This window comes from Scyliorhinus torazame, chromosome 11 (assembly GCF_047496885.1).
Source record: "Scyliorhinus torazame isolate Kashiwa2021f chromosome 11, sScyTor2.1, whole genome shotgun sequence".
In the NCBI taxonomy this organism is placed as follows: Eukaryota; Metazoa; Chordata; class Chondrichthyes; order Carcharhiniformes; family Scyliorhinidae; genus Scyliorhinus; species Scyliorhinus torazame.
In genome coordinates, this window is record NC_092717.1 from 87,824,315 (window position 1) to 87,892,714 (window position 68,400).

General features: G+C 50.8%; 1 protein-coding gene across 2 annotated transcripts; it reads right to left on the minus strand.

Moving 5' to 3' along the window:
* Positions 1–312: 312 nt before the first annotated feature.
* LOC140386004 (uncharacterized) lies at positions 313–31,511 on the minus strand. 2 transcript variants are annotated; one of them, XR_011933526.1, is made up of 5 exons: positions 31,432–31,511; positions 23,744–23,888; positions 8,453–8,570; positions 6,774–7,120; positions 313–520 (listed from the first exon to the last, which is right to left on the minus strand). XR_011933526.1 is itself a non-coding variant. In XM_072468627.1 (4 exons), exons 1-4 carry the CDS (start codon positions 31,475–31,477, stop codon positions 380–382), a joined length of 450 nt encoding a protein of 149 aa, XP_072324728.1. In that variant the 5' UTR covers positions 31,478–31,511; the 3' UTR covers positions 313–379. The 2 variants fall into 2 exon arrangements, 1 of the variants encoding a protein (XP_072324728.1); XM_072468627.1 differs by lacking the exon at positions 6,774–7,120.
* Positions 31,512–68,400: the final 36,889 nt, after the last annotated feature.

Below are 68,400 nucleotides of genomic sequence, written 5' to 3' on the forward strand. Positions count from 1 at the left end.
TTTGATATTTGTTCCAGGGATTTATTAGTTCTTTATTGCAAAATTAATAGAATCCTGCTTTGCATATTCTGCATCACAGAACAAACTGATTTTGCAAAAATACTGGATCTTTACACATCATTATGTCATATTGTCATAAATATTCATTTTGTAGCTGCTACAATTTGAAATATTATTGGTGTATAACATCTCACATAAATTTTTAAAACATGACTACAACAATAATCAAGAAATAGATAGGACAAGAAAATTAGATTTGTAAAGTATAATATTTATGAAAAAATATATAGTTTTTAAAAATATGACCAACAATCCACACATTAGTTGGTGTGATCTGACCACCAAGTAATTCCAAAATTAGATTTTAAATAATCACAGCTTAAAAATAAGAAGCGCCAGTCAGTTCCATCATTCGCTCTGTGCAATCATGACAGTTGTCTGTTAAAACATCATAATCTTCACCACATGCATGGATAAATTCAAGCATTTTTCTTCTATATGCTGGTCTTTCTTCCTCCACCTGTAACAGAAAATATAAACAAAAGGTTACCAGGAAAAATTTTCATGATGCCTGAGTTCATCGGCCTAGAATTTCAAGCACGCTCATTTTTAGCTGCACAGTGAGGAAGGTGCAGCATACAATCCTTGTACCCGAATGGTGGGCGTGAGGCATCCTTGCCTTCAGATGTCATTCCTCAATTCCCTGGAGTTGGCATGCTGTGCAGAGCTTCTGGCAAAGCATAATTGAAGACTGGAGCACTGCTGGCGTAGTCACAGCTGTAACAATATGGATATTGTATGGGAGATAAAGGGTTAACAATTTCATGTAAATACTTGTTACCACCAGATGGTGATCAAGAGCAGTCACATATATATATTACCTGAGTGATGCACTATCAATTACGACGAGACGAGAGTAGAGAGTAATCGAGGCTTTATTACGCAAAGATGTGTAGCCTCCCGCAGCTGCTGCCGAAATGGCTGCAGTTCGGAGAGCCCACACATTTATACTCCGCCTACTGGGTGGAGCCAGCAGGCAGGGATCTACCCCTGTACCTGTAGTACAGGGGCCTTACCGTAATACCCCTCGTATGCGGTATATACAATACAACAGTGGTGACTACCACATTCACCATCTGTTAAAAAGAAGTCCAGCTGGGGTGGTGGAAAACTATTTACATTCAGATGTTTAACATTTTAAGGAAAAGTTAACAAATTCAGACGATCGGGCGCCTTGATCGGTCGTTGCGAGCGCCGCAGTTCTGGTGGCGATTTCGGCATCGGTTCAGTCGTCAGTGACTCCGGGAGCATGTCGACCTCATCTTCATCCCCGGTGGGGTCAAGGGGAGTACGGATCGCCCTGGAGCGGGGGCTGTGGTGGGGTGCGCTGTGGGGGGGGGGGGGGGGGTGGCGCCAGGGCAGGGGGGGGGACCCAGCTGGTGAGAGGTCCCTGAGGGAGACTGTGTCTTGGCGGCCGTCGGGGTACGCTACATAGGCGTACTGCGGGTTCGCGTGAAGTAGCTGTACCCTCTCAACCAATGGGTCCACCTTATGTAGCCGCATGTGCTTGCAGAGGAGGACGGGTCCTGGAGCTGCCAGCCATGTTGGGAGCGAAACCCCGGAGGTGGACTTCCTGGGGAAGGCAAAGAGACGTTCATGGGGAGTTTCGTTAGTCGCAGTGCAAAGGAGCGACCGAATGGAGTGAAGGGCATCGGGGAGGACCTCCTGCCAGTGGGAGGCCGGGAGATTTCTGGACCATAGGGCCAGCTGGACGGCCTTCCAGGCCGTCCCATTCTCCCGCTCCACCTGCCCGTTTCCCCGGGGGTTGTAGCTGGTCGTCCTGCTCAAGGCAATGCCTCTGCTGAGCAGGTACTGGCGCAGCTCATCGCTCATGAATGAGGATCCCCAGTCGCTGTGGACGGAGGCGGGGAAACCAAACAGAGCGAAGATGGTGTTGAGGGCTTTGATGATGGTGGCAGACGTCATATCAGGGCATGGGAAGGCGAAGGGGAATCTGGAATATTCGTCGACCACATTAAGAAAGTACGTGTTTCGGTCAGTGGAGGAGAGGGGCCCTTTGAAGTCCACGCTGAGGCGTTCAAAGGGGCGGGAGGCCTTCACCAGGTGCGCTCGGTCTGGCTGGTAGAAGTGCGGTTTACACTCCGCGCAGACCTGACAGTCTCTGGTGATAGCCCTGACTTCCTCGATGGAGTAGGCAGATCGCGGGCCTTTATGAAGTGATAAAAGCGGGTGACCCCTGGATGACAGAGATCGTCGTGCAGGGTCCGGAGTCGGTCCACTTGTGCGCTGGCGCAAGTACCTCGGGATAGGGCATCGGGGGGCTCGTTGAGCTTACCGGGGCGAAACAAAATATCGTAATTGTAGGTGGAGTGCTCGATCCTCCACCTCAAGATCTTATCATTTTTGATCTTACCCCGCTGTGTGTTGTTAAACATGAAGGCAACCGACCGTTGGTCAGTGAGGAGAGTGAATCCCCTGCCGGCCAGGTAATGCCTCCTGTGGTAAACCACTGTGTTCTGATATTAGAGATTGTACGGTAGGACCTGCACTACAGGTTCACCTGTGGCCCCTGCATGCTCGCTCCGCCCAGGAGGTGGGTTATAAATATGCGTGGCCTCCAGCTTGCAGCCATTTCGCCAGCTGCTGTGGGAGGCCCCACACATCTGACACTAATAAAGCCTCAGTTTGGATTCAACTTCGTCTCCAGTCAAATTGATTGTGCCTCAATTTATTAGTATCAGATGTGTGGCCTCCCACAGCAGCTGGTGAAAAGAGACCCAGGCTATCGTTGAGGCTGTGCGACATTGCAGGCATTACCTGGCCGACAGGAGATTCACCCTCCTCACTGACCAATGGTCGATAGCCTTCATGTTCAACAACACACAGCGGAGCAAGATCAAAAATGATAAAATCTTGCAGTGGAGAATCGAGCTCTCCACCTATAATTACGAGATTAAGGATCGCCCTGGCAAACTCAACGAGCCCCCAGATGCCCTATCCCGAGGTACATGTGCCAGCGCACAGGTAGACCGACCTCGGATCCTGCACGACAGCTTGTGTCACCCAGGGGTCACCCGGTTGTACCATTTCATTAAGGCACGAAATTTGCCCTACTCCGTCGAGGAAGTAAGGACAATCACCAAGGACTGCCAGGTCTGTGACGAGTGCAAGCCGCACTTCTACCGGCCGGACCGCGCGTGCCTGGTGAAAGCCTCCCGCCCTTTTGAACACCTCAGCGTGGATTTCAAAGGCCCCCTCCCCTCCTCCGATCGACACACATATTTCCTCAGTGTGATCGATGAATACTCCCGGTTTGCCTTCGCCATCCCATGCCCCGACATGACGTCTGCCACTGTCATTAAAGCCCTTAATTCTATCATCACTCTGTTCGGCTTCCCCGCCTACATCCACAGTGACAGGGTATCCTCATTCATGAGTGATGAGCTACGTCAGTTCCTGCTCAGCAGGGGTATCGCCTCCAGCATAACAACGAGCTACAACCCCCGGGAAACGGACAGGTAGAAAGGGAGAATGGGACGGTATAGAGGGCCATCCAGCTGGCCCTGCGGTCCAGGAATCTCCCGGCCTCCCGCTGGTAAGAGGTCCTCCCTGATGCACTACATTCCATTCGCTCATTACTCTGCATTGCCACTAACAGTACACCACATGAACGTCTTTTTGCCTTCCCCGGGAAGTCCACATCCGGGATATCGCTCCCAACTTGGCTTACAGCTCCAGGAACCGTGCTTCTCCGTAAACATGTGCGGCTCCACAAGGCGGATCCGTTGGTGGAAAGGGTGCACCTGCTCCACGCAAACCCCCAGTACGCCTACGTGGCATTCCCCGATGGCCGCCAGGATACCGTCTCCCTCAGGGACCTGGCACCAGCAGGTTCCACCCCCGCACCAACCCCGTCACCCCCGGCGCCACCCTCCCCTCCCCCGCCGCCCCCTAGGACCGTTCATCCTCCCCCTTCCCACCCCCGTTGATGAAGAGGATTTTGGCACGCTCCCGGAGTCAACTTCGACCACGACAGCGCCAACATCGCCGTCACCACTTCATCGATCTCAAAGAACCATCAAGGCACCGGATCGGCTGAACCTCTGAACGGCCCGCCGGATGACCAAAGACATTTTTTTTTGCTGCTCTGTAAATATTAAAATTTCTAATTGTATATAGTTATCCACCACCTCCGCCGGACTCAATTTTAACAAGGGGTGAATGTGGTAAACCACTGTGTTCTGATATTAGAGGTTGTACGGTAGAACCTGCGCTACAGGTTCACCTGTGGCCCCTGCATGCTCGCTCCGCCCAGGAGGCGGGTTATAAATATGCGTGGCCTCCAGCTCTCAGCCATTGCGTCAGCTGCTGTGGGAGGCCACACCTCTGAGACTAATAAAGCCTCAGTTTGGATTCAACTTCGTCTCCAGTCAAATTCATCGTGCCTCACCTCCAATGCCGCACAGCTTCAACGATAGCATGGGCCTCCTTTTCGACGAAGGAGTGCCGAATTTCGGAGGCATGGAAGGTGCAAGAAAAGAATGCCACGGGCCTGCCTGCCTGGTTGAGGGTGGCAGCTAGAACGACGTCCGATGCATTGCCCTCGACTTGGAAGGGGAGCGTCTCGTCGACCGCGTGCATCGCGGCCTTGGCGATGTCGGCCTTGATACGGTTGAAGGCCTGGTGAGCCGCGGCCATCAGGGGGAAAACGGTGGAATGAATGAATGGGCGGGCCTTGTCCGCATAGTTAGGGACCCACTGGGCGTGGTACGAGAAGAAGCCCAAGCATCGTTTGAGGGCCTTGGGGCAGTGGGAAAGGGGGAGTTTCATGAGGGGGCATTTGCGATCGGGGTCGGGCCCTAGCACTCCGTTCTGGACCACGTAGCCGAGGATGGCTAATCGGTTCGTGCTGAACACGCACTTCTCCTTGTTGTAGGTTAGGTTGAGGAGTTTAGCGGTGTGGAGGAATTTGGAAAGGTTAGCGTCGTGGTCCTGCTGGTCGTGGCCGCAGATGGTGATGTTATCTAGGTACGGGAAGGTGGCCCGCAGCCCGTACCGGTCAACCATTCGGTCCATCTCCCGTTGGAAGACCAAGACCCCGTTAGTGACGCCAAAGGGAACCCTAAGGAAGTGGTAAAGGCGGCCATCCACTTCAACCGCGGTGTACGGGCAAATGGGGAGCTGGTGGTAGGCAGATTTCAGGTCCACTGTCGAGAAGACCCGGTACTGTGCAATCTGATTGACCATATCAGATATGCGTGGGAGGGGGTACGCGTCGAGCTGCATGTACCAATTGATGGTCTGACTGTAGTCAACAACCATCATGTTTTTCTCCCCAGTTTTCACAACTACCACTTGAGCTCTCCACGGGCTGTTGCTAGCCTCGATAATACCATCCCGTAGCAGCCGTTGGACCTCAGACCTGATGAAGGACCTGTCCTGGGCGCTGTACCGTCTGCTCCTGGTGGCGACGGGTTTGCAATCCGGGGTGAGGTTTGCAAACAAAGAAGGCGGGTCGACCTTCAGGGTTGTGAGACCGCAAACAGTAAGGGGTGGTAGGGGCCCGCCAAATTTCAGGGTTATGATCTGGAGGTTGCACTGGACGTCCAGGCCGAGTAGCAAGGCAGCGCAGAGGTCGGGGAGGACGTAGAGCCAGAAACCGCTGAGCTCTATGCCCTGGGTGGTGAGGGTGGCGGTGCAGTTCCCCCGGATCGCCACGGACTGGGATACGGAGGCCAGGGAGATTTTCTGGTTGCTGGGGTGTACCGTGAGGGAGCAGCACCTTACCGTGTCAGGGTGGGTGAAGCTCTCAGTGCTCCCGGAGTCCAGAAGACAGGATATCTTGTGCCCGTCGACCTTCACTGTCGTCGACGCGGTCGCGAGGTTGTGCGGTCGGGACTGGTCGATCGTGATGGAGGTGAGACGCGGCTTTTCGGCGGCGGTTGCAGGCGATGAGCGACCCGGTGAGGTGGCAGACGATCTGGGGTCCTGAGGCGGGGAAGATGGCGGCGCCCATGGGCCGCACATGTCCTGAGGCAGGCAAGATGGCGGTGCCAATGGGCCTCACGTGTTGTGAGGCAAGCAAGATGGCAGCGCCCACGGGCCACACGTTTCCTGAGGCAGGCAAGATGGCTGTGCCCACAGGCCACACGTGTTGTGAGACGAGCAAGATGGTGAGCAAGATGGCGGTGCCCACGGGCCGCACGTGTTGTGAGGCGAGCAAGATGGCAGCGCCCATGGGCCACACGTGGTCTGAGGCGAGGAGGATGGCGCCCACGGGTCGCACGTGGGGGCTGCAGGGACAATAGCGGCGATCGTGCGGGCCTGGCAGGCAGCAGCGAAATGTCCTTTCTTCCCGCAGGCCTTGCAGAGCGCGCTCCACGACGGGCAGCGCTGCCGGTGGTGTTTTGTCTGTCCGCAGAAGTAGCACTTGGGTCCCCGGGGGTTGGTTGGCTGCCGCCTGGCGCAGGCCTGGGGGCGGTCGCTGATCGGGTCTATGATGGGGTGTTCGCTGGCAGGGTCCACGATGCCCAGGAGAGGTGAGCCGTGTGGTCAGGGGCATACACCTGTAAATTGCGTGAGGCGACTGTGAGTGAGATTGCTAATTTCTTGGTCGCCGCCGGGTCGAGGGTAGCCCCTTCTAAGAGGCACTGGCAGATGTAGGCTGACTCTATGCCCGTAACGAACGCGTCTCTAACTAGCAGGTCAGAATTTTCAGCGGCCGAAACGGCCTGGCAATCGCAGTCTCTCACCAGGGCGTGCAGGCCAGAAATCTTCCACAGACTCACCGGGGAGTTGATGCCGCATGGACATGAGGTGCAGGGCATGGATTTTGTTGGTCTGCTGAGTGTCGTTCTCCTTCAGTACCGCCAAGGCCTGAGCGTATGTCAGCGCGTCCCGGATGAGGGGAAAGATATCGGAGCTCAGCTGCGTGTAAAGGATCTGGAGCTTCTGTGCCTCAGAGGGTGGTTCTGTCGCAGATCCGATGTATGCTTCAAAGCAAGCTGGCCAATGTGCGAAGGCCGACTTGGCATTGTCTGCTTGAGGGTGCAGCTGCAGGCGATCAGGCTTGATGCGGAGATCCATCGTTGTAAAATCTCTGCGTAATAAATTGATGCACTATCAATTAGAATCATAGAATTTACAGTGCAGAAGGAGACCATTCGGCCCATCGAGTCTGCACCGGCTCTTGGAAAGAGCACCCTACCCAAGGTCAACACCGCCACCCTATCCCCATAACCCAGTAACCCCACCCAACACTAAGGGCAATTTTTGGATACTAACGGCAATTTATCATGGCCAATCCACCTAACCTGCACATCTTTGGACTGTGGGAGGAAACCGGAGCACCCGGAGGAAACCCACGCACACACGGGGAGGATGTGCAGACTCCGCACAGACAGTTACCCAAGCTGGAATCGAACCTGGGACCCTGGAGCTGTGAAGCAATTGTGCTATCCACAAGGCTACCGTGCTGCCCCCAAATTACGACGAGACGAGAGTAGAAGTAATCGAGGCTTTATTACACAGAGATGTGTGGCCTCCTACAGCAGCTGATGAAATGGCTGCTGATCGGAGAGCCCACACATTTATACTCTGCCTACTGGACGGAGCCAGCAGGCAGGGATCTACCCCCGTACCTGTAGTACAGGGGCCTTACCATAATACCCCTCATATGCGGCATATACAATACAACAGTGGTGACTACCACAGTGACGACCCTTGATTCTGCGAGTGTTTAGGTATGAGATAGAGTAGTTGTGTATTTGAGAGTTCTGTAGTTATAGCACAGTTTATTTTAGCAACCTTTTAGGAATATGTTTGAATCTAATTGAAGTAGTGTTAATAAATTTGCTTTGTTAATTTCCTTAGCTTGAGGTTCTTTGTTCTACACTACGCATCCAAGACAAAGAAAACAGAGAACATCACAGCAGCCTTCATGTAAGCAAGGAAGGGTTTGTGATCGAGACAGTGGGTGATGTGGGCTGGGGCGGTGGGGGAATTGCAGAATGTAGCAATAATAGGGTGGTCCATGTTTGCTCAGTATGGGGTAAGCAGGAACTGCTCCTTCCAACTCCAAGTCCATATAAGGGACTTTTTCCCAGTTAAAACAACATTGCGAGCCAAACCAATGACAAGGGAATCCATGGAAAATTTGAAAATCGAAAACGGGTTCTGCAAGATACACAAGATTCCAATTTGACTAAGTTATTTTAATGTCTCTGACATGCAGTTCTGCCACCAATACATCTACATATCCAATATAGCTAGAAGTGCTCTTCTGGCTAGAAGTCAATGGTTTCCGCTTTTTGCATGCTCTGTTAGGAATTCAGTAATCAGTCAGTGCTCAAAACAACAGGCACTGTGTGCCTCAATTCTTAGGCCGTGACGTTTAGTTTTATAAGAGATAAAGAAAAGGGTTCCTCTATACCTTCCAGGAAAATGGCAAGTGTTTGGCGTCCTCAACCACAGTCTTAGATTTCCCAATCCTAGCAAGTATTTCCACTCCTTTGTGAATAAGACATTTTTGCCCACCTGCCACTGTAACCCTAAAAACAGAAACAACTTTTAGTTTGCATATAAAAAACATGGCATTTTTATATAAAAGATAAATTGTGAATGCTGAGATTATTCTGAAATCAATGTCAGTGGCATTTAACAGCCCACTTCAGTTTCTTGTTCATTTGTTAGAATCGGATTTTCAGAATGGGATTTGTCTTGTAAATCCCAGCTGAGCAGCAATGGGATTACTACAATTGAATCATGAGTCCTATCTTAGGGAGGGAATAATCAGTTAGCATTCTCACTCTGGTTACTGTCTACTGACATCAGGACGGTTCAGATTCAAGAGGGGCGTAGGAAGATGGGGGGAAGGGGATGGGGTTAAATGGCATGGGGGTAGGAGAAGTGGAGTGGGGGAGGGAACATCAACCAGGACGCAACGCAAACAAGGAAGGGGAACCAGAGGGAACATACGGCAGCGAAGAACACAGGTACAAACTCACCAGAAGTACACCCAGGTAGCAACAAAGGCACCCCTGGTATGTTATAATACCAGGAGGTAACACCTCCAGCAGAGGAACGGCACAGAGAGAGTGGGCGAGGTACGGGGACCCCAAAACCAGGGCCCCAAAAATAATACCTTTACATCTCTGTTTTGTTCCCCTCCTGGACTTGTCCTTCGGTACCATATTCTCTTCCTGCACATATATAAGCATATACAGAGTTTGTAAAGACTTCTATGTTATTGCTTAATGTCCTCATGTCCTCTGCAATGTTACAATAAAATGCAAACAATAAAAATAATTTAGAAAACGAAAGTCCTGATTCACATGTACCTATGATTTCAAATGCTTTGGTTAAATACTCTGCTGATAATTCATGTCAAGGTTAATACGAACAAGCATTTTGAGTGAGATTCTGGATGGCAACTGATGACTGTACTCCGTACCCCAACAAGGAATCTGGGAGCAAAAGTGTTTTTTTGCCATTTTTTAAAATCAAGGACTAAATTGGGTTGACAGGACAGATGAAGGGCACGAGTGGAATTATGACTTGAACTTTTGTAGAGCTGCTGACTAAGGATTATTCGGGGTAAAATTGCAACTTCAGTAGAAATGCAGAAATGCAAACCAAGCAATAACAACAGCAGCATCTTGCATTTATATAGTGCCTTTGACATAGTAAAATATTAAAAGATGTTGCAGAGGAGCATTACCAGGTGGTGTCAGATTGGCTGTTATTATAGACGTTAAGGGGCCGAAATTCTCCGGCCATTTGCTGGCGGCTGGATTCCCTGGTCCCATTGCCAGTGCACCCCCGCCCGTGGCTTTCGCGGCGGCGTGGGTTGCTTCAATCGGAATTCCCATTGACAGAGACCAGAGAATCCCGCCGGCAGCGAGCCACCACCCGCTCCCGGGAAACGCGTGGCTGGGAAACCAGAGAATCGTCGGATTTCTCATTCCATAGAACTCCCTGTGCCTTATGACCCACTGTTCAATGTGATCACGTGGTCAGCCAAGGAAGCTAGATTTTTATGTTCCATCCACACTTTACACTTGAATGAAATGTTTCTTCAGTTGTTTTTGGCTTCCTTCCAAATGCATCATCTATCTCTGAATCTTGCAACCAGCAACTTTTATTTTTATTTCCTCCTGTTCACTTGTTTGTTCATCACATTGAAATTGACATTATTGAAGAACATGGAAAGTCCTTAGTTTTAAGAGACTCAGCTAAAATCATTTAACCGTGATCTTGTAACAACTCTGTGGTATACATGGGTTGGAGGTGGCCAAGCTAATCAACTCCATCCTCCACCCGGCCGGGACCTAGGCTGTGGACTGCCCGACCATCGGAGAGACAGCATGATGGAAGTGATGGTGCCTCACAGAAACATTGAAAATAGATGCAGGAGTAGGCCATTCGGCCCGTCGAGCCTGCGCCACCATTCAATATGATCATGGCTGGTCATGCAAATTCAGTATCCCACTCCCGCTTTCTCTCCATACCCATTGATCCTTTTAGCCGCAAGGGCCATGCTCAGCTCCTTCTTGAATATATCCAACAAACTAGCCCCAACAGCTTTCTGTGGTACAGAATTCCGTAACTACAGCTTTCTGTGGTAGAGAATTCCTCATATTTTGAATATTGGAATCCTTGAGAGATCCTGAAGAGTGCTCGCTGATCCTGGCTTATCCTTTACCTTCTCATGCAATATGTATGATGTCTTTATCCTGTAATTTATCATGCAATTCTTCTCTAATCCTGAACGTTACCAACTTGTGATTATGTTGTCGATTAGTTATTGCTCTCCTTTTCCCTGCAAGTGAGTGTGAGATGTGAGCATGAGGGCGGATGTTGTTGATTATCCTATTCTAGCAAAATCATATTGAGTCAATAATGTGAAGTGTGATCTGTGCACAATTTTACCCCTTTTTGTTATTATGTTTTATAGAAGAGCAATGAAAGACCACAGGAGGGCAATGAAAGCCCCCTAAAGGAGGGCTACGATGAAAGACCCTGGAAGAAAGGCAACAAAAGACAATAAAATACCAAATGAAAGGCAACAAAAGAATTAAAGATTGGAAACAAGTCAACACTTTGGCCGGAGACAGACTTGACCAACAGTGAAGCCAAAAGGGTTTGGTTGAAGTTAAGACAAGTAGAAATGAAGGTTCCAGGCGTGAAATGTATTTGTCCAGTGAGAACATGCTGGATTTCCCTCACAAAAAACGCAAAAATTAAAGACATCAGAAGAAACTAGGAACTATTGAGCATAAAGTGAATCAGCAAAAAGAATTCAAGCTCTAGAGAAGAGATGAAATGACTGACCGCAAACTGGAGAAAAAAGTTTCAAAATTGATAAAAGTTAAGAAGAATGAGAATTTAATGAGACAATGGAAAATTAGCTGAACTCCATGAAAAAGCAACTGGAAAATAAGACCAAGTGCAGTGAAGAATTGAATCAGGAGAATAAGAGCTTGAAGAAAGGAGCTTGGCAATGAGAAATTAACTGGTGGTAAAAATATTGGAATTGATAGCAGAATATGCAATTCAGCCAGAGAAAGAAACTGAGATTTCATACCAGAACAAGATTCTGAAATGGTCACGTAAATGGAAAAGGACAAGAACTAATATGATAAAATGGTCGATGAAAAAGATGCTAACTTGAAATATTGAAAAGAGAAGAAACTTTATCACACAACCTAAGAATCTGAAACAGAGTACCACTACCATTCCTTCACACGTGACCGACTGAGACTGTGAAAGACTGGGTTGTATTGCGATGATATGCGCCTGCATGCATTATAAGGTAAAGTGCTCGACAGGGCAAGAGTCAATGTGGTACCGGAGAGTGGTACCGCCTACAGGGTGATGTGTGCAGTCACATGGTCAGAGGACATGGCAAGCAGGACATAGCACAGGACTTGGTAAGCAGCAAGCCTGCATGGAACAACTCCATGCAAGACTATTTGGAACTGTACATAGTTAAAGTCTACCAGTAAAAGTGTTTATGTTTGGACACACAAGCCTCAAGATTTCATCAATGAAAACCTGTATTAAGTACATAATATGACATGGTGTCATAATATGAAACTTTTGTAGAAGATCAAGCTCGATCTTATTGGGACAATTGTCTCATTAGGCATTATTGGGCGCGATTTAATCAAACCATTTCTAAGTATAATTTTGGATGCGATACGCCGGGTGTTTCACAATGATGGCACTTAGTGCCGGAAATTAGTCCCCATGAGTGTTTCGCCATTACTGGCTGTCTCGCCATCTGATTCGCCAGATTCAACACTAACAAGGGGCAGCTGCTTTTAAATGCTCGCTCACCACTCACTCCCAGTCAACAAACAAGCATGACAGCGAGCAGACCTGCTCCTCGCTTTGGTGATGCTGACCTGGACAGGCATCTTGACACTGAATGAGAGACAAGGCACCCTATTCCCCCGAGGGGGTCTGAGGACCAGCAGCGAGGCCACCAATACTACCTGGGAGGCAGTGGCAGTGGCAGCGGCTGTCAGTGCGGACAGGAAGACCGCCGTATAATGTTGCAATAAAACCAACAACCTCCACCAAGCTGCAAGGGTAAGTTACCACCTCTCTCCTGGCATCAGTCCCGCTTGCCACTCCCAAATTTGAACACCCGACAACCCTGACCCACAAATCACTGACTGACACCTCATACCCTCCCCACATTCGCTCTGTGTGCTTGTGATTCAGCACCCTTTGGTACCCACCAGCACAACCCCTTCATGTCCAGTTGCGATGCCCACACAGGCACCAAGTCTGTGGAGTCACGCCACTCTGTCAGAAAGCGGAAACCACCAGAAAGACTAAATCTATGATGGACTGGTTGAATGGGTTAAATCTTAAAATTATTGGCGAATATATGGTTTAACTATTATCATTGTTTAAAAGGACTTAGAGGGGGCGGGATGTGGTATCCGTCCCTTTTAAGAGCCGATTGGCTGATAGGGTAACATGGCCCAGAAAAACCAATCGGGGACTAGCGTGGGGGTTCGCCCTAGCTTGCGAGAGCTGTTGCCTCAGACCAATTTGGACGCTGACTGGCATCCACGAAGCTGCAAGGCTCTGTAAGATAGTGGGCAAGATTCTCCGTTTGAGAGACAATGGGCGGGATTCTCCGTTTCTGAGACTAAGGGCTGGATTCTCCGATTTCCGACGGCAAATTCGCATTCGGCAATTGGCCAGAGAAGCCGTTTTGACGCCGAAATCAGGGCTCGCGCCTGTTTTCGGATGCTCCACCCACTCCAAAACAGCGTCATCGGTGAGTACGGCGCACGCCATTGGGACGGCCTCAGGACGTCCCCTGAAGGCCCTCCCCAGATGCTCCGCCCTAATGGGCCGACTTCCCGATGACGTGGATAATTTGTGGTCTGAGGTTTCGGCAACTTCGCATGGCGGCTGCAGACTGCGTCCAGCACCGCCACAGTCGGGGGGGAGCCGTTCCGCTGGCCAGGGGGGCTTTGCCGGGGGTGGGGGGGGGACTGGTGGGGGATGGTCTGAGAGGATGGCGAGGGAGGTTACAGGGGGGCACTATCTGGCAGACGGGTCTGCATGTGGCTGGCGCCATGTTGTACGGCGCGACTGCTGCAGGTCACCGCCGTGCGCATGATCGGCCATGGATCTGGCAATTCTCCATCCATATCTGCAGATAAAGCCAGGGGTTTCATGTGGCGTGGCTGCTAGCCCCCCCACCGGGCGGATCATTGGTGCGGGGACGGCGCCAACCTTTTGATCATAATACTAGACACATGCTCCGGACATAGCCTCATAATCGGAGTATCCAGCCCGAAGTGTTGACGCCAACACAGAATCCATGGACTTTTACGACAGAAAAACCAGCGCCACAACTGGATCGATTCCGCTACCGTTGAGGGGCTATTACCGGTGCCACATGGAACACAATCGATTCCAATGAAAAACTATGCAGGATTCGGGAGGCTGACAAGCTGCAGCCGCAAATATGCATCACACTCCACACACACACTCATCCTAGCCAACAAGGTGGCACTGGTTGTGCTGGAGCACGCCCATACAGCTGATGGGTCGGCTGGGGCCAAAGGGCACCCAGGGGGGTGGCCTTCGGGACACCTATACGACCCGTGGCACTAGGTTCCAAGTGGCCTGTTAGCGGTGTGCGCAGTTTCATGGCTGCCTTTCCGGCTGCAGCAATGGTGTTCCGTGCCCGTCCACCACGACCTCACGGCCCACCGCCTGGCCACCTCCTGGTACCCCTGGCAAAGCCCCGGCCAGCGGCACAACTGTCAGCAAACTATGGCTATGTTTGACAACTTCTGTAACCCCTCCCTCTCCCTCAGCAGCCGCCACGCGGGAGTCACGATTTTTACAAACACAAGTGAACCACTCCGTCAGGAACTCAGCGCATCGGAGGCAGAGAATTGCGGAGGCCCCAAGAATACTGGGTCGGACACGCTAATGACATGCAAACGGTGTCTACTGTACGTGCGTTCCGGAATTCATTGACACCGCTGTCGAGGTGCTGGAGGATTGCCATTTGGCGTCAAATCAGCGCCTGCCATGATTTCGGTGTTGGAACCAATTCCGCGCCCAATGGCCTTTCCAGATTTTGGCGTCGGCTAACGGAGAATTCCGCCCGAGGTCCTCCTGTCGCAGAAGAATTGCAACTGATTTACGTTCCACTGGGATTGCAAAATTGGAAGCAATTCCGTATCCCTTGCCATGCAAATTTATGCATGACAAGGAATATGAGGGAAATCTGAGGGAATCCCACGAACAGGCTGCCCGCTCGAAATGAAATTACAACCTTGAGCGATTGTAATGCACATAGTGATTAGAATGTATTTACCTCTCTTTGATGTGGTTGATGGTTGTAATCATTGGGGTTTCACCACTCAGACCACTGAACTGTGGAAGGAGATGAATAAACCAAGACTGCAGCTGGTTTGTGGAAGCTGTCAGTCACAGCCCACTACTAGAACAAAATTAGTAGCTTGCAGCTAATGGATCTGCGGGCTGTTCTCCTTCGAGGAATGGATACGTGGAGCAGTGCTGCAGCTGTAATTCTTCGCACTGCCTCTGTCTGGTTTTCTCCCCAGCTTCCAGACACGGGTGCCTTTTCTTGGGGGGGGGGGTCTGTGTGGGAAGGGGTCTGTGGAGAGAGCCCCTTCAGTCAGGAGATCTCTCTGGGGAGTTCTTCCAGTTAGGGACTCCCAGGGGGGTCTCCCTATTAAGGGCGTCCCGGGGGGGGGGGGTCCGACTCCGCAGTCTGAGTCCGCCATGGAGCATGGCGTGGCCGCTGGAAGTCGCCGTCATGCGCATGCGCAGCCTCTGACCCGGATGTGCGGGGGCCATAACTGCAGAAAAAGCTGCGAGATTCACCCTGGGTCCCTGCTAGCCTTCCACACGGCTTAGAATTTTTCTAGGAATTCTGGGAGTAAAACTCCACCATTCTTACGCGGTGTGGGGACATAGTCTCATTTTGAGAGAATCCAGACCCATTTCTTTACTCATTGATGCACGATCAATGACCACTAAAGCGAGGTTGTAGTCCAACTGAAGCCTTTAATAAGCTAGATGTTTCCCCCAGCCGCTCAGGTACAGAATGAAGACTGCTGGGGCGGCACGCACTCTTATACCCCGCCTAGCAGGGTGGAGCTACCATACAGCTTGACCAATAGGAAGCATACAAAATCTACCAATGGTGTTCCAGCATTACCAGGTACCGTAATACCTCTACACAGACTACCACATTCACCCCCTGTTAAAAAAGAGTCCGGCGGGGGTGGTGGCCTGATACTACAAACATGGCAACGTGTTAAAATTAGTTATGGAGGTACCGTAATACCTCCGTACAGCGTTTTGTAACCATTTACAATTCTATTAACTATTTACAATTTATGATTTAAATTTACAATTTAAAATGAAGCAATCAGTCGATCAGGGGCCCTGGTCATCCTCAGTGGTCGCTGGAGCTTCGGTGGTGACTCCGGTGGAGGCTCGGGCGTGTGTGACTCCGGGAGCGTGGCCTTGGTCTCTGTGGCAGCTTCGACACCTCTCGACGGCGCTGGTGGGGAAAACGGTTGACCTGGGAAGGGATCGCCTGCGAGTTGCGTCGGTGGGTAGGGGGGCCTAGACGGGGCCGGTGGAAGGACCGATCCTCCTGTAAGTATGTACCTGTCAGGCAAGGAGGAAGTGGTCGAGCAAGGGAACCGTGGTTCACGAAAGCAGTCGAAATACTTGTCAAGAGGAAGAAGGAGGCTTTTGTAAAGATGAGACATGAAGGTTCAGTTAGGGCGCTCAAGAGTTACACATTAGCTAGGAAGGACCTAAAGAGAGAGCTAAGAAGAGCCAGGAGGGGACATGAGAAGTCTTTGGAATTTAGGATCAAGGATAACCCAAAAGCTTTCTATAGATATGTCAGGAATAAACGAATGACTAGGGTAAGAGTAGGGCCAGTCAAGGACAGTAGTGGGAAGTTGTGCTTGGAGTCTGAGGAGATAGGAGAGGTGCTAAATGAATATTTTTCATCACTATTCACACAGGAAAAAGACAATGTTGTCGAGGAGAATACTGAGATTCCGGCTACTAGACTAGAAGGGCTTGAGGTTCATAAGGAGGAGGTGTTAGCAATTCTGGAAAGTGTGAAAATAAATATGTCCCCGAGGCCGGACGGAATTTATTCTAGGATTCTCTGGGAAGCTAGGGAGGAAATTGCTGAGCATTTGGCTTTGATCTTTAAGTCATCTTTGTCTACAGGAATAGTGCCAGAAGACTGGAGGATAGCAAATGTTGTCCCCTTGTTCAAGAAGGGGAGTAGAGACAACCGCGGTAACTATAGACCAGTGAGCCTTACTTCTGTTGTGGGCAAAATCTTGGAAAGGCTTATAAGAGATAGGATGAATAATCATCTGGAAAGGAATAATTTGATTAGAGATAGTCAACATGGTTCTGCGAAGGGTAGGTCATGCCTCACAAACCGTATTGAGTTCTTTGAGAAGGTGACCAAACAGGTGGATGAGGGTAAAGCAGTTGATGTGGTGTATATGGATTTCAGTAAAGCGTTTGATAAGGTTCCCCACGGTAGGCTACTGCAGAAAATACGGAGGCATGGGATTCAGGGTGATTTAGCAGTTTGGATCAAAAATTGGCTAGCTGGAAGAAGACAAAGGGTGGTGGTTGATGGGAAATGTTCAGACTGGAGTCCAGTTACTAGTGATGAACCACAAGGGTCTGTTTTGGGGCCACTGCTGTTTGTCATTTTTATAAATGACCTGGAGGAGGGCGTAGAAGGATGGGTGAGTAAATTTGCAGATGACACTAAAGTCGGTGAAGTTGTGGGCAGTGGGGACGGATGTTACAAGTTACAGAGGGACATAGATAAGCCGCAGCGCTGGGCTGAGAGGTGGCAAATGGAGTTTAATGCAGAAAAGTGTGAGGTGATTCATTTTGGAAGGAACTACAGGAAGACAGAATACTGGGCTAATGGTAAGATTCTTGGCAGTGTGGATGAGCTGAGAGATCTCGGTGTCCATGTACAAAGATCCCTGAAAGTTGCCACCCAGGTTGAGAGGGTTGTTAAGAAGGCGTACGGTGTGTTAGCTTTTATTGGCAGGGGGATTGAGTTTCGGAGCCATGAGATATTGTTGCAGCTGTACAAAATTCTGGTGCGGCTGCATTTGGAGTATTGCGTGCAATTCTGGTCGCCGCATTATAGGAAGGATGTGGAAGCATTGGAAAGGGTGCAGAGGAGATTTACCAGAATGTTGCCTGGTATGGAGGGAAGATCTTGTGAGGAAAGGCTGAGGGACGTGAGGTTGTTTTCTTTAGAGAGAAGAAGGTTAAGAGGTGACTTAATTGAGGCATACAAGATGATCAGCGGATTGGATAGGGTGGACAGTGAGAGCATTCTTCCTAGGATGGTGATGTCTAGCACGAGGGGACATAGCTTTAAATTGAGGGGAGATAGATATAAGACAGATGTCAGAGGGAGGTTCTTTACTCAGGGAGGAGTAAGGGCATGGAATGCCCTGCCTGCAACAGGAGTGGACTCGCCAACACTAAGGGCATTCAAATGGTCATTAGATAGACATATGGAAGATAAGGGAATAGTGTAGATGGGCTTTAGAGTGGTTTCACAGGTCGGTGCAACATCGAGGGCCGAAGGGCCTGTACTGCGCTGTAATGTTCTATGTTCTATGTTCTAAGGTGCCCTGGTGGGGCGGAGGGTGGGACTGGTGGCTGGGGTGTGCGTGGGGCTCCGGCGGGCGCCAGGTCTCGTAGGGAAACCGTATCTTGTCAGGCGTCGGGGAACGCCATGTATGCGTCCTGGGGGTTAGCGTGGAGAAGATGGTCTCTCTCGACCAACGGGTCCGACTTGTGCGCCCGTACGTGTTTTCGGAGCAGGATGGACCCGGGAGCTGCCAGCCAGGTCTGGAGTGAGGTCCCAGAGGAGGACTTCCTGGGGAAGACAAGGTGACGTTCGTGAGGTGTCTGGTTGGTTGGGTACAAAGCAGTGACCGGATGGAGTGGAGGGCATCCGGGAGGACTTCCTGCCAGCGGGAGACTGGGATATTCCTGGACCGTAGGGCCAGTAGGACGGTCTTCCAGACCGTTCCGTTCTCCCTCTCTACCTGTCTGTTACCCCGGGGGTTGTAACTGGTCGACCTACTCGAGGCGATGCCCTTGACGAGCAGGAATTGACGCAGTTCGTCGCTCATAAAGGAGGGCCCCCTATCGCTGTGTATATAAGCGGGGAACCCGAACAGTGCAAAGATGCTATGGAGGGCCTTGATGACGGTGGTTGCGGTCATGTCGGGGCAGGGGATGGCGAATGGGAACCGGGAGTACTCGTCAATCACGTTCAGGAAGTACGTATTGCGGTCGGTGGAGGGGAGGGGGCCTCTGAGGTCCATGCTGAGGCGTTCAAAGGGACAGGAAACCTTTATCAGGTGCGCTTTCTCTGGCCGGTAGAAGTGCGGTTTGCACTCCACGCAGATTTGGCAGTCCCTGGTGGCAGTCCTGACCACCTCGATGGAGTAGGGCAGGTTGCGGGTCTTGATAAAGTGGAAAAAGCGAGTGGCCCCGGGTGCGAGAGGTCCTCGTGGAGACCTCGGAGGCGGTCCACTTGTGCGGTGGCACATGTGCCACGGGACAGGGCATCAGAAGGCTCGTTTAGCTTCCCGGGACAATACAAGATCTCGTAGTTGTAGGTGGAGAGTTCGATCCTCCACCGCAAGATCTTAGCATTTTTTATCTTGCCCAGCTGTGCATTATCGAACATGAAAGCAACCGACCGTTGATCAGTGAGGAGAGTGAATCTCCTGCCGGCCAGGTAATGCCTCCAATGTCGCACAGCTTCTACTATGGCCTGGGCCTCCTTTTCGACTGAGGAGTGGCGGATTTCAGAGGCATGGAGGGTACGTGAGAAGAAGGCCACGGGCCTGCCCGCTTGGTTGAGGGTGGCCGCCAGAGCTACGTCAGACGTGTCGCTCCCGACCTGGAAGGGGAGGGACTCGTCGATGGCGTGCATCGTGGCCTTTTCAATGTCCGTTTTGATGCGGCTGAAAGCCTGGCGGGCCTCTATCGACAGGGGAAAAGCTGTGGATTGGATCAGGGGACAGGCCTTGTCCGCATAGTCGGGGACCCACTGGGCGTAGTAACTGAAAAACCCTAGGCAGCGCTTCAGGGCCTTGGAGCAGTGAGGGAGGGGGAACTCCATAACGGGGCGCATGCGCTCAGGGTCGGGGCCTATAACTCCCTTTCGCATTACGTAGCCGAGGATGGCTAGGCGGTCGGTCACCAAGCATTTATCCTTGTTGTATGTAAGGTTAAGGATTTTTGCTGTCTGGAGGATTTTTCGGAGGTTGGTGTCGTGGTCCTGCTGGTCGTCGCCGCAGATGGTCACATTATCGAGATACAGGAACGTTGCCCGTAAACCGTACCGGTCAACCATTCGGTCCATCTCGCGCTGGAAGACCGAGACTCCGTTGGTGATACCGAAGGGCACCCTTAAGAAGTGATAGAGCCGCCCATCTGCCTCAAAAGCAGTGTATTTGCGGTCACTAGTGCGGATGGGGATCTGGTGGTAGGCGGACTTAAGATCCACTGTGGAGAAGACCTTGTAATGCGCGATCCTGTTTACCAGGTCGGATTGCGGGGGAGAGGGTACGCGTCCAGCTGCGTAAACCTGTTGATGGTCTGACTGTAGTCGATGACCATCCTATGCTTCTCCCTGGTCTTTACCACCAATACTTGAGCTCTCCAGGGACTGTTGCTCGCTTCAATGACTCCTTCCCTCAGTAGCCTTTGGACCTCTGACCTAATAAAGATCCGATCCTGGGCATTGTACCGTCTGCTCCTGGTGGCGATGGGTTTGCAATCCGGGGTGAGGTTCGCAAACAGTGAAGGTGGGTCGACCTTAAAGGTCGCGAGGCCGCAGACAGTGAGAGGGGTTATAGGGCCACTGAATTTGAAAGTTAGACTTTGGAGATTACACTGGAAGTCTAAACCTAGGAGTGTGGCCACGCAGAGGTGGGGAAGGACGGAGAGCTGGTAATTTTTAAACTCCCTTCCCTGTATTGTGAGGTTTGCTACACAAAACCCGTTTATCTCCACTGAGTGGGAACTGGAGGCCAGGGAGATTTTTGGATTAACAGGGTGGATGAGGAGATAACAGCGCCTTACCGCGTTGGGGTGTATGAAGCTCTCCGTGCTCCCAGAGTCGATTAGGCAGGACGTCTCGTGCCCGTTGATAAACACAGTTGTTGTAGCAGTTGAGAGTGTTCGAGGCCGGGACTGATCCAGAGTCACCGAGGCTAATCGCAGCAGTTGAGTGTTCTCTTCGGGCAGTGTGTGGTCAGCCGAGCTGGGGTCCTAGGGGTCCATCCAAGATGGTGGCTCCCATTGGTCGCACATGGCTGGGGGTGCACAAAATGGCGGCGCCCATCCATCTAACGTGGCATCCGCGGGACAAGATGGTTACGCCTGGGGTCCGCACGTGGCCCTGGAGTAGGACGATGCCGTGCCTTCTGGCCGCACGGGGACCGTGGAAAGGTTTGTGGTGGCGGTCCACATTCACCGCCGGAGACCGCGGCAACCGCACGGGCCTGGCATACCACCACGAAATGGCCCTTTTTACTGCATCCCTTGCAGGTGGATGCGCGGGCCGCGCAGCACTGGCGGGGGAGCTTGGCCTGCCCGCAAAAGTAGCAGCGGGGGCCCCCGGGGTTGCCAGGTCGCCTTGCAGCACAAGCTTGTGGGGGGATGGGGGATGTCTCGGGGTCGGCTGCGGAGGGGTTCCACGCTGCCCAGGGGGCTGCCGCGCGGTCGGGAACGTAAGCGCGGGCGTTTCTGGAGGCCACATCCAGGGAGACTGCAAGGGCCCGTGTCTCCTTGAGACCTAGAGCGTCTTTTTCCAGCAATCGCTGGCGGATTTGGGAGGACAGCATACCTGCCACGAACGCGTCCCGGACCAAGAGTTCTGTGTGTTCGCTCGCCGAAACTTGCGGGCAGCTGCAGTTTCTCCCCAACCCCAGGAGTGCACGGTAGAATTCGTCCAGCGATTCCCCAGGGATTTGTCGCCTCGTTGCTAGCAGATGTCGGGCGTAGACCTGGTTTACCGGGCGAATATAATGTCCTTTTAGCAGCTCTATTGCTGCATCAAAGTCTTCCGCTTCCTCGATGAGGGTGTAAGTCTGCGGGCTCACCCTCAAATGCAGGACCGTGGGTGCGTTCTCGGCTGTTCCGAGATATCCTTTAAAACACGCCAGCCAGTGCTTGAAGATTGCCGCTGAGATCGCCGCATGGGGGCTGAGTTACAGAAACTACGGCTTGATTTGGAGCTCCATCCTTTTAAATCTAGCTTATTAAATTGATTCACGATCAATGACCACTAAAGCGAGGTTGTAGTCCAACTGAAGGCTTTAATAAGCTAGATGTTTCCCCCAGCAGCTCAGGTACAGAATGAAGGCTGCTGGGGCGGCACGGGCACTTAACCCTGCCTAGCAGGGCGGAGCTACCATACAGCTTGACCAATAGGAAACATACAATATCTACCAATGGTGTTCCAGCATTACCAGTTACTGTAATACCTCTACACAGACTACCACACTCATACTTATTTCCTTCAGCTCCTCACTGAAACTTGTTTTTCTCAGAACGTCCTTTGTGAAGGCAGAAGCAAAGTATGAATTTAATTCCTCAGCAATTCCTTTGTTCCCTGTTATGAATTCTGCCATTTCTGACTGTAAACATTAGTTTTTAGCAATCTTTTCTCTTTACATACCTCTAGAAACTTTTACAGTCAGTTCTTATGTCCCCCGCTAGTTTACTTTCATATTGTATTTTCCCCTACTTAATCAATCCCTTGGTCCCCTTTGCTGAATTTTAAACTGTTCCCAATCCTCAGGCCTATTGTTTTTTCCTTGTAAGCCATGGTTTGGCCACAGTTTAGTCACCTTCCAAAACCTCGACCACTACTATCTAAAAGGACAAGAGCAACAGATACCTGGGAAAACTACCACCTGGAGGTACCCCTCAAAGTTACTCACCACCCTGACTTGAAAATATATCGGCGTCCCTTCACTGTCCCTCGGGCAAAATCCTGGAACTCCCTCCCTATCAGCATTGTGGGTGTACCTACGCCTCAGGAACTGCAGTGGTTAAAGAAAGCAGTTCACCACAGCTTCTGAAGGGCAACTCGGGATGGGCAATAAATGCTGGCCTAACCAGCGACGCCCACATCTCGTAAATTAATAATAAAATAAAATTCCTTTTCTTGCGCCAAATAGAAATAAAGAACTTTTGGAGTTCACCTATTCATTCCTTGAATGCCTGCCATTGCCTGTCCACTGTCCTTCCTTTCAGGAATGTTTCCCAGTCCATTAGAGCCAGCTCATTTCTCATACCATCATCGTTACTTTTATTGATTTTCAGGACCCACGCAAGTGCTCAGTTTTTATTGGACACTCAGTGCTCACAGGCTGAAAACCCTATATTTTTGGATAAAGCATCTTATTTGCTCGCCAATAAGCTGTGAGTTGACAGCCTGCCTCAGTGAGAGGAAACAAAATAATTGACCTTTGCAAATAAATGTGACAGTGCATAGTGGTGACAGTAGTTGGTATGGAATGGGAACCAAAGCCAAAGTGTAAATTCCACCATACCATCTGCCGGTATGACACCCAACTGAGGCCTAGGATTGTCATTGGATCCCAGGCCACAGCTCGGAGAGAAGTCACGGGTGTGAGCATCGGGGGAATGCGGTTGTCAGCAAGGGATGGGCGGCTGCTCTTAGTGATCCTCCCCATTCCTGTTGCCAGGTCCCTTGATCAGGCACCAAGTGCCTTTGAACAAGCGATGCTCCCCCTCCCCCAGGAGTCTGTAAGCAACCCTGCACTGCTTTGCTTGTCATGCTCCAGTGTGGCAGGTCACTGGGTTAACACCATGGGCCTTCCCAAACACAAGTTGTTGTTGTTGAATGAGTGCACCGACCTCCAATTTTACACTGGGTCCAGAGGAGTAGGAACACTTTGTGTAGGGAGATCCGTGTGAGAGTCCTGCTAAGGCGTAAACGAAAGCTGCCAACATGAAGTAGAATCTCCCAAATCTAGGCACCGTCCAATCACCCTGCTCACGTCCCTCTCAGTTGCCCTATTTGTCATGATTCAGTTTGCAATGAGTGAATAAAAATTACAAATATTTAGTTTACCTTACTCCTGAATGTTTCAAAGGTCCCATCATTATCCAAGGAAGGTACTTCAAAGGCCGCACAACCTTTTCTGCTTTCACCACATATTGATTGTACATTGTGCTGCATTGAGGTACTGATTGGAAGTAAGTGGGTAGGTGTTGATCTGCACAATTACAAACATAATTATCAGAACAAATTCATTGCCTTCTTATTTATCCATAAAGTGGCAGAGACAGCTAATCATGAAGTAATTAAATAACATAATTGCTAGCCCTGGAAAGCTTTATTCATGCAAATTATGTTGTAACAGATTGTACTGCATGGCTTAAATTAAATCTTAATTAGCCGAGATGAAAAGAGTCAGAAATGTAATCCCCTTTTACAATCCCCTTTCACAGTGATTTTACAATATAATGATTGTTTGCAATCTTGTAAAATGTTAAGATTACCTTTAACACAATGGGTGGGATTTTAGGATTTCCAGCAGGATGAGGGACGGGGAATGGGAAGTTCATGGTCCACTCGCTCCTGCCCCCATTTAGTGGCCACCTAGGGAATCATATAGCAAATGGAATGTGTGGATGGAACATTTGGTGGGAGCGGGCTTAGGTCATGAACTGGAAGTGGGTCACAGCCAGCCATTTAAAAATACGCTGACTATGAGTTGGTGGCAGTTGCGTGAAAAGTCCAGTGCCTCATTCAGTATCCTTGTCAGGGAAGAAATACCATCTGAGCATACCTGTCCCATTCCACTTCTGGATAAGGAGTCCAATTCTACCCTTTAACTCTGTTTGTCTTTCCGCTGGGTGGCTGAAAGACCACCTATTCCCAGTATTTTCTATTGCCGTGGATGCACGGCAGCACAGTGGTTAGCACAGTTGCTTCACAGCACCAGCAGCCCAGGTTCGATTCCCGGCTTGGGTCACTGTCTGTGTCGGAGTCTGCACGTTTTCCCTGTGTCTACATGGGTTTCCTCTGGGTGCTCCGGTTTCCTCCCACAGTCCAAAGATGTGCAGGTTAAGGTGGATCGGCCATGCTAAATTGTCCTTAGGGTCCAAAAGGTTAGGTGGGGTTACGGGGATAGGATGGAGATGTGGGGCTTAAGTGGGGGTGCTCTTTCCAAGGGCCGGTGCAGACTTGATGGGCCGAATGGCCTCCTTTTGCACTGTAAATTCTATGTTCTAGAATCCTTACCACCTCTTACAGCTACCAGGCTAAACGATGAGGCTCAGAGCGCAGACAGCCACACAGTTCAATGATGACTCCCTGGCTCATCCTCAGACTCGTCATCAGCAGATTGGGATCAATCTATCAGATCATCACCACCAGGGCATCTGCTCTGGAATGCCAGGTTGTGCATGGCATGAGAATTGGTGAGAAAAGAGCCAGGGACTATTGCAGAGAGCCACATGCACGGTCCAAACGTCAAAATCACATGTTGAGTAGACGAGTGATGGATGCGCGGCTCCCATTGTATCACATCTCAGCCTCTGTCTGCGGTGTTCTCATGGGGCCAGAGTGATCTCTTCAGTGGGTATCCCTTGTCTCCAAGAAGCTAACCCTCCAATATCTCTGGTAGACAGAAAATCCGTGGCACCTGGGAATGCCTTAGGATGTAAGAGCTGTGACTACTCAAAAAAAGAGTTGTGACTACTCCCAGGATAGCAGGCATCCACCTGCATGATCCTCTAATGATAGGGCGGCACATGGCACAGTGGTTAGCACTGCTATCTATGGCGCTGAGGGCCCGGGCTCGAATCCCGGCCCTGCGTCACTGTCCGTGTGGAGTTTGCACATTCTCCCCGTGTCTGCGTGGGTTTCACCCCCACAACCCAAAGATGTGCAGGTTAGGTGGATTGGCCACGGTAAATTGCCCCTTAATTGCAAAAACAAATAATTGGCTGCTCTAAATTTTTTTTTTTTAAATGATCCTCTCATGATGGTCACACACAATTTGGATATTGAAGGACTGAAAACCTTTATGATTGACACATGCCCCAGGCTGGCCATATTGAGCTTTGACAGACACATGTGTGCTCCAGCAATATACACAAAGCCTCTGACTGTCTCAGCCTGACTAATGCCATTGATAGTAAAGAAGATTCTGAGGAACAAAGGGTACTTGGCATGTTTGTCCTTACATCCATGAAGGCAGAAGGGCAGGTTAATAGGGGGGTGAAAAAGATATACAGGACACTTGACTTTGTCAGTTGAGGCATAGATTACAAAAGCAGGGAGGTCATGATGGAGCTGTATCGAACTTTAGTGAAGCCACAGCTGGAGTACTGTGTGCAATTCTGGACACCACATTATAGGAAGGATGTGTTTGCACTGGAAGAGGTGCAGAGGAGATTCACCAGGATGTTGGAACATTTAAATCATGAAGAGAGGTTGGATAGGCTTGGGTTGTTTTTGTTGGATCAGAGATGACTGAGGGGTGACCTGATCGAGGTGCTGAAGATTATGAGGAGCATGGACAGGGTGGATAGGGAGCAGCTGTTCCCCTTAGTTGAAGGGGCAGTCACGGGGGGATACAAATTCCAGGTGAGGGGCGGGAGGTTTAGAGGGGATGTGAGAAAAAATCATTTTAGCCAGAGGGTGGTGACAGTCTGGAATGCACTGTCTGGGAGGGTTAGGGGCCGGTTGCCTCACATCCTTTAAAAAGTATCTGAATGAGCATTTGGCACATCATAACATTCAAGGCTATGGGCCAAGTGCTGGTAAATGGAGTTAGGTAGGTAGGTCAGGTGCTTTTCACATGTTGGTGCAGACTCAATGGGCCAAAGGGCCTCTCCTGAACTGTGAGAATCTGAGATGAAGCAATTTGCTCGCTTAAACATTGCTTCAGTGACTACATTTACACAATGGTGACCTGAAGCTTGATATATGCCGCAAAGGTCTCCAGCGGGTTCCTGGAATGAGCCCAGTGTGTAGGGTTGCCACAAAGATAATTTCAAGTTATCTCACCAACCAGTAATGCACCAATGGAGGTTCTGGTCCTGGACAGAAACAGTCTGAAAAGGCACTGGCACTCTGAGAGCTTAAGGTAATTGATCCTCTGCCTGTGGACTCTCTTCAGGGTAATGTCTTCTGTTGCCATGGACTGGCTGTTGTTGTTTGTCTTGTTCTGACCCTTGTACAAGTCCCACAGCAGCAGGCCCCTCACTTATCTGGACCGCCGGGTGCACCTGTCTCTGGACAGCTGGCCCCTCTCTCTCCTTTTCCTTATTTCCTCCTCACTGAAGGACCTTCCTCCTGGGTGCACATTCCCCATGGGACAGTGATCTCCGGTGTACCTGCTGGAGTTTTCAGTCTCCAGGATAGCCCTGATTCAAGACCTCCTTCCCTCTCACTCTCTCTTTATTTGTAAAGTCAGCCTTTAAATATTTAAGGGGCACCATTCACTGGCCTTGTCGCGCCCGACTTGGTGTTGGGATGCACCCATTGACTCTCAGGGGGGCCTTTCGTGAGATTCACGATGCTCAAAACATCTTGCGAGATTCACTTAAATCAGGAGGTATGCGGAGGTGCCCGAGGAAGGACTGTTGAGGAAGAGGCGCAGCTTCCAGGCCGAATTCGACCTGGTGACCACCAGGAAGGCGGAGGTGCAGTGGAGGGAGGCCCAGGGGGCGATGTACGAGTATGGGGAAAAGGCAAGCCGGATGCTGGCGCGTCAGCTTCGGAAGTGGGACGCAGCTAGGGAGATGGGGGGAGTTGAGGACAGGGGAGGGAGTGTGGTGCGGAGTGGGGTTGGCATCAATGGGGTCTTCAGGGACTTTTATGAGGAATTGTATCGGTCCGAGCCCCCACTGGAGGAGGGAGGGATGGGCCGCTTTCAGGACCAATTGAGGTTTCCGAAGGTGGAGGAGGGTCTGGTGGCGGGATTGGGGGCCCCGATTGGGCTGGAGGAGATGACCAAAGGAATAGGGAGCATGCAGGCGGGGAAGGCACCGGGGCCGGACGGTTTCCCGGTCGAACTCTATAAAAAATGTATGGATCTGTTGGGCCTGTTGCTAGTTAGGACCTTCAATGAGGCAAGGGGGGGGCTTTTCCCCCGACGATGTCCCGGGCACTGATCTCCTTGATCCTGAAGCGGGACAAGGATCCCCAGCAGTGTGGGTCTTACAGGCCGATTTCGTTGCTAAACGTAGATGCCACGGTGCTGGCGAAGGTCTTAACCACGCGGATTGAGGATTGTGTGCCGCAGGTCATCCATGAAGACCAGATGGGGTTCGTGAAGGGGAGGCAGTTGAACGCGAATGTGCAGAGGCTTCTGAACGTTATCATGATGCCAGGGAGGGGGAGGCGGAGATAGTGGTGGCGATGGACGCTGAGAAAGCCTTCGGTAGGGTAGAGTGGGGGTACCTGTGGGAGGTGCTGAAGAGGTTTGGGTTTGGGGAGGGATTTGTCAGGTGGGTTAGGCTGTTGTATGAGGTCCCGATGGCAAGTGTGGCCACGAACAGGAAGAGGTCTGAGTACTTTTGGTTGCACCGAGGGACGAGGCAGGGGTGTCCCCTGTCCCCCCTGCTCTTCGCACTGGCGATTGAACCCCTGGCTATGGCACTGAGGGAGTAGAGGAACTGGAGGGGGTTGGTGCGGGGTGGGGAGGATCATAGGGTGTCGCTCTATGCGGATGACTTGCTGCTATATGTGGCGGACCCGGTGGAGGGAATGCCGGAGGTAATGAGGATCCTCAGGGAATTCGGGGATTTCTAGGGGTACAAGCTCAACATGGGGAAGAGCGAGCTGTTCGTGGTTCACCCAGGGGACCAGGAGAGGGGGATTGATGAGCTCCCACTAAAAAGGGCGGAGAGGAGCTTCAGGTATTTGGGGGTCCAGGTGGCCAGGAGTTGGGGGGCCCTGCATAGGCTTAATTTCACAAGGCTGGTGGAGCAAACGGAGGAGGAGTTCAAGAGGTGGGACGCGTTGCCGCTGTCCTTGGCGGGTAGGGTGCAGTCAGTCAAAATGACGGTGCTCCCAAGGTTTTTGTTCCTGTTCCAGTGCCTCCCCATGTTTATCCCGAAGGCCATTTTTAGGCGGGTCAACCGGAGTATAATGAGGTTTGTGCGGGCGCGAGGGACTCCGAGGGTGAGACGGGTGTTCCTGGAGCAGAGTAGAGATAGGGGGGGGCTGGCGCTGCCCAGCCTCTGTGGGTACTACTGGGCCGCCAATGCGACGATGGTGCGCAAGTGGGTGATGGAGGGGGAGGGGGCTGCATAGAAGTGGCTGGAGATGGCGTCTTGTGTGGGTACGAGTCTGGTGGCACTGGCAACGACGCCGCTGCTGCTCCCTCCAAGGAGGTATACCACGAGCCTGGTGGTGGCGGCTGCCCTCAAAATCTGGGGGCAGTGGAGGCAGCACAGGGGGGAAGTTGGGACCTCGGTGTGGACCCCAATACGGGGGAACCACCTGTTCGTCCCAGGGAGAACAGATGGAGGGTTTTCGGGGTGGCACAGGGCAGGGATACGAAGGTTGGGGGACCTGTTTGTGGACGGGAAGTTCGCAAGCCTGGGTGAGCTGGAGGAGAAGTATGGGCTCCCCCCCAGGGAACACCTTCAGGTACTTACAGGTAAGGGCGTTTGCCAGGCGGCAGGTGGTGGAATTCCCGCGGCTGCTGCCACGCAGAGTACAAGTCAGGGTGCTCTCGGGGAAGTGGGTGGGAGTGGGGAAGATCTCGGAAACTTACCAGGTGATGCAGGAGGAGGAGGAGGCCTCGGTGGTGGAGGTGAAAGGTAAGTGGGAGGAGGAGTTGGGAGAGGAGATCGAGGAAGGGACGTGGGCAGATGCCCAAGGGAGGGTGAACTCTTCCTCATCGTGCGCGAGGCTCAGCCTCATACAGTTTAAGGTGCTGCACAGGGCACACATGACCAGGACAAGGATGAGCCAGTTCTTTGGGGGCGAGGACAGGTGTGTTAGGTGCTTGGGAGTCCAGCGAATCACACCCATATGTTCTGGGCATGCCCAGCGCTGGAGGAATTTTGGAGGGGTGTAGCGAGGACGGTGTCGAGGGTGGTAGGTTCCAGGGTCAAGCCGGGCTGGGGGCTCGCAATATTTGGGGTGGCAGAGGAGCCGGGTATGCAGGAGGCGAATGAGGCCGGTATTCTGGCCTTTGCATCCCTCGTAGCCCGGCGGAGGATTCTTCTTCAGTGGAAGGATGCGAGGCCCCCAAGCGTGGAATCCTGGATCAACGATATGGCGGGGTTTATTAAGTTGGAGAGGGTGAAATTCGCCTTGAGAGGGTCGGTACAAGGGTTCTTTAGGCGGTGGCAACCGTTCTTAGACTTCCTGGCAGAACTGTAGACATTGGTCAATGGCAGCAGCAACTCGGGGGGTTTACTTTATTTTTGTTTTTATTATTTACACTGGGGAGTCTGAGGGGGTGTATATATTTGTTGTGCTAAGTCGGGGTGTTAATGTTAATTTATTATTTATGTACAGGGGGGAGGGGGGTATGGAGGGTTGCTTTTTTGGACTGTATTTTGTACTTAACCCTGTTGGGTTCCTTTTTCATTTTGTTATTGATATTTTATGAAAACCTTAATAAAAATTATTTTTTTTAAAAAAAATCACTCTCAATGTATTTCCCAGGCTTTAACAGGCTCAATTGTTTTTGCTCATTGTTATTTTAAAAATGGCGGCGGATTTCCAATTTTGCTGCCTGCTCACTTTCTGTATTATCAGAAACTGGCTGTTTGACCACAGATTGCCGACCCAATATTATCACTTCATGTTTAATGTGAGTTCAGGGGAGCTCCGATTTGCGACTGTAATATCCAGCCCAAGATGATTTTCAGAACAAACTTTCAGACAATCTTTAAATGCAAAAATTAACAAACTTGATTTTGGGCTGAAACTTGGCCTTGTCATCAAATTAAATTGTATTCGTCGGAAACAATACAAACCATATGACGGCCACAATTCTGGTGAAGTGGCAGAGCGGAAAATGTCTAGATCTGTTTGGATTTTGGAAATTACCCCACCTTTGCGATTTTGGGATTGCTTCTTCAGACAGTTGATATTTATATTTAAAGATTCATCTTTATATATTTGCACAAGACTTGTTGAACAGGTTGTCTGATTCACGCACCCTGTCAGGAGAACTGATGGATTGCCTTTAGTTTGGTCCCCATCATTTGACCTAGTGACCCGACCGGGTGTTGTACACCTGCTAATAGCTCTTGGGGGTCAGAGGAGCCACAAGCTCTAGATTCTTTAATATGTTCAATTCAGTCAACTAGTTTAATTGCTGTTTATTATTTTAACTAACTTAGTAAATTATTTTTTATTCCTCTCTCAGAGTTACTAAGCCAATGAGTGTGCAGAGCGGACGGGGCAAACCCCTAACCCATCTACTTGCTCCAAAACTAATTCAATGCATGGTCCACAGACAAGGGACATACCAGGTCCAAGCTGACAAGAACAGATACTAACTACACCTGATCTTACGCTTGATCTTAGCCCGATTTAACTGACTTAGTTCCATTGTTCATGTTAAATATGTACCAGATGAACTTTGCTGAGCAAGCCAGCTGTTGATGTCAGAATATTTTAGTTAGTGTTGGATTGAATAACTAATGCAAACAAAACAAAAATCTGAGGGTGCAATTCATTGAAAAGATCATTCGAAATGGTCATGTTACGAAGGTATAGCATGACTAAAAACTCCTGATCATTTCAATTAAGTGCATATGTGCTTGAATACTCACTATTTACTTCCCTGTTACCACGCCGGTGTTTACGGATACTACGCATAGTGACACCATCGGAACAAAACACGACCAGGAACACGAGGAGCATGGAGCTGCAAAAACCTGGTAAGAAACAGAATTAAGAATATAAGAATTTACTGTTATCAATCGCAAATGATCATCAAGAATTTTTCTTTCCAAATGAAAATGTTCTGCTTATTTGTCATGTAATTATTTGGACATAGATAAACGTTCACTATTGACGAGATATGATGCAAATTCCCAATTCAATAAAACAAACTGCTATGAATGGTACCTGTGCACACAAATTCTTCCGCAATCTGCTGATTGCTGTTGTCTGATAAATACTCTCCATTTATATGATTTCTGTTTTACTGAAAATACCTGTCACATTTTTTTCATCCATGTGTCAGTGTGATATCTCCAGTATCTCTGGACTAGCTTTATGGATCATTAGTATGCAAACCATTTGCTGTCCTACAAACAAACTCCACACTTAGTGTGTGGCAGAACTGAGTTAATTCTGCATTAAAATTCCTGCAGGCAGAGAAAATATGGATTTGTGAACAGATCTAAGTAACAAATCATTTGCATCTAATTATAAGTTCATGACAGTACCAGGTAATTAAAATGTTTCTATGAAAGAATCCCTCTATAATGGAGTCAATTTAAGTTATTTTCAAAAGCATGTGTGGAGAGAGCTATTAACAACATAAAACATTCCATGATGCAACCATGTTCCATTCTTTCTCTGACTATTAAGAGACAACTGTTTGAAACACAATGGTTTCCCTCATCAATAAGAACATCTCTGATCATTTTCAACCCTCATTTCCCTTTTTATCATCCATCCTATCCTTCTCCGCATCTGGAAAATCTATCCTCAAATTCACTTACAGCTGCACTTTTAAAATCCCAACTGTCCATCCTTTGGTCCACCATTTGCTGCAACATTCCTGCAGCAACTGATTTTCTCAACCATACCCTCAGCTCCAGGATTGAAGCACAGTCCACACTAAAGTCATTACTCCCTTTCACCATGGCGAATCTCCATATGGCCATTCTCCTGATAGGGCCCTCATCTCTGCTACGTTATGTCCAAGGGATGCCGACTTAGTCTAAAAAGGCAGACAACTGGTTTAACCACTCACCTCCAAATATAACTGAAGAATTATAGGATCCTGATCTCACTTCCTAAAAGTGGTCCACATTCCAGAATCATCCTGGAAGGCAAAGATAACTCTCGGCGTCTTTTCTCCACGGCCAAATAATCTTCTTAAACTTCCTTCCACTGCCTCCTTCACTATTACCTCCAACAGTAAGTGCAAGGAGCTAATGAACTTCTTTATGATTCAGATTAAGAGAATCCAATTAACTGCCTCTTGCTTTCCTTCAAATAGCTCGCCGAGGCAAACACTCTCTCAAAAGTTCTTCCCTGCCCCAGCTCTGAACTTTCTTCTTTCTCTGGTTTCCCTCCTAATAGTTCCCATGTCCTTGCTGTACTCATCTTATCTATATGACCCACCTTCTGCCCCCTCAATCTTCTACTTATGAAGCTGCTGACTATCCAACTTCCCTTCCAGGTCCCCATGTTAACTGATATTATTGGGACTCTCCCTTCAGGAGCTGTCCTTCTCGCCTTTAAACATACTGCCATCAACTTGATCTCACCATCCTTGCAAACCACCATCCCATCTCCAACTTCCCTTTCCCCTCCAAAGTCCTTGAATGTGGTACAACCTCCAAAATCCATGCCCATCTTTCAGAATCATGGAAAATTTACAGCACAGAAAGAGATCACTTGGCCCATCGTGTCTGTGCTTATTTGGAGATCTAGAGACTCTGAAGATCTTTATTTGAATCCCTCCACTCGAGTTTCCATCCCTGCTCACAGCATCAAAATAACTCTTAGCAAGGTCACCAATGACATCCTATGTGATTGCGTCAAGGTTATTTTTCTCCTTGGGCTTCCTGTTTTCAGCTTTGGAAGGTTGATAACACCATCCTCCTCCAATGCCTCTTCATTGTTATCCATCTGCATTCACCATTCTTATCCATCTATTCATATCCAGAGTATCACTTGCAATGGATTCTCTTCCCATTCCGGCATTTTGACTTTGGGTATACTCCAAGGAGCTATCATTAGTCCCCCTCTTATTTCTTACTGACATGCCTCCCCTTGGCAACATCATCCAAAACCACAACATAAAGTACGATGATGATGTCTAACTTTAACTCATCACCACCACTCTCGACTCTTCCACTGTCTCTAAATGATTAGGTCATTTGTCAATATCCAAACTGGATGAGGAGAAATGTTCTCCTACTAGAAATGATTAAAGTCATTGGAAGGACGGCATGTGGTGCAGTACTTAGCACAGGGACTGCGGCGCTGAGGACCCTGGTTCGAATCCCGGCCCTGGGTCACTGTCCGTGTGGAGTTTGCACATTCTCCCCATGTCTGCGTGGGTTTCACCTCCACAACCCAAAGATGTGCAGGTTGGGTGGATTGGCCACGCTAAATTGCCCCTTAATTGGAGAAAAAATAATTGGGTACTCTAAATTTATTTTTAAAAAGTAATTGGGCGGGATACACCCCTGTCAGAATCAATGGGGCCGAGGTAGAGATGGTTAGCAGTTTCAAATTGCTAGGGGTACACATCTCCAAAAATGTCTTGGTCCACCCACGTCGATGCTACCACCAAGAAAGCATAACAGCACCTATACCTCCTCAGGAAACTAAGGAAATTCGGCATGTCCACATTAACTCTTACCAACTTTTACAGATGCACCATAGAAAGCATCCTATCTGGCTGCATCACAGCCTGGTATGGCAGCTGCTCAGCCCAAGACTGCAAGAAACTTCAGAGAGTCGTGAACACAGCGCAGTCCATTTCATGAACCTGCCTCCCATCGATTGACTCCATCTACACCTCCCGCTGCCTGGGGAAAGCAGGCAGCATAACCAAAGACCCCTCCCACCTGGCTTACTCACTCTTCCAACTTCTTCCATCGGGCAGGAGATACAAAAGTCTGAGAACATGCACGAACAGATTCAAAAACAGCTTCTTCCCCACTGTTACCAGACTTCTAAATGACCCTCTTATGGACTGACCTCATTAACACTACACCGCTGTATGCTTCACCCGATGCCGGTGTTATGTAGTTACATTGTGTATCTTGAGTTGCCTTATTATATATTTACTTTTATTTACTTTTCTTTTCATGTACTTAATGATCTGCTGAACTGCTCGCAGAAAAATACTTTTCACTGTACCTTGGTACACGTGACAATAAACAAATCCAATCCAATCCAATCCATCCCGGGACGCCCAGATCACAGTCCCCGGTGGAACGGAGAATCTAGCATCGTGGCAAAATCCGGGCCAACGCCAGCGGAATCGAGATCCATGCTGCGTGCCGGTGGGAATATTTAAATGAATGTAAATGCATCGTAATGATCCATTTGCATCTATTAAGTGGGCCTGGCACCCTATCCTCCAGCTCTCCACGATTCTCCGGTCCCCGCGGCCGGGAATCACGTGGGTGTGGATCACTTGTGGTCTCTATCACCATAGCCCTGGCATGGTGGACCTCATGGTGATCACATCAAAGAAAGGTAAGTGCAGTGCAATCACAGGCTTGAGTGATTGGAATGCACTTACCTCTCTTTGATGTGGTCAATGTTTGTAAACATTTGGGTTTAACCACTTAGGCCACTGAACCGTGAAGGGAGATGAATGAATCAAAGCTGCAGATGGTTTGTAGAATCTGTCAATCATAGACCAGGACTAGAAAGCTATGACTGGCTTGCAGCTAATGGATCTGTGGGAACCAGATGCAGGCAAAGCTATTCTACTTCGAGGAATGGACACATGGAACTGCAAGGTAATAATAATAAAATTTTATTGTCACAAGCATGAAGTTACTGTGAAAAGCCCCAAGTCGCCACATTCCGGCGCCTGTTCGGGTAAGCCGGTACAGGAATTGAACCCGCGCTGCTGGCCTTGTTCTGCATTACAAACCAGCTGTCTAGCCCACTGAGCTAAACCGGTCCTAGGTTTTGTGTTACAGCCAGAATTCTTCTCACCGCCCCTGTCTGGACTGCACTCTAGCTTCCAGACAGGGGTGTCTTTTCTACGGTTGGGGTCTGTGTGTGTGTGTGGGGGGGGGGGGGGGGGGGGGGGAGGGGGGGTTCCCTTTAGGCAGGGGGTCCCTGTGAGAGGAGGGGTGCACCCATGGCTTTGCCCCTCCGTTTCTCTGTAAACTTCTGCAGACTCACAACCCTCTGAAATATCCACACTTATCTAATGATGGCTTGTCGCGCATCCCCAATTTTAGTGGTTGCTTTTGGTGGCCACACTTTCAGATGCCTATCCCCTCAGCTCGAGAAATTCCATCCCTAAAACTCTTCAAGTCTCTTCCTCCCTTTCTGCCTTTAAGATACTTCTTAAAACAGAATCAGAATCACAGAATTGTTACAGTGCAGAAGGAGGCCATTCGACCCATCAGGTCTGCAGTGGATCCTCAAATGAGCGCCATAACAATGCCATTCTCCTGCTTTTCCCCCATGACCTTGTACATTGTTACGATTGAAATAATCATCTGATGCCCTCTTGAATGCCTCGACTGAACCTGCCTCCACCACACTTCCAGACAGTGCTTCCCAGATCCGAATCATTTGCTGTGTGAAAAAGTTTTTACTCACATCCCGTTTGCTTTTTTTGCAAATCACTTTAAATCTGTGCCCTCTCTTTCTCGGTCCTTTTTTAAAAAATATTTTTGTTCAGAGCTGACATAGATACATGAAAAAAGATGAGGAGGCTCTGGAACATGAACAAGAACCTGGGCAGCTTTGTCATTTTAACTGTCTTCATGCACCCAGCCAGTGACAACGGCAACACCTCTTGAAATCCACCTTCATTCCCTCCACCAGTCGCGCCAAATTCAATTTGTGTAACTGATTCCAGCTCCACGCAACCTAGATTTGTCGTTACCGAAAACTCACCACGCCACCTGGAATGGCAACTCCCCTAACCTCCTCTCCTGCCATCTAGCATTGATTGGGAACATCTCGCTCTTCCCCATGTTCAATTTGTACCCCGAAAATGGGCCAAATTCCCTCCAGATCTCCGTGATCCTTTCAAAGCTGCTCACGAGGTCTGAAATGTATGCTCAGCACTAGCCCCCACTCAATCCTTTTCCAACCCCTCGATGCCCTAAGTGCCATTGCCAGTGGCTCTATCGCCAAGGCGAAAAGCAACGGGCATCCCTGTCTCGTCCCCAGATGTAGCCCGAAGTTCCCAAACACGACCTGTTCATCCGAACACTTGCCATCGGTGCCCTGTACTGCAGTCGAACCTAATCCACGAACACCTGGCCAAACCCAAACGCCATGATCAAAGGCCTTCTCAGCATCCATTGCCACTACTATTTCTACCTCCTGCCCCTCTGAGAGCATCATAATAACATTAAGTAGCCTGCGCACATTCGCCGACAACTGACTTCCCTTCACAAATTCCCTCTGGTCTTCCCCTATCACCCCAGCACACAGTCCTTTATTCGCAACACCAGCACCTTTGTCAACAACTTTGCATCAGCATTAAGCAGTGATATTGAGCGGTACGATCCTCACTGCTCCGGGTCCTTATTTTTCTTCAAAATCAGTGCGATAGAAGCCTGCAACAATGTGGGGCAGAGCTGCTCCTAACCCACACCTCATTGTACGTCTTCACTAACTTCTTATAAAACGCCACTGGGAACCCATCAAACCTTGAGGCCTTCCCTGCTTGCATCACACCCATGCTGTCTATCACCTCCCTCAGTCCAATCTTGGTCCCCAATCCCTGCACCCTCTCCTCCTCTATCCTGGGAAACTCCAATCCATCCAGGAACCGTCTCATCCCCTCCTCCCCAGGTGAGGGCTCCGACTCGTATAGCCTCCTATAGAAGGCCTCAAATACCCCGTTCACCCCCTCCGGGTGTGTCATCACCTCACCCTTCTCATCCCTTACCCTACCAATCTACCTTGCTGCTGCCTGCATCCTCAGCTGGTGGGCAAGCATCCTACTCGCCTTTTCTCTGCACTCATACACTGTCCCTCTGGCCCTCCACTATCCTACCGCCTTCGCTGCGGACACTAACCAAACTCCATCTGGTGTCTCTGCCTCTCCTTTAACAACCCTTCCTCTGCGGGCCACTTGTATCTCTGATCCACCCTCAGAATCTCATGTACCAGCCTCGTCCTCTCCTCTCATTCCATCCTCTCCCTATTCGCTCGGATCAAAATACATTCACCCCTAAATTCTGCTTTCAGTGCCTCCCTCAGCATGACAACCGTGACTTTCCCCATGCCATTCAGCTCCACATGGACCTACATGGCAGCCCTCACCTGCTCACACACCTCCTCATCCACCAACAGGACCATATCTATTGCCACTGCGGCCGTTAGGCCTCACCCTGAACTACCCAGTGCGGCACATGGTCGGAAACCACAATTGCCGAGTACTCCGAGTCAGTCAGCCATGCCCACCAGCAGCGCCTTGTCCATCACCAAGAAATCGATCTGGGAGTACACCTGGTGCACATGTGAAAACTGCAAGAACTGCTTCACCATCGGCCTCCCAAACATCCACGGGTCCGCCCTGTCACACCCCCATGCGATCTATGAATCCCCTCAACTCCCTGGCCACCGCCGACACCCTCAACAACTTAGGATGGTCCAACCTCGGATCCAGGACCATATTTTAATTGCGCCCCCCCCCCCCCCCCCCCCATGACCAACTGGGGCATGTCCTGGTCCGGGATCCTCCCTAACACCCGCCTCATAAAGTCCACATCATCCCAATTCAGGGCATAAACATTCACCAGGACCACAAGAATACCCTCCAATTTCTCCCTGACCAACACATATCTCCCCCCCCGATTGGCCAAATACTCCCCACCTCAAACGCCACTTCCTTTTTAACCAGCACCGCCACTCCCTCATCTTCATGTTTAACCCCGAGTGGAACACCTGCCCCACCCATCTCTTCCTCAGCCTCGTCTGGTCTCCCAACTTCAGTGCATCTCCTGCAAGAACACGAAGTGAGGGCTTATGTGGGTCGGTGCAGACTTGATGGACCGAATAGCATCCTTCTGCACTGTATGTTCTGTGTTCTATGTTCTAACACAACGCCTGCCTTCAAACTCCAAGTGCACGAAAACATGCGACCGTTTAACAGGCCCCTTCAGCCCTTGCACCTTCCACGTAACCAGCCTGGTCAGGGGGCTACCCGACCCCATCCCTGCCGATCAGCCATACCCGTTTTTAAGACAGCTGGCGTCATATGTTGCTCCAGGCCCATCCCCTGATGTCCGCTGCCAACTCTCCCTTCCCAATTGCGCCACACCAAGTCATGTCAGTAATTGCCCCCCCACACACCCAAACAAAGAACCAACCCATTCCCCCCACACTCCTTCCTCCCAACAACCCGCACTTCACTCCGATAAACTAACCTGCCCAGCTAGAATGGTGGGCCTGCCCAAGGTCTCTGACCTCCCCTCCCCCTCATAATCCACTCCTCCCCCAACCCTCTCAATAACCAACAAACAAAGAAAAACAAAAGGCAACCTCGCAATTACCGCTCCCCTGTCGTAACCTGCCCCAATCCACCCATCCAATGTGCCCCACTGTTTTCACTGAACTCCTCTCCAAAGTTCAATGGCCTCATACTCCTCTCAGTCCATGCTCTCTCATAAAGTCCACCTCCTCCTCCGGCGAGTCAAAATAAAACTCCTGCTTTTGATGTGACACCCACAAGCGGGCAGGATACAACACTCTGAACTTCACCCCCTTCTTCAGAGTGCTTTTTTATCTGATTATACCTGCCCTCCGCTTAGCCAGTTCCGCATGTAGGTCTTGGTAAATCCGCAGCTCACTCCCCTCCCAGGTGCACTTCTTGTCCTGCCTCGCCCACCTCAAGATCTTCTCTTTATCCAAGACCGATGCAGCCTCATCACCATTGCCCACGGCAGCTCCCCCACCTGCTGCCTCCTCCTCAGCGCCCTGTGCCCCCTCCCCCATCAGCATCTCCAACATGCTCGCCACAAACTTTGCGGCCTCCGAGCCTTCGATGCCTTCGGTCATTCCCACGATCCTCAGATTCTGCCTCCTGGAGCGGTTCTCATGGTCCTCCAACTTCTCTCTCAGCCTTTTCTGGCTGCCCATCCCCATCTCTGCCTCCAGCAGGGTCAGCTGATCCTCATGCTTCATCACCAAATCCTCCATCTTCTGGATTGCTGTGCCTTGAGCCTCCTGCCTCTGCTCCACCTGCTCGATCGCCACCCTTAACGACTCCACCACCTTGGCCAAATACTCTCAGGTCTCCATCCTCTGCTGCTGGAATTTGCCATTTAGGAACTCCACCAACTGTCCTGTCGACCACTGGGTGGGCAGCACTGCCCCCTTGCTCTCCGCCATCTTCACCTGTATTGTACCACAAAAACGTTCCTGCCCCAACTGCTCTCTCTTCCTTGTGGCACTGCTCCTCCGATGAGTCATACACCAGTTCCACTAGAGGAGTCTTATATTCCCTGGGAACTCATGCACCTCTTGCCCTCAAAACACCACACAATTCGGGCAGGGAAGGACCGAAAAAATCCACTTCGAAAGGGAGCCACCAAATGTCCGACCACTCACCCCATGGCCGACACCGGAAGATCAATTTCACTCCATCCACTCCCTCATGATTTTGAACACCGTTATCAAATCTCCTCTTGGCATTTTCCTCTCCATGGACAACAGTCCCAATTTCTCCAATCTATTTTCACACTTAGGTTTCCCATCCCTGGAACCATTTTTGCAAACCTCTTCTGAACCCTCTCCAATGCGTTCACATCATTCCTAAAGTGTGACACCCAGAACTGGACATAATACTCCAGCTGAGGTTTAACTAGTGTCCAATGCAAGTTCAGCATATCCTCCTTATTCTTCTACACTATACCTCCTATTAACTTACCTCTTTGTTGAAGCTTTTGGTCATCTGACCTAATAGCATCTTATTTTGCCCAGTGTCAAATTTTCTTTATAATGTTCCTGTGAAGCACCTTGGAATGGTTCATTACATTAATACATCATTGTTATTATCAATGAAAATACAGGTTGATTTGACTGTAAGTAGTACAACGAAAATCCCCCCATTCCCATACAGAGTGATCCTTTCAAGGATGACCTTCCATAAGAAAGTAAATTAACTTGCTCTAGCTTTGATACCAACATTCATGCACACAGTAAGTTTGACTTGTATACCATATTTTAAATATAATTTAAAGTAACTACTCAATATGATACAACAAGGGGCAGCACGGTAGCCTTGTGGATAGCACGATTGCTTCACAGCTCCAGGGTCCCAGGTTCGATTCCGGCTTGGGTCACTGTCTGTGCAGAGTCTGCACATTCTCCCCGTGTCTGCGTGGGTTTCCTCCGGGTGCTCCGGTCTCCTCCCACAGTCCAAAGATGTGTAGGTTAGGTGGATTGGCCATGCTAAATTGGCCTTAGTGTCCAAAATTGCCCTTGGTGTTGGGTTGGGTTGCAGGGATAGGGTGGAGGTGTTGACTTTGGGTGTGGTGCTCTTTCCAAGAGCCAGTGCAGACTCGATGAGCCGAATGGCCTCCTTCTGCACTGTAAATTCTATGATAATCTATGAAACATTCAGTTGATTAGGATCTCATGAAATTTAAGCGAGGACTTTGTTTCTGCTATTCATAAAAAGGCTAAGATGGAATTATAGCTCATTTGAGTAATGCAAGAATTTATCCACTTCTCAGTGGGAGAATCTTCAATTACTTTAGTCTTTTTGTGATGACCTTTGACCCAGAAGCATACAGTAAGGGAAATTTGAGATTGCTTTAAAATGTCTGTGGAACTTGTAATTCAATTGTGCTAACCACTATGCTACCATGATGCCCACTGTAGCAGAAGCTGTAGCAGAAGCAAGAATAGAGGAGGCAAGCCTAGGGGCATTGGAGGAGAAGTTTGAGTTACCCCCGGGAAATGCCTTTAGATATATGCCGGTGAGGGAATTCCCATTGCTCCCGGCACAAGAAGTTCAAGGTAGGGTGATCTCGGGTGTATGGGTCGGGTAGGGAAAGGTGTCGGAAATACACCAGGAGTTGAAAGAAGAGGGGGAAGCGCTGGTAGAAGAGTTGAAGGGTAAATGGGAGGAGGAGCTGGGGGATGAGATTGAGGAAGGTCTGTGGGCTGATGCCCTAGGTAGGGTTAATTCCTCCTCCTCGTGTGCCAGGCTCAGCCTGATACAATTTAAGGTGGTCCACAGAGCGCACTTGACGGGGGAGAGGTTGAGTAGGTTCTTTGGGGTAGAGGACAGATGTGAAAGGTGCTCAGGGAGCCCGGCGAACCATGTCCATATGTTTTGGTCATGCCCGGCACTGGAGGGGTTCTGGAGAGGAGTGGCGGGAGCAATATCTCAGGTGGTGAAAGTCCGGGTCAAGCCAAGCTGGGGGCTAACAATATTTGGAGTAGTGGACGGACTGGGAGTGCAGGAGGCGAAAGAGGCCGGCATTCTGGCCTTTGCGTCCCTAGTAGCCCGGCGAAGGATCTTGCTAATGTGGAAGGAGGCGAAGCCCCCAGCCTGGAGGCCTGGATAAATGATATGGCTGGGTTCATAAAGTTGGAGAGGATAAAGTTTGCCTTGAGAGGGTCTGCGCAGGGGTTCTACAGGCGGTGGCAACCATTCCGAGACTATCTCGCGGAGCGTTAGAGGAAGGTCGGTCAGCAGCAGCAGCAACCTTGGGGGGTGGAGGGGACGTCCTGGGAGGGGGGGGGGGGGGGGGGGACTGCCTGGGAGGGTGGATGAGCAAGAGATAACATGAAGGGTTGGGGAAACTGGCACGTACGGGTGAGGGCCAGTGTACAAAGCTGTGTAAATATATCATTTTGCCATGTATATATCTTGCTCTGCGCAATTTCCCGTGTTTTTTTGTTACGGGGGGGGGGGGGGGTATTGTTTGTAAGGGAGAAAAATTGTGTTAAAAATCTTTAATAAATATATTTTTTTTTAAAGAATAGAGGAGGCACATTTACAAGGAGCTGTGTGTATAACATGCTTAATTGTGACAGAAAGCCAAAGGCAGAGTTAGAGTAAGGATTGTCAATTGGAGAACTTTAGTGCTACAGCTTCAGTTTTGCCAGAACCAGCCTGGCCATTTAACAGAGTTTATTAAAGAGGTTGGCTGGAACAGTCCCCAGGGAATCTGTGCCATCAAGACTGCAGTGAGCCGAACTAAGTAGGTTCTGCAGATATATGGTGTTCAGGTTACAACTATTTCCCGAGGATTTTAGATAGAATATGGCTGCAGTGAATGTGACTTGAGGGCCAAATTAATTGAGTAGGAAAGTAAGAAATCTCACATGTCAGAGGCTGAGTTAGAGAACTTTAGAACTTCATGTGGTGCCAGTTACCTGCAGGGAGTATTATATTTGACTATTTCCAATTAAATGTACCTTTTTATTTGAAGTTTCATTTGCCTGCTAATTCATACTTGGATTGCGTTGATTCTGATTTGTATTAAAGTAAAAATGACACAAAGTGAAATTGTGTTGGTAATTTCATCATTTGGAGGCCATTTGATAAATTTGCTTTATGGTTTCCCCCCCGTGGAGATCGTAATGTCCTTTCTTTGCAACCTCCTTCCTAAAACTTTCTGCCTCTGTACCCCTCTCTCTGCCTTTAAAGGCCTTTATAAAATGCATCTCTTCGGTCCAGTTATTGGTTACCCTTCTTCATTTTTTCTATTTTGGCATTCTGCCTACTTAAGATATGACTCAAGCCTTTGGAAATTCTTTACTTTGTCATCATTGTTTCCAGCTGTCCCTCGATTCAAGGGTCTTCGTGTGACTGAACAGGTTGATTCTTGAACTTAAGATTCTTTGGCACATGGGGCAGGATGGTCCACAAGGGATTGGGCGAGCAAGATTTTTTTCTTTTCCTTTCCTCCTCTGCCCCATCATTAAGACGTTGTGACTCGAAGCATGATGCAACTTGATGGGCAAGCAGTCACTATTTTGAATGATTGGTAGTGAGTTCCTCCTAGTCATTAAGTTCAATTCTGCCACCCTTCAAAGAGGGCTTCAAAGTATCTTTGAAACATTTTTGTTGTCCTTCTCTTGGAACGCTGACTATTTGAGACGGAAGACAGTTTTTGGCCATCAGAACACCATGTCCAGTCTATTGCAGTTGATTTTGCAGGAGTTTTGCCTGAATCTTTGTGGGAGCTGTCTTCAAAACAGGTGTTGACAGCAACATTTGTGCCGATAACAGTCAGTGTATTTCGATGTAGGTTCACATGTTTGGAATCATTTTGAGATGTTTCTGCAATATGCGGCAAGGTGATTGGTGACCTTTACTATTGATTATTTCAATCTCCTATTTTAATTCACCCATATCGTGTTGCCTGTAAAATGTAATTATGTGCAGTCAACTTTTATTAATCTGTATATAAATCTACCTTTGAATTGCTTCGTATGGTAAAATCTTTTAACTTAACCGTGATCAGGACCTGCACAGTACCTTCCAGGTTGCTGTGAGGAGTGTTGCTCATGAGTAGAAGAACAAGAACAAAGAAAATTACAGCACAGGAACAGGCCCTTCAGCCCTCCCAGCCTGCATCGATCCAGATCCTTTATCTAAACCTGTTGCCTATTTTCCAAGGATCTACTTCCCTCTGTTCCCCACCCGTTCATATATCTGTCTAGATGCATCTTAAATGATGCTATCATGCCCGCCTCTACCACCTCCGCTGGCAAAGCGTTCCAGGCACCCACCACCCTCTGCGTAAAAAACTTTCCATGCACATCTCCCTTAAACTTTCCCCCTCTCACCTTGAAATCGTGACCCCCTTGTAATTGGCACCCCCACTCTTGGGAAAAGCTTGTTGCTATCTGATGCACAATCAATAACTCTCGAGATGAAGAGGAGTCATATCTAATCGGCTTTAATCAGCTAGAACTGTACCCAGCAGCGATGATACAGAAAGTGAAGGCTGCTGGGATGCATTGGTTCTTATCTCAGGGCGGGGCTATGTACATTAGCCAATGGTAGACCCTTAGGTCTAGCCAATGGTCATTCACTTCTCGGGTACTGCCATACCTGGTATTACCACATTCACCCCCTGTTAAAAAAGAACCCAGCCGGGTGATGGCCAGCTTTACTGTCGCCTTTTGCATGGTAGGACCAGGTATGGAGGTACCGTGATGTCGAGGGTAACAGAAGAAGTGTTTATGGTGCAGCAATCAGATGATCGGGTGGACTGGTCGTCCTTCTGGAGCGTCTGAGTTTCGGCGATGATCCTGGTGGGGGCCCCGGCGGTTGTGGCTCCAGGAACGTGGTGTCTTCCTCCCAGGCAGCTTCGTCACCCGTAGGCGGCGCTGTTGGGGCGAAAGGTGGACAGGGGCGCCTGTAGGGGGCATTGGTGCCTGTTCGGCGCTGGGTAGGGGCTCCGGCGGCAGTACTGACCCTCCGGTCAGGTGCTGCGGGGGGGGGGGGCAATGGTGCGGGTGCGCGTGGGGCTCCGGCGGGCGCCAGGTCCCGAAGTGAGACTGTGTCTTGGCGGCCGTCGGGGAACGGTACGTAGGCATACTGGGTGTAGGCATGCAGCAGGTGGACCCTCTCGACCAACGGGTCCGACTTGTGCGCCCTCACATGTTTCCGCAGCAGGACGGGTCCGGGTGTCGCTAGCCAGGTGGGGAGCGAGGTCCCGGAGGAGGACTTCCTGGGGAAAACCAGGAGACGTTCGTGAGGTGTCTGGTTCGTGGTAGTACAAAGCAGCGACCGAATGGAGTGAAGGGCGACTGGGAGGGCTTCTTGCCAGCGGGAGACTGGGAGATTCCTGGACCGAAGGGCCAGCAGGACGGTCTTCCAGACCATTCCGTTCTCCCTTTCTACCTGCCCGTTACCCCGGGGGTTGTAACTGGTCGTCCTGCTGGAGGCGATGCCTTTGCTGAGCAGGAACTGACGCAGTTCGTCGCTCATAAAGGAGGACCCCCTATCACTGTGTATGTACGCGGGGAAACCGAACAGTGTAAAAATACTTTGGAGGGCCTTGATGACGGTGGTCGTGGTCATGTCCGGGCATGGGATGGCGAATGGGAACCGAGAGTACTCGTCAATCACGTTCAGGAAGTACGTGTTGCGGTCGGTGGAGGGGAGGGGGCTTTTGAAGTCCATGCTGAGGCGTTCAAAGGGACGGGAAGCCTTTATTAGGTGCGCCCTCTCTGGACAGTAGAAGTGCGGTTTGCACTCCGCGCAGATTCGGCAGTCCCTGGTGACGGTCCTGACCTCCTGAGTAGGGCAGGTTTTGGGGCTTAACGAAATGAAAGAAACGAGTGACCCCCGGGTGGCAGAGGTCCTCGTGGAGGGCTCGGAGGCGGTCTACTTGTGCCACGGGATAGGGCATCAGGAGGCTCGTTCAGCTTCCCGGGACGGTACAAGATCTCGTAATTGTAGGTGGAGAGTTCGATCCTCCACCGCAAGATCTTGTCGTTTTTTATCTTGCCCCGCTGTGCATTATCGAACATGACGGCCACCGACCGTTGGTCCGTGAGGAGAGTGAATCTCCTGCCGGCCAGGTAGTGCATCCAGTGTCGCACAGCTTCTACTATGGCCTGGGCCTCCTTTTCGACCGAGGAGTGTCGAATTTCGGAAGCATGGAGAGTGCGGGAGAAGAAAGCCACAGGCCTGCCCGCTTGGTTGAGGGTGGCCGCCAGAGCTACGTCAGACGCGTCGCTCTCGACCTGGAAGGGGAGGGACTCGTCGCTGGCGCGCATCGTGGCTTTTTGCGATGTCTACTTTGATGCGGCAGAAGGCCTGGCGGGCCTCCATCGACAGGGGGAAGGTTGTGGACTGGATCAGGGGTCGAGCCTTGTCGGCGTAATTAGGGACCCATTGTGCATAATAGCTAAAGAAGCCGAGGCAGCGTTTTAGGGCCTTGGGGCAGTGAGGGAGGGGGAACTCCATAAGGGGGCGCATGCATTCAGGGTCGGGGCCTATGACTCCATTTCGCACTACGTAGCCTAGGATGGCTAGACGGTCGATGCTAAACACGCAATTCTCCTTTGGTCTGATTAAGGAGATTTGCGGTCTGGAGAAATTTTCGGAGGTTGGTGTCGTGGTCCTGCTGGCCATGGCCGCAGATGGTGACTTTATCAAGATACGGGAACGTTGCGCGTAAGCCGTACCGGTCAACCATTCGGTCCATCTCACGCTGGAAGACCGAGACCCCGTTCGTGACACCGAAGGGAACCCTTAAAAAGTGGTAGAGCCACCCATCTGCTTCGAAGGCAGTGTACTGGCGGTCACTATTACGGAGAGGTAGCTGGTGGTAGGCGGACTTGAGATCCACCGTGGAGAAGACCTTGTATTGCGCAATCCTGTTTACCAGGTCGGCTATACGGGGAAGAGGGTACACGTCCAGCTGCGTAAACCGGTTGATGGTCTGGCTATAGTCGATGACCATCCTATGTTTTTCCCCGGTCTTTACCACCACTACTTGAGCCCTCCAGGGGCTGTTGCTCGTTTCGATGACCCCTTCCTTCAGTAGCTGTTGGACCTCGGACCTGATGAAGGTCTGGTCCTGGGCACTGTACCGTCTGCTCCTGGTGGCGACGGGTTTGCAATCCGGGGTGAAGTTCGCAAACAGGGAAGGCGGGTCGACCTTAAGGGTCGCGAGGCCGCAGACAGTAAGTGGGGGTATAGGGCCGCCAAATTTAAAGGTCAGGCTTTGTAGGTGGCACTGGAAATCCAGTCCAAGAAGGGTGGCTGCGCAGAGGTGCGGCAGAACGTACAGGCGGACATTGCGGAATTCCCTGCCTTGGACGGTGAGGTTCGCTGGGCAGAACCCCTTTATCTCCACTGCGTGTGACCCGGAGGCCAGGGAGATCATTTGTTTCACGGGATGGGTGACAAGAGAACAGCACCGTACCGTGTCTGGGTGGACAAAGCTTTCCGTGCTCCCGGAGTCGATCAGGCACGACGTCACGTGGCCGTTGATGGTGATCGTTGTGGTGGCTTTCGCTAGCATCCGGGGCCGGCTCTGATCCAGGGTAACGGAGGCCAGCTGCAGCAAGGGGGAGTTCTGGTCGGGCAGCGTGTAGTCAGCTGTGCTGGGGGCTTGAGGCCCCATCCAAAATGGCGTCGGCGAGGGACAAAATGGCGGCGCCCACCCATCCAGCGTGGGGGGCAAATGGGAGAGAAGGGCGGCGGAAGGCCTTGGACAGCTGGGACCCTCAAGAAAGACTGTGGTGGGCCTTGGACTGCCGGGACCTGAAAGAAAGACTGCGCCCGTGGGTCGCACGTGGCCCTAGGATAGGGGGGTGGAGGTGAGCGCTGGAGCGGGGCGTGCTGCGGCGTTCCAGAGGCGCAGGAGACCATGGCCACTGCGCGGGGCGGTGGGAGCTGGCCGGTCGGGGCCTGGAGCAGGGCGTGCTGCGGCGTTCCAGGGGCGCGGGAGACCGCGGCCACGGCGTGGGGCGGTGAGCGCTGGGTGGTCGGGGCCTGGAGCGGGGAGTGCTGCGGTGTTCCGGATGCGCGGGAGACCGCGGCCACGGCGCGGGGCGGTAAGAGCTGGCCGGTCGGGGCCTGAAGGGGGGGGTCTGTGGGGCTGCCGCTGTGGGGTGCCACGTGGGCCAGGGGGCCGCCGCACGGTCGGGCGCGTAGGACTGCGCATTTAGGTAGGTGACATCCATGGGCCCTGCCAGGGCCCGTGCCTCTCTTGAGTCAAAGGGTGTCCTTCGCAAGGAGTCTTTGGCGGGTATCCGAGGAGCTCATACTTGCCACAAAAGGGTCTCTTATTAAAAGTTCCGTGTGCTCGCTCCCCGAAACTGGCGGGCAGCCACAGTTTTGGTCCAGCACCAGTAGCGTCTGGTAGAAGTCTTCCAGCGATTCCCTGGGACTTTGCCGTCTCGTAGCAAGCAGGTGAGCGTAGACCTGATTTACAGGGCGGATATAATGTCGTTTCAGTAGTAGGATGGCGGCATTGTAGTTTTCTGCGTCCTCTATAAGGGGGTAGATCCCAGGGCTGACCCTTGAGCACAGGAGATGCATTTTCTGCCCTTCTGTGGGCTCACCTCCAGGTACCCTTTAAAACCCGCCAGCCAGTGTTTAAATATAGCAGCCGGGTTCTCCGCGTGGGGACTGAGTTGAAGGCACTCCGGCTTGGTGCGGAGATCCATCCTTCAAAAGTACTAGCTAATTAAATCAACAATCAATAACTCTCGCGACGAAGGGAATCATATCTAATCGGCTTTAATCAGCTAGAACTGTACCCAGCAGCGATGATACAGAAAGTGAAGGCTGCTGGGATGGCATCGGTTCTTATACCCCGCCTCTCAGGGCGGGGCTATGTACATTAGCCAATGGTAGACCCTTAGGTCTAGCTAATGGTCATTCACCTCTCAGGTACTGCCATAACTGGTATTACCACACTATCCACCCTGTCCATACCTCTCATAATTTTGTAGACCTCAATCAGGTCCCCCCTCAACCTCCATCTTTCCAACGAAAACAATCCTAATCTACTCAACCTTTCTTCATAGCTAGCACCCTCCATACCAGGCAACATCCTGGTGAACCTCCTCTGCACCCTCTCTAAAGCATCCACATCCTTCTGGTAATGTGGTGACCAGAACTGCACACAGTATTCCAAATGTGGCCTAACCAAAGTCCTATACAACTGTAACATGACCTGCCGACTCTAGTACTCAATACCCCGTCCGATAAAGGCAAGCATGCTGTATGCCTTCTTGACGACTCTATTGACCTGCGTTGCCATCTTCAGGGTACAATGGACCTGAACTCGCAGATCTCTCTGTACATCAATTTTCCCCAGGACTCTTCCATTGACCGTATAGTCGGCTCTTGAATTGGATCTTCAAGTAAGCCTTTGTATATAACATTTAGAAATATGATGGAAGTTAAACAAGAGAATGGGTTTAAACACACAATGAATTAATATGAAATGAAAATCACTTATTGTCACAAGTAGGCTTCAAATGAAGTTACTGTGAAAAGCCCCTAGTCGCCACATTCCGGCGCCTGTTCGGGGAGGCTGTTACGGGAATCGAACCGTGCTGCTGGCCTGCCTTGGTCTGCTTTCAAAGCCAGCGATTTAGCCCTGTGCTAAACAGCCCCTTCATATGAATGAATAAGAAACCTAAAGATTCAAATATAAAATACCTTTTTTTAATAACAATTATAATCTTTATTGCCACAAATAGGCTTACATTAACACTGCAATGAAGTTACTGTGACAAGTCCCTAGTCACCACATTCCAGCACCTGTTCGGGTACACGGAGGGAGAATTTAGAATGCCCAAATGACCTAATAGCATGTCTTTTCTGGACTTGTGGAAGGAAACCGGAGCACCCGAAGGAAACCCACGCAGACACGGGGAGAACGTGCAGACTCCACACAGACAGTGACCCAAGCCGGGAATTGAACTTGGGACCCTGGTGCTGTGAAGCAACAGTGCTAGCCACTGTGCTAACTGATGAACTCTATGACAGTGGTGGCATACTCGTCTAGGTTGGCTGCTGAGTTCTTGAATATGGACCAGTCCACTGACTCAAAGCAGTCGCGTAGGAATTCTTCCATTGCCTCGGAGCAGCATTGCACGACCTTCTTAACTGGATTCTACCGCTTAAGTTTCTGCTTGTATGCTGGGAGAAGGAGCACCGTCTTGCTGTCCGAGTTTCTGCATTCCAAGTAGATCCCTGTGGATGGCCGTGCCATGTAGCCTATGGGACTCATTGCCTAGCATCCCAATCACACCTTGATGTATGCACACTGTGCTTGAACACTGAGGGAGGCACCACAGATGCAGCAGCCAACACATGTCCGCGGCCAGGGTATGATGACATTATATTCGGCCTCGCGGCAAGGTGTGTATGGACAGAGCGTGATGGGTGGGGTGGGGGGGGTTGCGCGGGCAGGACCCTACGTCTTGCGGAATGGGGCATGGGACTGGTGATCAGTCTGCAACATGGAACAAAGAGCCAGAGGCGTCATGCAAGTTGTGGTGAGGGTTTTTTTATTTTGTCTCGGACAAGTGTACCCCACTCTTTTTCTACCCTCCACCCCACACCCACTCCCCTCTTTACCCTCTACCTATCCCTGTTACCCCCACCCCCCCACCCCACAAGCTCTCTCAGTGATCCTCAACGTGCTTGGTCTTCCTTGCTCAGCTGCTTACCACATCCGGTGGCCTTCGATGCCCATGGCGGGCATCCTTTGGGGGCTCCTGGGCTGGAGGCTCCCAGCGCATTTGACGGCAGCACATGCACAGTTGCCTGCGAGATGCGGCATCGCCAGAGGAGTGGAACTCGGAGGAGCTGGTGGCTACCATCGCCGGAGTGTCACCCAGCACCCACTTCCTCCGCTCGGTGCCCATAGGGCCCTGGAGTTCATCTCAGAACGGAGGGGCAGCTGGATTGACGCGCGTTGCCCCTGCGTTATCTGGTTCCTCCAGCCCTGGCAACTGCCCTAAGTCTGCACCATGGTGTTGCGCCTTTGGCGATGCTCCTCAGTGACTGGGTCATGCTCTACAGTGTCTCAGCAATGCCAATCCGTGGCTGGGACAAGCTCCGCAGTGCCTCGACCATTCCCATTTGAGACCGGGATATGTCCCGCAGCACTTCAAGGTCCACCTGGGATTGGGTCACATACCCCAGTGAGTTGGACTGTCCACCTAGGCTCTCAGCCATGGCCGTCACTGACTGCATTACACCTTGGACACCTCCATGCATGCCGCCGCCATCATGCACCATCCTCTCCACTGCGGTTGCCGTCCTAGCAGTGTTGGCCTCGGTGCCATGCATTGCCGGTGACGTCTCCTGTGCCCGTAGCCTCTGGGACTCCTCCAATTGTCTATGGACATGCTAGAGTGTCGCTGACATCTCCCTCTGAATGGCATGGCCGCACCCTAATGTCTGCATGAGCTCCGGGTAACCCTGGTCTGGAGGCTCAGCATCTGACTGGGACCCAGCTGGGATCTGAGATCCAGCAGACTTCCGACTGCTGTCTCGCCTGGACATTACTGCCTCCACCTGATGTACATCAGCAACTGTGTGGTGCTCACCAGATAGTGCCCCAGAAGCTTGTCCACTCACATTTCCCACTGAGGTGTGTGTCTCTGCGCTGATGGAGGTTGGGGATGACAGTTGAGACGCATCTATGGTGGCATTCTCAGAGTTCTCCTCTGAGGTGGTCTCATGGGAGGCTGGAAGGGGGGCGGGGTGAGTGGACCACCCCGGATGGGCCAGCACCATCGGCTGGAGGTCCTGTGTGAGAATGAACACATTGTCAGTGGGAGGGACGGGTCAGTCTGAATGGCAGTAACAACTCAAATGTTTGACAGATCACCCAGGTTGGGCCTGGTAGGTCCTCACCTCTGTGGCGTGCGCCAATCTCTGCATTGGTGAACATTCTGTCCTCGGCCACCCCCTTAACCGCCAGGGCTCGTTCCTCGAAGGTGGTGTGAATTCTGATATCTGGCACTCCACCGCCAGTCTGGGCTCTCTCCTGATGGTTGTGGGACAACTTCTCCTGCGGGAAAACAGAGGGCGTCATGAGCCACAAGTGTGGTTCACCATGGGGGTAGGGGGGGAACAAAGGAAGGGTTGAGGCGGGTGAAGGAAGGGTTGAGGGGGGTGAAGGAAGGGTTGCGGGGGTGGTTCGTGTGGGGGTGGGAAGGCTCTGTGGGGGGGGGGGGGCGGTGCCAACTCACATGCGCGGCCTGGTGATATTGTTGGCCTTTGTGCGGCACTGGAGGCCTGTCCTCTTGGTCAAACTGCCCGAGTTGACGACTGCTGTCACTTCATCCCAGGCGGCATAGGCTGCCCTGTGGCTCAGCCTCCGGGACCCTCGGGTGGGGGGGGGGGACGTTGGGTGGAATAGGAGATTCCTCCTGGCCTCGACCGCCTCTAGGAGCCTCCCGAGGTCTGCATCTCCAAACTGTGGTGTTGGGTTCTCTGGTGCACAGATGAGCCAACACATTTGTATGTGGTACAACTCTATTTTATTTTAACTCTTATAATACAGTTCGTTCTGGATACTCTGCACGTGCTGTCTCCCTGAGTGTGTTTGGTAACAGATGTGTCCTGGTCCTCCTCTGCAGCTAATACTGACCACCGGGGGTCGTGTCTGTGCTTTTATATCTTTCTGTCATTGGTTGTGGTGTTGTGTGTTCTGATTTGTCTGTTGGTGTGTCTATCATGATGTGTGTGTTTGAATATCATGACACAAACCTTGGGGCTGGTCACCTCATCGCCATGACTATGAGCTGAGTGGGCTGTGCAAGTGCTGTTTAAGTGCTGTTCGCCCTTGTTAGCAGGGGGCTGGTGAGCGCGGTCCCGGTGTATTGACTGGCTCGGGAGCCTTCATTTGCAGCGTGAAGCCCATGGGACCACCTTAAATGGACCAATTAACATTGTATTGAGCTGCCAGCCTCGCAAGGAAGCTCTGTCAGTTCCCGCTTGCTACCACACTTAGAAATGTTTCCAGAGAATCGGGCCCTACATTTAATTTGGTGAAGTATAAACAAAAAACAACAAACTCTCAAATATTATCAGAGATCTGAAGAAAGTATTTTTCAAATAAATTCGGTAATGTTTGAAACATGGTGAACTCTGAATGATGTACTTGGCAAGTTGAAGCAGGTTCAATTACAACAAAAATACATTCATGAAGACACAGGGTAGAATTCTCCTATTTTGAGACTTAAGTGTGCTGGCGGACGATTCCAGCTGCTCCTGCCACGCTGACGAGAATGGCGGGATCCTGCGCCAGATTCTGGGCTTGGAACCTCATTAATTATGCACAGGTGACTGCAGGAGAGTCTCCTGGTGGGCTGGCAATTGATTCATCCGTCGCCCCAAGCTGATGGGGTCAAAGGTCCAGGCGCCATATATAAATACCAGTCCAGTGCACTCACATCACTCTCTCCAGCCCACCTGTCTTCAGCAAACCATGCAGGTTATCAGCAACCCGGAGGGAAAGGGAGAGCAACTTCAAGAAGATGTCGCTCCCTTGATTCAACCACCTCCCCTCCCCCAACCCCGAGCCCACAACCTGCGAAATCATCCCCACTTGGACCTCTACCTACTGCCTCTTCATCCATCCCCTTCCAGGAACCGATGTGCTATCCCTTTGACCACCTTGTTTGTAAGCTGTTCATGCAACCTTGTCAGGGTTGAGCGTCCCTCCCCTCTGGCTTCCATTGTTCATCTTCTTCATCCACCTCCTTGCCCCTCTGTCCATCATCATGAGCTCTCGCCTTACCCTATCCTCCTTGCACAGCTCACCTTCCACATACCCCCTCTTGTCTTCAACAGGCCACCGCTTGCACCCCCCCACCCCCCTTTATTGCATTTACCTCATTTGCCAACTGAGGACCATCTTGTGCACCTGATCCTAGCAATCAGGTTTGATGACAATGTGATTTCCTGTTGTTGTGAAGCAAGATTGGAAGGCCTGAAGGGACTCCCGCCATTGGGAGAATCGCGACATGATTTTACGCCAATTGGTTTCTGACTTTTTAGCTCTCGCCAGATTCTCCGCACCTGCTCTTCACTAACCCATCGCGGACTTATTGGGAGAATTTCACCCACAGTTTTTGACAAGCTTAAAGAAACTGTTAATGGTTTAAGTAGTTATTTCATAAAGATTGGATATGAGCAAGCTGCCAAAATACAATAGAGTACAAAATAATTTAAGGAGATCCTCACTGCTTCTTGTCGTGATTCATAAGAACATAAGAACTAGGAGCAGGAGTAGGCCATCTGGCCCTCGAGCCTGCTCCACCATTCAATGAGATCATGGCTGATCTTTTGTGGACTCAGCTCCACTTTCCGGCCCGAACCCCATAACCCTTAATCCCTTTATTCTACAAAAAACTATCTATCTTTATCTTAAAAACATTTAATGAAGGAGCCTCTACTGCTTCACTGGGCAAGGAATTCCATAGATTCACAACCCTTTGGGTGAAGAAGTTCCTCCTAAACTCAGTCCTAAATCTACTTCCCCTTATTTTGAGGCTATGCCCTGTAAATTGTGAACAGTTGTGGGCCCGACACTAACCCCTGAGGGACACCACTAGCTACTGATTGCCAACCAGAGAAACACCCATTAATCTCCACTCTTTGCTTTCTATTAATTAACCAATCCTCTATCCATGCTACTACTTTCCCCTTAATGCCATGCATCTTTATCTTATGCAACAACCTTTTGTGTGGCACCTTGTCAAAGGCTTTCTGGAAATCCAGATATACCACATCCATTGGCTCCCCGTTATCTACCGCACTGGTAATGTCCACAAAAACTTCCACAAAATTAGTTAGGCACGACCTGCCCTTTATGAACCCATGCTGCGTCTGCCCAATGGGACAATTTCCATCCAGATGCCTCGCTATTTCTTCCTTGATGATAGATTCCAGCATCCTCCCTACTACCAAAGTTAAGCTCACTGGCCTATAATTACCCGCTTTCTGCCTACCTCCTTTTTTAAACAGTGGTGTCACGTTTGCTAATTTCCAATCCTCCAGGACCACCCCATAGTGAATTTTGGCAAATTATCACTAGTGCATTTGCAATTTCACTAGCCATCTCTTTTAGCACTCTGGGATACATTCCATCTGGGTCAGGAGACTTGTCTACCTTTAGCTTCTACCTTTATTCTTTTATAACTTCTATTGTCCGTGGTGAAATAGTGAAAGTTGTTAATTCACTCAGGACAAGAATTTCCGCTGGTCATATTGAAGTAAGCAATAATCTAATAAAAGAACTGGGGCGAGATTCTCCGACCCCCCGCAGGGTCAGAGAATCGCCGGGGGCTGGCGTGAATCCTGCCCCCACCGGATGCCGAATTCTCCGGCACCGGACATTCGGCGGGGGCGGGAATCGTGCCGCGCCGGTTGGCGGGCCCCCCCTGTCGATTCTCCGGCCCGGATGGGCCGAAGTCCCACTGCTGGAACGCCTGTCCCGCCGGCGTGGATTAAACCACCTCTCTTACCGGCGGGACAAGGCGGCGCGGGCGGGCTCCGGGGTCCTGGGGGGGGCCGCGGGGCGATCTGGCCCCGGGGGGTGCCTCCACGGTGGCCTGGCCCGCGATCGGGGCCCACCGATTCGCGGGTGGGCCTGTGCCGTGGGGGCACTCTTTTCCTTCCGCCTTCACCATGGTCTCCACTATGGCGGAGGCGGAAGAGGCCCTCGTCCACTGCGCATGCGCGGGGATGCCGTGAGCGGCCGCTGACGCTCTCGCGCATGCGCCGCACGGCAAAGTCAGTTTCGCGCCAGCTGGTGGGGCACCAAAGGCCTTTCCCACCAGCTGGCGGAGCGGAAATCAGTAAGGCGCGGGCCTATGCCCTCAAGGTTAGGGCTCGGCCGCACAAGATGCGAAGGATTCCGCACCTTTGGGGCGGCGCGATGCCGGACTGATTCGCTCCATTTTTGGCGCAGGTTGGCGGACATCGTGCCGATTGCGGAGAATTCCGCCCCTGATCTTAAATACTGTTGATTCTCTTATTCATATTTCTCATTGTCATTTTTCCGTCATATATTAAAATTTCAAATGTTTTCACAATTCATATAAAAGACGAGGCAGTTGTCGTTACTATCACCAAATTTCCTTATTGCAGAGTTCTCCAAAAATATCAGAAAACCTTGTTTATAATAGACTATTTTGTTACGTCAAAACCTGTTGAACTCATGGGCGGGATTCTCCGACCCCCGCCGGGTCAGAGAATCGCCGGGGGGCGGCGAGAATCCCGTCCCTGCTGAATTCTCCGGCACCGAAAATTTGGCGGGGGCAGGAATCGCGCCGCGCCGGTCGACGGGCCCCCACCCGGCGATTCTCCGGCCCGCAATGGGATGAAGTCCTGCTGGCATGCCAGTTCCGCCGGCGTGAATCAAACCACCTTCCTTTCCGGCGGGACTGGCGGCGCGGGCGGGCTCGTGGGGGGGGCACGGGGCGATCTGGCCCCGGGGGGGTGCCCCCACGGTGGTGTGCCCCGCGATCCGGGCCAACCGATCCGCGGGCGGGTCTGTGCCGTGGGGGCACTCTTTTCCTTCCGCCTCGGCCATAGCCCCCGCGCATGAGCGGGGATGACGTCAGCAGCAGCCGCTGATGCTCCCGCGCATGCGCGGACTTCCGGGCCGGCGAAGACCCTTCGGTCCCGGCTGGCGTGGCGCCAAAGGCCTTTTCCGCTGGCCGGCGGGAAGCCAACCACTCCGGCGCGGGTCTAGCCCTTCAAGGTGAGGGCTTGGCCCTGAAAGGTGCGGAGAAATCCACACCTTTGGGGCGGCCCGACACCGGAGTGGTTCCCGCCACTCCATCCCGCCGGGACCCCCCACCCCGCCGGATAGGGGAGAATCCCGCCCATATCTTCAGACAGTATATGACACTTGCAGACAGGATTTAGCAGAATATTGAACTCCTTAGCACAGAAAGGGTTTTCATGGATCTCAGTCTACCCTTTGATACTCTGGATCATTCTATTCTACTTTCCAAGTTACAATATCATGAGGTTAGAGAAATTGCTCTTCCATGGTTCCATAGTTACATCAGAGACAGAAAGCAATTTATATGTCTTAATTTAACTTGTCCCAAGTGTGGAGCAGTGTTCTTGATCCACAGCTATTTCTTATATATATATCAATGATATAGTAAATGCGTCTTCTGTCCTACATTATGCTCTTTTCATTGATAATACCAATATATATCTATTCACATTCTAGTATAGAGTAACTTTCCTTCATTCTAAATTGTGAACTGCCAATATTATCCAAATGCTTTTGCAGTGATATTACCCCTAACTTTAGAAAAGACAAATTCTATTCACTTGAAATCTAAACAATCTCGACTGAATGATTTTCAATTTTGAATGAAGACAGATAGCGTTGATATTGAGGGATATTGAGGAACCACTTGTCTGACAGTGCAGCACTCCCTCATTGCTGCACTAGATTTTGTGCCCAAGTGTCTGGAATGGGGCATGAATCTTCAATGGGCTATGGGATCTGGGGCAGCATTTTACCAGCAGCCGCCAATTGAGTGGCAGTTTAAGGGCCTGCATCTCGTTAAGGATGATGGCCAGTCCCCAAGTGTTGCCTGCCCAATCAGAGGGCAGCAGCCTCCGCAGCGCCACCTAAAGCTGTGACCATTGTTGAGGCATGCAGGTGGCTTGGGGCCTACAGAAGAATGCGGCCTGGCTAGCTAAGTCGGTAGAGCATGGGACTCTTAATACCAGGGTCATGGGTTTGAGTCCCAAGTTGGGTGCTTCCATATTATTATCTGAGAATATTGAGCTGAACCAACTGTTTGGGCAGCATGGTAACGCAGTGGTCAGCATAGTTGCTTCACAGCTCCAGGGTCCCAGGTTCAATCCCTGACTTGGGTCACTGGCTGTACGGAGTCTGCATGTTCTCCCCGTGTCTGCGTGGGTTTCCTCCAGGTGCTCCGGTTTCCTCCCACAATCCAAAGATGTGCAGGTTTTGTGTACTGGCCATGCTAAATTGCCCTTAGTGTCCAAAAATAAAAGATTAGGTTGGGTTATGGGGATAGGGTGATGGTGTAGGAATAGGGTAGAGGTAGACTTAAGTCGGGTGCTCTTTCCAAGGGCTGGTGCAGACTCGATGGGCCAGCTGGCCTCCTTCTGCACTGTAAATGCAAATTCTATGATAGGTGCAGAAAAAAATCTTTCAACTAATCACAGGCCTGAGTGTTGGAAGGGGAAAACCCTGCAAGTAAAATCATGGATGATGGCTTCCTTGACAGTGGCTTTCTCTATAAAATCTTCACTTTAACCAGCTGCTGGGAAACATTTAGCTGGCGAACTCTTTGTGTGGTGGGGGACTCATCCGTTGTTGGCAGGATGCCGATGGTAACCTAAAATGGTCCCTCGTCGGGTCCTTAAGAATGGAAATTGGCTGCCTGTTTCCTTGGGGTGGGTGCCTGTCTGCTTCCAGGCCCACCGGCAGTAAAATCCAATCTCTGATGGTCTAATATGGCTCCCCATGATTTTAACAACCACCCCCCCCCCCCCCCCCCCCCCCAACCCCATCCCCTCCCAGCTCCGATCCAGCCACCTGTGGGATAGTAAAACCCAGCTCATGGAGCAGTAACCACCGTGCCACTGCAGAATTACACTGGGAAGTATTCCAGGTGGCAGATGGCAACACTGCAGTTTCTAATAGCGTGGAGGGGTGAATTAAATTGGTGTTCTGTCCCGACGAAGGTGGAGTAAATTACCTTCCAGAGACAGGACAAAAGCCCAAATATTGGGGGATGCTCAGTTCATTATCACCAACACCCAAAAGTCACGTCACAACAGCATGTATTTTCGGAATACAGAATAGCTTTAAAGACACGGGTCTAGGTTTAATTTCTTTACAGCCAGACAGTCTGTAAATGATTATGTTGTAACGTTGTTCCAACAGCAACTGCAGGAACCCTCAGGAAAAAAAACACCAAAACAGCTGTGAGCCAGGCACTGAGATTGTTAATCCGGGTTCAGGATCCTTTGTAATTTAGGGAGTTTCTCCTTGTAAGTGGGCAATTTCTCAGAAAATCATCAGATGTGGAGCAGAATATTGCAGGTCTTCCTAATGGGAGACACAAACTCGTATATCTCCCAACAGTTCGCAATAAAGCTAATTTTGTGAAGAGAGAAAACACAACCACAGCAATTCACACCTGTAATCATAGAAAAAAATATTGAAAACAAGTAGGTGCAGAATTCATTTTAAAATAAACCCGCAGAGACCAAGGGCATGTAATTTTCTTCCAGATTTGTGTTTACTTCCCATGGAGGTTCACCTATGCAGCAATCAGTCTCCATAAGACTGGAATATTGTTTCTGTCTGTCAAAATGAACGCTATAATCAACAGCAAAGCCTAGCTATGATTTAATGTAACTCACCCAGGTCTTTTTAATGATCGGTGTTTTGAATGAAAGGAATCGTTTTTGTGCTCTCAACGAGGCCTCAAGTTCAGCTCTTCTTGTTCCCGGCAAAGTCTCCCAATGTGTTTGCTGCCTTCCAAATGAACCTTCCCCACATTGGTCAGTCACAAGCCAGGGATTCCTATGAGTCAGCAGGATTGGTTTGACCTCTTCAGGGATGCTTTAAGCTCATCCCGAATGCATTTCCTCTAACCTCCCGGGAATCTCCTTCCACGACTGAGTTGGAATAGAACAGGTACTTTGGGGGTCTGGTGTCAGGAATACGAAAAACACAGTAGACAAATGGCCAGCGGAGTTGATTCTGAGTGATTCGTGCCTCAATGCTGGGCACCTTGGCTGGAGGAGTCTGAGTGATTCGTGCCTCAATGCTGGGCACCTTGGCTGGAGGATTCTGAGTGATTCGTGCCTCAATGCTGGGCACCTTGGCTGGAGGATTCTGAGTGATTCGTGCCTCAATGCTGGGCACCTTGGCTGGAGGAGTCTGAGTGATTCGTGCCTCAATGCTGGGCACGTTGGCTGGAGGAGTCTGAGTGATTCGTGCCTCAATGCTGGGCATGTTGGCTGGAGGAGTCTGAGTGATTCGTGCCTCAATGCTGGGCACATTGGCTGGAGGAGTCTGAGTGATTCGTGCCTCAATGCTGGGCACATCGGCTGGAGGGAAGACGCTGTTGTTGGACCATCTTTTTGGTACTGGATTTGAAAGATTTTGGTAAAATTTGCCGGTGGTATTTCTTCATGGTTTTGAGATGTCTGCTGTTGGTTGCTCAATTCTCCCAAGCATTTGGAGTACAGGGATCACTGCTGCCTAGTGACCTTAGTCTTGGCTTTGAGATCCTGGTCCCATAATACTCAGTCAGCTAAAGGCTGAGCTGGCATACTGGGGGCGAAGATGAATTTTGTAAACTTTGTCTGTCTTAGAATCATAGAACCATAAATCCCTACAGTGGAGAAGGAAACCATTGGGTCAGGACCTGACCTCTGAAAGAACACCTTACATAGGCCCACTCGCCCACCCAATCCCATGCACAGTAACTCCACCTAACCCTTTGGACACATTGCATCAAGTCGCCTAATCTGCACATTTTTGGACTGTGGGAGGAAACCCGAGCACCCAGAGGAAACCCACGCAGACATAGAGAGAATATGCAAACTCCACACAGTCACCCAAGGTTGGAATTGGACCCAGGTCCCTGGGGTTGTGAGGCAGCAGTGCTAACCATTTGTCTACTGTGCCACCTTCATCGAGAGGATACAGAAAATAGTCCAGATTTTCCTGGATCTTGTCATTGATCTTAATCAACAGGGGAAGGTGTTTTTGCTGTGAGAGCTAGTTTGAAGAGGACATTAATTTCCCAGGTGTTTAATTTTCTCATATGCTTCAGAGAAAAGTCAACAATAATCTGGAGCTCAGTTTCTGAGTGAACTTGTATGTACACACACACATGTTATCTGCATATTAGAGTTCAATGAAGTTGAAGTGGTTTTAGTTTTGGATTGAAGGCGGCACAAAACTTCCCCATCTGTTCTGTCGATTACCTCCAGGCCTGTGGGTAATTTGCTGGAGGGCAGGCGCAGTGCTCCAGCAGGAAGTTGGAAAAGGGAGTTGGTTAATGACACAGCCTTGTGTAGCCTCATTCTTCAATGAGATAGCATTTGTGGTGGTTCCGTTAGTGAACATCATGTTTGGCATATCATCGTGGAGTATGCAGAGAATTGGGAGGAATTTCTGAGGGTTTAAGAATGAAACTCCATAAACCTTCACAGTTGACAGTGTCAAAGGGAAGAATGTTCTCATTTATTGACTAAGTGACAACTAAGGCTGGAAAAGCGGTTGTAGCCCGCCAGCTGCACTGCCATCTTTACCGCCGTGCTTTTGACCACTTAGTCAAAGCAATCAAGGGAGTGGGCCTCATGATGCCAGACTGGTGTGAGCCTACCCCACCAGCAACGTGGTTCTTGACAGATCGCAGAGCCATTTTTAAAGGATGCCCCGATGTAAAGAAAAAAATAAATGGAATAAAAAAAAACCCGCCCCTCCTCCACGGATTCCTATCTTCATGAAATTTGCCCTCCCCCCCCCCCCCCCCCAGTGGGGCTGGTTTAGCACGGGGCTAAATAACTGGCTATAATAGCAGACCAAGGCAGGCCAGCAGCGCGGGTTCAATTCCAGCACCAGCCTCCCCGAACAGGAATGTGGCGACTAGGGGCTTTTCACAGTAACTTCATTTGAAGCCTACTTGTGACAAAAAGCAGTTTTCTTTTCATTTCTTTTTTTCATTTCAGTGTATATGGAACACCCAGTACCAGAGCAGGGTCCTGCCCCTCTTCCACCCGCCGCACCACCCCCCCCCCCCCCCCCCCGCCCTCCCCCCAGGGTTATACTAACCTATGCACCCTGATGCTCGATCAATGATTCCCGAAGTAAGATTGGATGACAATTGAAGGCTTTATGGGACTGGATGTTTCCCCCAGCAGCGCAGGTACAGAGTGCAGCTGCTAGGGAGACACAGACTCTTATACTCCGCCTTGCTGGGCGGAACCAGCAGGCAGGCTTAAACAATGATCTTCCTGTCTCAGGTACCTCCCACACCAATGATCTTACAGCCTCAACCTAGGTACCGTAATACCCCTAATACCGACTGCCACATTCACCCCCTGTTAAAAAAAGAGTCTGGCGGGGGTGGTGGTCTCGCGACATGCAGTGGTAGAAGTTATGGTGATACCCGTTGGTGGTACAGTGTTTTGCCTTGTTACATGTCACAACTATTTACAGTATTCATTTTACATGTACGTATCAGAATGAAGCAATTTGTCGATCGGGGGCCCTGGTCGTCCTCTGTGATTGCCGCAGTTTCGGCGGTGATGCAGGCGCCGGCTCAGGCATCCATGACTCCGGGAATGTGACTTTGGCTTCTTCGGTGGCTTCATCACCCCTGGGTGGGACCAGTGGAAGACCAGTCCACCTGGGAAGGGGGCAGCCGTGGGATGCGCCGTGGGAGGGAGGGTGGGGTTGGTTGGGGGGGGGGGGGGGGGCCGGGGATCCAGCAGACGCCAAGTCCCGTAGGGAGACCGTATCCTGCCGGTCATCGGGTATTGAGGGTTAGCGTGAAGGAGGTGGACCCTCTCTACAAATGGATCCGACTTGTGCGCCCGCACGTGTTTGCGGAGCAGAATGGGTCCAGGAGCTGCCAGCCAGGTTGGAAGCGAGGTCCCGGAGGAGAACTTCCTAGGGAAGACAAGGAGAGGTTCATGAGGTGTTTTTTTTGTCCTGGTACACAGCAGTGATCGAATGGAGTGGAGTGCATTGGAAAGGACCTCCTGCCAGCGGGAGACTGGGAGATTCCTGGACCGTAGGACCAGTAGGACGGTCTTCCAGACCGTTCCGTTGTCCCTCTCTACCTGTCCGTTTCCCCGGGGGTTATAACTGGTCGTGCTGCTCAAGGCGATACCCTTGCTGAGCAGGAATTGACGCAGTTCGTCGCTCATGAAGGAGGACCCCTATCGCTGTGTATGGATGCGGGGGAACCGAACAGTGTAAAGATACCCTGGAGGGCTTTTATGACGGTGGCTGTGGTCATGTCGGGGCAGGGAATGGTGAATGGGAACCGGGAGTACTCGTCAATCACGTTCAGGAAGTACGTGTTGCAGTCGGTGGAGGGGAGGGGGCCTTTGATGTCCATTCTGAGGCGTTCAAAGGGACGGGAAGCCTTTATCAGGTGTGCTTTTTCCAGCCTGTAGGAGTGCGGCTTGCACTCTGTGCAGATTTGGCAGTTCCTGGTGGCGGTCCTGTCCTCCTTGAGGGAGTAGGGCAGGTTGCGGGTCTTGATAAAATGGAAGAATCGAGTGACCCCCGGGTGACAGAGGTCCTCATGGAGGGCCCGGAGTCGGTCCACTTGTGCATTGGCACATGTGCTGCAGGATAGGGCATCAGGAGGCTCGTTTAGCTTCCCGGGACGATACAAGATCTCATAGTTGTAGGTGGAGAGCTCGATCCTCCACTGTAAGATCTTATCATTCTTTATCTTACCCCGCTGTGCATTATCGAACATAAAAGCTACCGACCGTTGGTCAGTGAGGAGCTTGAATGAATCTCCTGCCGACCAATGCGGCCCAGCTTCTACTGTGGCCTGTGCCTCCTTTTCAACGGAGGAATGACGGATTTCTGAAGCATGGAGGCACGCACCGTGAGAAGAAGGCCACAGGCCTGCCCATTTGGTTGAGGGCGGCCGCCAGAGCTACTTCGGACTGTCGCTCTCGACTTGGAAGGGAAGGGATTCATCGATTGCGTGCATTGTGGCCTTTGCGATGTCTGCCTTTATTGGCTGAAGGCCTGGCGGTCCTCTGCCGACAGGGGGAAAACCGAGGATTGGATTAGTGGGCGGGCTTTGTCCGCATAATTGGGGACCCAGTGGGCGTAATATGAAAAAAATCCAAGGCAGCGTTTCAGGGCCTTGGAACAGTGGGGAGGGGAAACTCCATGAGGGGGTGCATGCGTTCGGGATCTGGGCCTATGACTCCATCTTGCACTACGTAGCCGAGGATGGCCAGTCGGTCGGTGCTAAACACGCACTTGTCCTTGTTGTAGGTTAAGTTAAGGGTTTTTGCGGTATGGAGGAATTTGCGGAGGTTGGTGTCGTGGTCGTGGCTGCAAATGGTGACGTTGTCGGGGTACGGAAACGTGGCCCGCAAACCATACCGGTCAACCATTCGTTCCATCTCCTGTTGGAAGACCGAGACTCCATTTGTGACACCGAAGGGAACCCTTAGGAAGTGGTAGAGTCACCCATCTGCTTCGAATGCAGTGTACCTGCGGTCGCCCGGGCGGATGGGGAGCTGGTGGTAGGCGGATTTGAGGTCCACCGTGGAAAAGACCTTTTATTGTGCAATCTGATTGACCAAATCAGATATGCGGGGGAGAGGGTACGCGTCGAGCTGCGTATACCTGTTGATGGTTTAACTATAATCGATGACCATCCTGTGCTTCTCCCTGGTCTTTACAACCACTACCTGAGCTCTCCAGGGGCTGTTGCTAGCCTCGATAATACCTTCCTTCAGTAGCCGCTGGACTTCCGACCTAATGAAGGTCTGGTTCTGGGCACTATACTGTCTGCTCCTGGTGGCGACGGGTTTGCAATCCGGGGTGAAGTTCGCAAAAAGGGAAGGCGGGTCGACCTTGAGGGTCGCGAGGCTGCAGACAGTGAGGGGGGTATAGGGCCGCCGAATTTAAAGGTTAAACTCTGGAGGTTGCATTGGAAGTACAATCCCAGGAGCGTGGCAGCGCAGAGGTGAGGGAGGACATAGAGTCGGAAATTTTTTAATTCTCTTCCCTGGACCGTGAGGTTCGCTACGCAGAACCCCTTGATCTCTACAGAGTGAGACCCGGAGGCCAGGGAGATTCTTTGGTTAACTGGGTGTATGGGAAAAGAACAGCGCCTTACCATGTTGGGGTGTATGAAGCTCTCTGTGCTCCCGGAGTCGATCAGGCAGGATGTTTTGCGCCCATTGACGAGCACGGTCGTCGTCGCAGTCGAGAGCGCTCGGGGCCGAGACTGGTCCAAGGTCACCGAGGCGAGTCGTGAGAAAAGTTGAAGATTTTCCTCGGGCGGTGTGTGGTCATCCGAATCGGCGTCCTGAGGCTCCAGCCAAGATGGCGGCACCCACGGCTCGCACATGGCTGGGGGTGGGCAAGATGGCGGCACCCACGCATCGCAGGTGGTCCCTGGGGAACAAGATGGCGGCGCCCGGGGCCCGCATATGGCTCGGGAAAATTAAGATGGCGGCGCCCGTGGCCCCCACGTGGCCCGTGGAGAGAGTTGTGGTGGCGGCCCTGGTTCGCCCCCGGAGACAGCGGGACCGCCCGGGCCTGGCATACTAACACGAAATGGCCCTTTTTGCCACAACCTTTGCAGGCGGAGGAGCGGGCCGGGCAGCGCTGCCGGGGGTTCTTGGCTTGCCCGCAAAAATAACAGTGGGGCCCCCCGGGGTTGCCTGGTAGTCACGCAGCACAAGCTTGTGGGGGGATGGGGGATGCATCGGGGTCGGCTGCGGATGGGTTCCACACTGCCCAAGGGGCTGCCGTGCGAGCGGGGACGTTCGCGCGGGCGTTTTGGGAGGCCACATCGAGGGAGCTAACAAGGGCTTGTGCCTCCTTGAGGCCTAATGTCTCTTTCTCCAGCAGCCGCAACGGATTTGGGAGGACAGCATACCTGCAACAAATGCGTCCCGTATTAAAAGTTCTGTGTGGTCGCTGGCTGAAACTTGCGGGCAGTCACAGTTCCTACCTAGTACCAGGAGCGCGCGGTAGAATTCATCCAGCGATTCCTTCGGGATTTGTTGCCTTGTCGCTAGCAGATGTCGGGCATAAACCTGGTTTACTGGGCGAATGTAGTGTCCTTTCAACAGGGCCATGGCGGCCTCTAAACCGTCCGCATCCTCGATGAGGGTGTAGATCTCTGGGCTCAGCCTCAAATGGAGATCTTGCAGTTTCTGGTCCTCTGTGGGTGCAGTCGTGGCCGTCCTGAGGTAGCCTTTGAAGCACGCCAGACAGTGTTTGAAGGTTGCCGCTGAGTTTGCCGCATCGGGGCTGAGTTGCAGACACTCCGGCTTGATTCGGAGTTCCATTCTTTAAATTCTAGTCCAATAAATTGATGCTCGATCAATGACTCCAGAAGCGAGATTGGAGACAATTGAAGGCTTTATTGGACTAGATGTTTCCCCCAGCAGTGCAGGTACGGCTGCTAGGGAGACACAGACTCTTATACTCCGTCTTGCTGGGCGGAACCAGCAGGCAGGCTTCATATGATCTTCCTGTTTCAGGTACCTCCCACACCAATGATCTTACAGCCTGAACCTAGGTACCGTAATACCCCTAATACTGACTACCACACACCCCTTGCGGGTTCTGTTTGCCAGATCCCCATTTTTAAAAACCCTGTCGTAGACCCCGCCAACATGACGTCACGCTACCGGGGTTGCAACTCTCCAGTGTAATGAGATGTTATAGTGGGGACACCAGCTACTCAGATGTAAATGTTTTATAATGGGATTACTGTTATTGCATGGGGGAACCCTATTACATCACTGGTGGGGAGGGGTGGGGACAATCATAGAGGGGGAATGTCGCTGGCGGAAATGCCATTTTGGGACTCCTGTTTGATTCTCCGCCCCGCCATTTCTACCCACCGAATACAGGAGAGAGGGGGGTGGAAAATCCCCTCCACACTAAAGTCTTTTGTATGGTCGAAAAGACCATGTACAGCAGTTGGTGCTGATCCTTGCATTTTTCCTGAACTTGCCCCACAGTGAAACTTATGTCAGTGGTGCTTCTTGATAGCCAAAAACCACACTGTAGCTTGTAACTTTGGAAGGAGCTCTTCAGCCACTGGGAGGAGACAGTTGAGGAGGATCCTGACAATGGCCTTGCCTGTGAAAGAAAACAGGGAAACTCCTCTGTAGTTACGATAATTGAACTACTCTCCCTTCTTGAATATAGTCATGATCATCATCACGATCATTGACATTGCCGCCCTAAATGAGACAGGACATGCAAGTGAAGACCAATCGAAGGAGCAAGCTGGTGGATAAACCTTTTTTTGGAAAGGCCTTCCAGAATAGCAATGACACCTCCACAGGTTGGGCTCCACCATCAAAACTGAGCTTGCTGGCCCCATAGCGACTCGCCCTGTGGGATAACGGAGTGCCGTGTGACTGCCCAGCTCATTCTGATGATGAATTGACATGCCACTGTCATCAGCGCATTCATTTCTATGCCTGAAGACACAGGTGAGACTAAGGAAGAGGGATCTGCCTGGGCTACAGCTGTTCAAGAAGACAGCTCACCACCACCTTCTTAAGGGCAATTAGGGATGGGCAATAAATGGCAGCTATGTCCGCATCCCGTGAGATAATTTTTAAAAAGGAGGAATTCTACACCAACCTTGAGCAATCCCTGGCCTGAGTCCCAACAGGCAACAAGCTGGCCCTCCTCCGAGATTTCAATGTCAGTTGGGAAGGACCTCAATCTCAGGATGGGGTGTGATAGGCAATGACTAAATTGGGAAAGCAAACTCCAACTGAGTCTTCCTCCTGATGAAATGTCTGGAACATGACTTTCTCATAACTACCATCCTGTCCCTCCAGTGAGACAAGCACAGGACCCCATGGCAACACACACAATCCAAACACGAGCACTTGTTTGACTATGTAATCGTTCAGTAAAGAGACTGCAGGGATGTCCACATCACCCCCAACATAACAGCTACCAATGACTGTTGGAGATTCACAGTTAGAGATTGGGGTAGATTGATTCGTATCATATTAAAGGCGCTAATTGCTTCTTTGCAGGCAAAACAGAAAATGTTGCAGAACTTAACTGATTAGTCAGCACAAATAAAGAGAAAATACAGGTTAATGTGCTGTGATGCATTCTCTTATAAAGAGACTCAGATACCTTCTACTTTGCAATTCCATCCCAAGTATTAATCTTTTTTGTTTCTCTTCACAGATGCCTACAGAATTGCTGTATACTCCCAGCCATGAGTCATGCTAGGACTGGACTGTGGACTTAGAAAGAAGACTGAGCACTGCAGTGAATGACGGCTCTGATCTATTGTGCAATGATAGGCAACCTAGACTAGTCAGTGAGCCACCTGAGGGTTCCTCCTTCATCTCATTGGGCCACAAGATTGACATCAGGCTTTTTCACCAACCATGACCCCAGGAATAAGATTGAATATTCAATACAAGCCAAATATTCCATAACGAGTTACAGAAAATGCTTAATCATTCATATTATTGATTACAGAATCACACAGTGCAATGCAGAAGAGACCCTTTGGCCCATCGAGTCCACACCGACACGTGAAAAACACCTGACCTGCCTACCAGCAGAATTGTGCACAAATGAAAATAATCCTGGATGTGCCACTCTGTATCACCCGGTTTATTAGAAAGTTGG

Excerpts from the sequence above, each read along its gene's own strand:
- LOC140386004 (XM_072468627.1), bottom strand. The coding sequence starts at position 31,477 with ATGCGTAGTATCCGTAAACACCGGCGTGGTAACAGGGAAGTAAATA. Across the intron at positions 23,889-31,431 it reads TGGTAACAGGGAAGTAAATA|ATCAACACCTACCCACTTAC; the intron begins GTGAGTATTCAA and ends GTAATTGTGCAG. Across the intron at positions 521-8,452 it reads ACTTGCCATTTTCCTGGAAG|GTGGAGGAAGAAAGACCAGC; the intron begins GTATAGAGGAAC and ends TTTCTGTTACAG.